This window comes from Oryza glaberrima, chromosome 10, assembly GCF_000147395.1.
Source record: "Oryza glaberrima chromosome 10, OglaRS2, whole genome shotgun sequence".
NCBI classification, from domain to species: Eukaryota; Viridiplantae; Streptophyta; class Magnoliopsida; order Poales; family Poaceae; genus Oryza; species Oryza glaberrima.
Genome location: NC_068335.1, coordinates 243,969 through 316,057, shown reverse-complemented (window position 1 = coordinate 316,057; position 72,089 = coordinate 243,969). Strand labels below are relative to the sequence as shown.

Here is a 72,089-nt window from a genome sequence, read left to right as displayed (position 1 = left end):
ATCACACATAAAAGTCTTTAAGAACATATCACACATAAAACAGCCATGGCAAGCAAGCAATTCATCAAACACCTGACGAGCAACAAAAAGAAAACGAAGGTGCCCTTCTTCTTCTCTCCTTCCTGGTCTTTCTCGATCAATGCCTTCACAAGAGGAATAATCTGCAAGGCAAAACCAAATCGGATCAGATCAAATTCACCAGAATAACCACGAGAGAGATGGATGCAGAAATCAGATCTGGGTTCAAATCACAAGTTGAGATCGAATCATACCACGATGGGCTTGAACTCCTTGGCACGCTGGACCTTCTTGAGCTCGGCCTGGAGGCGACCTCGTCCCCATTGCTGCTCGACGCCGCCCTCTTCGCCTTCTGCACCCGGGAAGCGGCGTATGGGCGGATCTGCACCCGGCAGTTGGGGACGCAGCCGGCGGACGGAGGAGACGACGCCCGGCAGTTGAGGACGACGGATCCGGCGCCAGGCGGACGGGGATCGAAGCCGCGGCGCCGCCGCTCACCTCCTCCTCGCGGTCGAGGATGCAGGCCGCCGAACTGCCGCTCGCCGTTGAAACCACCTCGCTGCAAGAAAAACTGGATCGGGAAGGGGGAGGAGGGGAGAAAGAAGGGGGAGGAGGATGGGGGTACCGCCGCCGCACCACCTCGCCGCCGCCATGCACCGCTGAGCCACCGCCCAGCGTTGCCGCCGCCACGCGCCGCCGCACCACCTCGCGCCACCGCACCGCCGCCGCCGCCACGCACCGCTGAGCCACCGCCCAGCGCCACCGCCGCCACGCGTCGCCGAACCAGAGCCGCCGCCCAGCGCCACCGCCACCGCCGCGCGTCGCCGAACCACCACCGCCGCCTCGCCCGAGCTAGGGCCGTCGGGTCCTCCGCCGCCGCCGCAAGTCGTGAGAGGGAGAGAGAGAGAGGGAGGATAAGGGAGAGAGAGTGAGGGAGAGATATATTAGTCCAATCCTAGTCAAAGTCTTCCCACCCACACCTGTGACGGCCTCTAGGGACGGGCCGTTTGAGCTGAGTTAACCTCACCTTTGACGGTCTATAAGTATCTATCCCGTCACAGGTAACTAGTCACTTGTGACGGATTGTAGAAAGATGTCTCACCGATGATGGTATCCCGTGAGGACCCGTCAAAGGTGACCCTCATCATTGACCAATGCTGAAGCCCGTCACAGATATGCCGTCAAAGGTGTGAGGATCTGGCGTAGTGACCTAATCCTCCCTCCGTCGAGGCGGCAGGCGACGGGAAGCGGCGACAGGCTCCCAAGAGGAGACAGCGGACGGTGGCGGCGCCCTCTCCGCCGGATGTGGCGGGAGGACAGACCGTAGGCGACGGCGCATGAGGGAAGGCGGCGGGTGGCAAGCAGCGGCGCCTAAGGGGAGGCGGCGGGCGGCAAGCGACGACGCTTGATGAGAGACGGCGGCGCCCTCCCCTCTCCCTCCGTAGAGGAAGGTGGCCAGCCCCGCCCTCCCCTCCTCTCCCCAGTCTCCATTGTAGTTTTCTTTAGTTGTTTTTGTGATTTATGGATGATTTTGTTGAGTGTTCATTCGATCTGTGATGTTGATGTGGGGATTTCAATTTGATTTGGGGATGTCGTTCATTCGATCTGTGATGTCGATGTGGGGATTTCAATTTGATTTCGGGAGAAATCGATGTGGGGCAGATCGTGGTGACGCCATTGGTGTGCCCGGCTTGATTCAAGCCGGCTCTTTTTTTTGGCTCGTGCGAACATATAGGTGTCGGTTCTATTTTTTCACTGGTGCCGGTTTTTGCTATTGGTGCACCTTGGGCACTTGTAAACCAGTACCTATGGCAAATTCTGTACTAGTGAGAAGAGAATAAGGTGGAAAAAAAAGTGTCAATTCTCATCCAACCTGCACCCTCCCATGAGTAAAAAGGTTAGATGGGATCACCACAGTATAGTTTATTTCCTTGCTTATGTCCGGAAACTATTCTTATACCACGAGGGGATGTTCCTCGTCTATTTAAAACTCATTCAAATGGTTTTGGGAAATTCTTAAAAAAATTAACAATACTAATACAACGTATGTACACCGCTCCACAAAATTTTAGGTCCGGTCTAAACTCACACACTGAGCTATAAAAAAGAAAAATTCGACATATGAATAATAGAGTTGTTCACAAACAAATTTATCTTTTTTATTTCTCAATGTGTAGGTTGAATTCGAACTTAATATTTTGTGGACTGATATATGCCAATATATAAGAATTTTTTGCACTATTTGCAATGGATTTGAAAAGAAAAAAAGGGTAAACAAGTGAATGTCCCCACCAGGGATTGGAATATATTCCCACTAATGTCGTGGCAATCGCTGCTTGCTATCTTTTCTTTTTCACCTACCTAGGGGCTAGGGGACAAAGAATTAATCAATCTACTCTTCTTCCTCCACCACCTCTATGGGAATATAAGAAACTCATATCTTTTCTCTTGAGAATTTGTGTCTTGCACCAAATTTATCTTTCCCTGGCAAGCACCGGTGGAAAATTAGAACCTTGATATGAAAAGAGTACAAGATCTTGAGGGCGTTTAGCTTTTGCAACTTCCTCATTTATTATCATTAGCACGCTAAACGGCACATTTTTCGTAGAAACTTTTCGTACAGAAATTTGTTTAAATAATCAAAATCAACCCATTTATCAAGTAAATTTATAGTAACTAATACTCAATTGAGCGGACAACTAATGGCTTAATTAGCTCGTGTTACATGCATGGCTTTTAAAATATTTCAGCCGATCGACACGCTACCTTGTAAGTTTCAGAAAAACAAGAGTACTCACAACAATGTAACACGTACGCACAAGATGCCTCTCCCTGTGCAGGAGCCTGAAATAACCAGAAGTAGAAGAAAATGTGTAAGCTTGGTGGCTTATTTTTGACCGTCAATATATATATATATATATATGCTTCAATGGCACAATATATCAACAGGGGGTTCTTGTTCGTCCATGGGCGCGCGCGCAGGTCGTGTCGACACGTGGGGCAGGAGCCCCGGCCCTTTGTTGAGCCATGGGAAACAGTGGTTGTGGAAGGCGCACGGCTCCACCGTCTGCACCTGCATGCAGCCGCATCGAACGGGCCAAGGCCAACGCCCCTCGCGGGTGCGTACGTCACCCGGCCCGGCCCTCCCAGTTGCGCGGCGAGGCGACGTGTGTACAGGTCGAGGTAGCGCAGGCGCGGCACGGATCAGGAGATCATGTACTGGGTGTGCCGTGGTACGCACTACAGGATGTATGTCATTTAAAGGCATTTTGTGGAAGGTATTTCTTTAAAACTGCCTCAAATCATCTCTTTTAAAGGTAATTTTTATAAAATGCCATAAAAAGTATTTCTATACATGGCAAATTTAATTAATGCCTTCAATACTTTTATCATTAGAAGGCGTTTTAAAGAAAAACGCCTCAAAAACTATGTGCTTTCAAGGCATTTTCATTAGCACTTTAAAAAATCTCCTATTTCAGGCGTAATCACGGAACACCGTAAATTTTATGTTATTTGGGGGCATTTTGCAAAATCGCCAGGGCAACAGATAGTAGGCACTTTTGAGAGAAATGCCTCCTAATCTATGTCACATATGCAAAAAGAACCCTGAAAGAATTTAAGGTATAGAAATTAGTCCTTCCACCACTCAATCACCAACCACGCGTACGCTACCTTATCCGATCCCTAGCTTTCTCAGATCAGATCGAGCGAAAAAAAATTGGGAAAGCGCGCGACTCCGATCCCGGCCGCCACCCGGCCGGTGACTTGCCGCCGGCGACCGCCCCGCACCCCGCCCTCCCGTCGCCCGTCGCCCGTCCCGTCGTGCCGCCGTCGACGGTCGACCGGCGCCCATCGCCGCATCAGCGCATCACGCTGCGAGCGTCCTGCGCCCCGGCCGCCCGGTGACCTCGTGGGGGTGACTCGCCGCCGGCGAGAGCCCTGCGCCCCGCCCGTCGCGCCGTGACACCGTCGACAGTCGACCGTCACCCGTTGCTCCATCGCGGCTCCACACACAAGCGCTGCGATTCCCCATCGCCGCTTCAAGCCCTAGGCCCCTACATCGCGATCTGTCGCTGCATCGTCGCTGCTTCAGACAAGGACGATCGTCGGCCTACTGCAGCAAGTACAAGGTATGTTCCTATCGCTACCCACCCTTCTCACCTCAATCGTGATAGGATTTGAGAAATTTGCTTGATCTATTGGTTAGGAGATGTTTGGTGCTGTGTAGATGCTTTAGATTAGACCTGAATAGAATCTGATCTAATCATAGTGACCTCAATGGCGATTTATAGTGTGTGTTATTATTGGTTGGATCCTAGGATTCACACTGGAATTTTGGTCCTATGTGCAGAACTGAACTTTTGAAATATCAGAGTGCAAGCATTTGAATGTATAAATCCATTTGCTAGATACATATTACTGGAACTTCATTTGATATACTTTGTGCAGTTTGTAGATACATGCCTACGTATAAATTCTCTGAAATGCTCTGACATTTTTATGTAGACTTTGGCTGTAATATAAATTCTCTGAAATTTGTATGTCTTGATTCTTAAATTGCTGTGATAAGTTCTTTTCTAGGAAGTACAGTACTGAATTGTGGGTTGTACAATACTTAAATTATAAAATCATCCCTAATATATTTTTGAATTAATCCATGAGTTGTTTCGAAGAGCTGTAGCTGTACAATCTGACCTATATAGTAAAAAAATGTTCTACTCTTGATTTAGACCATATGCTCTAATATGGATGACCTAATATACTGCCTATATATGCATATAAGTTCAGAAACTTCTGTAGATTGTTCTGAAAATCTGAGATTGCAGTAGTGCTTGTTCTGAACTTTGGTTTTCAATATAGTATAAATTTGGTTTTCAATTTTTGACATTTCCCAGAACAATGGCTGTAGTATAAATTCTCTGAAATAGAATCCCTATAGCTCAGTGGGTGTGGTTAGTAAGGCATTGGAAGACTAAAGCAGCTACAGTAAGTTCAATTTGCCAAAATTAGTACATGTTTGACATAAATTATAGAAGAAACATAACTATTAATTTCCTTAATCTTATTTGATATTTTGTTGCTTAGGTTAAATCTGAGAAGAATAAAGCATCACGAGCTGGAGCAATATAGACACTTGTGATTGTGTGATCATCATATGCTGGAGGATGAAAACAAATTGCACTTTACAGTAGCATCATGTCATTCTTGTTGATTATAGTTTTGTCCTGTGACTGAGAAATCATTGTTGTTATTAGTTTTTGATCTTAAATTTGATTTCTCTATTTGAGTTGCAATCTCATATTGGTATGCTCATAATTTGTTTGCGAGCGCATTGTGGAAAAGACCACTAATTACTAATGATGCAATGAACGCCATGGATCTTCTTGCTGGCATTTTAAAAAATGCCTCCAATCTGCTAGCTGGCATATTGAAAAATGCCTTCATATCTTCTGGGTGGCACTCTGAGAAATGCCACTGAATACCTAAGTAGGCATTTTTGGAAACGCCTCCTAAATTATCTTTGGAGGCGTTTTTTAAAACTGCCTCAAATCACTTTTCCCGTCAGTAGTATATTTGGCACTTTTTAAAATGCCTTGAAAGATCATTTGAGGCGTTTAATCAGGCATTTAAGGCGTTTTGAAATGCCTGCTAAGCTATGTCATCCTGTAGTGACGGTGGCGGAGGAGCACGTACGGAGGGAGGGGTCGGCGATGGGGCGGCACTGATCCGACGGTATGGATGGCAATTGCGCCCGTTTGTCCGTTTACCCGTGGGTAAAAACCCTATTAGGGTTGGGTTTGTTCTCCATTTTTTACCCATGGGTATCTTATTGGATCAAAAGCTATGCCCGATGGGTAAATGGGCATGGGTATGGGTAATCACTACCCATGCCTGCTTTGCCCGTTTACCCGCGAAATCTAATTTACATGTAGGCTAGGAGTAAAATCCACTAGAATACATAAGCCACATTCTTTGTTTTCTACGGTTTCCCTTTTATTTCCCTTATTATTTCTCTCCCTTTACTCTATCGCCGCCAGAGGAGAGACATGACACCGAGGCGGAGAATATTTGATGTTTTAAGTTCGATTCGAACTTAGAAGCTTGTAGACTTTTTGTTCCACTGCTTTTGTTGTGGCGGGTAAACGGGCACGCCCGCGGGCATAAGGCGCCCGCGGGCAATGGGCATGGCCAACCATCCTTACCCGTCATGTAGTAATGGGTATACCCACGGGCACAAATAATCTCAAGGGCATGGGTATGGGTACGCACTACCCGTGCCCGTCATGCCCGATTGCCATCCCTATCCGACGCCATTGCCCCTCGATCGGTGGCGTACTTGACGGTCACCGTACGTGCATTGGATCGGAGTCGCACGGCCGGACGAGGCCGGTGCCACCCTATATCTAGGGGGTTTCGCATGGAAACCACGGAGCCGAGAATTTTGGACGATCGCCACCACCATGGCCTACGAACGTGCGTTGCGTATGCCCTACAATCCCATTAATTAACTAATCCATCTGTACGGTACGGTACGGTATTGCGGCGCGTGCGGCAAATACGCCTACTATACGTACGTAATGTATATCCGTACGATTAACTTAACTGACTCAAAACTACGCACGCCCACGCCAAAGTTGTTTATTATATATGTAAAAAAAAACAAATAGATGTACCCATCGACGTAATAGGCCGGCAAAAAAAACTGGTATACCAACAATCGGCAGTCAACGCAACATCATGGAAGGAAGCGCCGCCGCGCCGTGCGTCACCAGATAAAGGACGTACGGTGATTCCGGTAGATATGTGTTGCTGGAGGGGGATATATAGCTAGGTCGCGCGCACGCGGCTTTCTCGTCCGTACCGCTTACGAAATGACATGACGTCACTAATCCCAACAATTAGCGCTAATCATAGCGATTAGCGAAATGCTACAATAATCTCTCAATAAAAATAAAAATAATTGCTTTTGAAATCTTGAGTTAAAAGTTTTCAAATATTGACTTGAAAATTTTCAAAATACGATTTGAAAGTTTTCAAAATATTGACATGAAAGTTTTCAAATATGAGTTAAAAAGTTTTTGAATTTTGAGTTGAAAGTTTTCAAATCTCGAGTTGAAAGTTTTCAAATCTGGGTTGAAAATTTTCAAATCTAAGTTGAAAGTTTTTCAAATTTGAGATGAAAGTTGAAAGTTTTCAAATCTCGACTTGAAAGTTTTTAAATCTGGGTTGAAAGTTTTCAAATCTAAGTTGAAATTTTTTCAAATTTGAGATAAAAGTTGAAAGTTTTCAAATCTGAGTTGAAAGTTTTTAAAATTTAACTTCAAAGTTTAAATCTTAAGTCAAAAGCTTTCAAATATAACTTAAAAAATTTCAATCTATTAATAAAATAAAATCTTCCAAAAATAAAAAAAATATTTCCTTAATTATTATCATTATCCTTATCTAACATATTTAGTTACGTTACTTTAAAAAAAGCCACTATGAAAAAAATCAATTAGGAATCTCGAAGCGATCCACCTGATCACTACAAAGAGACCGACGTCAAGGGCCCATCAGACTGCTCGTCATCTCCAGCAGCGGGTGGCCTACACGAGATTTCTAATTGGCCGTGTGGGCCGTGGGCTGGAAGTGTGCGTCCAGGGGGTGCCAATTAGGAATCTCGGTTGCTGGAGCCCAGAGGTCGGTCAATGCAAGCAGATCTTCATCCGGCCGGCACGTACATATATACGTCTGCCGAGATCGACAAGCAGATGACATGCATGCCTATTAATGTGCTTAATTCGTACGTAGTCACGCGCTGACCCTCGTCCAGTACCACACTACAGCATGGATGAGATTTGAAGGCACTTAGGAATGCCTCAAATGCTAAAAAAATACCTCCAAAAACTTAAATAATGCACTCCTAAAAACGTACGTTGGATTTGCTTGGACAGGGAAAAGTGTTTCAAGGCATTATTTCAAAATGTCTCAATAAGCATACATGCAGGCACTTTATAAAATGCCTTTAACTACATTCTGAGCCATTTTGACTTCTGCGTTTGATTTTTTTAGGCATTTTAACATATATATGCCTCTAATTTTTCTTTCATGGCATTTTGAATAATGCCTTTGCTTTTTCTTAAGGCAATTAATTAATTTAAAATGCCTCAAATAGTAGTGCGAGATGGTTGGAAGTAGGCAATAAAACATGGTACACACGCGCATACATGTAGAGGCATGGTACACCCTTGGCAGCATGCCCACCAACAAAATGTTTATGATCAACAGGAATAGCAAACTACGTACACCAAATACATCTCCAAAAATAGATAATACTAATTCTTCCCAATTCCAATTCAATCACACATTTAGTGGCCTAGATTGGTGCAAATCAAAGCATGCTGTCATCACCTCGATTGGCACCGTCCTCAGTAGTCCCACGTCGCAGCCTTAGGAGGAACAAGTGCATTATATTGTGCACAATCAGTTCGATCGAACTGAGTGGCCAGGCCCGTTTAGCTCCAGCGGCCGGACCCAATTAATGAAATGTGGAGACGCACCTTGGGGGAAGGCGGAGGAAGGAGTGGTTAGTTGGTGTCATGGGGACCGGCTAGGCGTGGCGGTTGATGTACAAGGAGAGGTAGTACTGGAGTGGAGATAGGGCAGGAGCCAGGAGCATGCGTTTCAACTGAGACGACATCATGTGTTTGATGAATTTTCCCAACCGTTGCTCCTGCCACTATATATGTTTGTGTTTCTCACTCCCGATTATTCCATTGTGCATTAAGTTGTGTTGTCTCTCAAGTCCCAACTACTCGTAACAAAAAGGCCTACATAGAAACCGCCCACTGCGAGAAATTTGAGATAGAAAAAACCATAACACACTTGATCATGGGGTGCAACTGTTGACCTGCTTTCTTTCTCGAGTCTCCGTTGCAACGCACGTGCGTCTTTCTAGTAATACTCCCTCCATTTCGAAATGTTTAATACCGTTGTCTTTTTAGCACATGTTTGACCGTTCGTCTTATTCAAAAACTTTTGTGAGATATGTAAAATTATATGCCTACATAAAAATATATTTAACAATGAATTAAATGATAGGAAAAGAATTAATAATTACTTAAATTTTTTGAATAAGACGAACGGTCAAACATGTGATAAAAAGTCAACGGCGTCAAACATTTCGAAATGGAGGGAGTAGTACATATATGTGGCTTATTAATTATGTGGAAGATATGTCAGCAAGTGAGGAGGAGATGGATTCTAATCTCTCGGGTGGACGTCCACCCGTTTCTTGCATGCCACTTAAATGATTATGAAAAAATTCAAAAAAAAGTATAAGATAGGTTAATATGTAATATATTATTTCACAAACATGCAATTTCAAATTCAACTTCTACAAGTCGTAACAAAAATAACAAATTAAACTCTAACTAGTATACGTATATTCACAATCAAATTTGTTATTTTCGTTACAATTTGTAAAAGTTGAATTTGAACTTGCATGTTTGTAAGATGATATATCACATATTAACCTATCATGTCAGTTTTTTTAAAAAAATTTCATAATCATTTAGATGATATGCAAGATGTTTAAAACAGTTTCCCCAAGTGAGGAGAGGAGAGCTACCCGGTCTATTTCATAGCCACGCATATTGTCGACGTCCCCTTGTATACCAAATCCTGCTACCATGTCCACCTCCATGGTTTCAAGGTTGAGGGTGTAACAGCGGTAGTCGGCGGTGAAGAGGATGAGGCCGCTCTTCTCGCAGAACCACTGCAGCTTCACCCGCTGGCAGTGGCAGGAATCACAACTGGCAGTGGCGGTGCGGGAGGACGTCAACCTCGCCGGTGATGGGATTGCACACGCACAGCTTCAGGATGAGGCTCTTGGTCCGGCGGATCTCCACGACGAGGCGGCCTTTGCGGGACGCCACCACGCGGGACGAGGAGTCCTGCAAGATGGGCAGCCCGTCGCCGTCGACGAGATCGGCGAGCATCACACGGCGGCGGCGGCGTGATGAGGAGGAGGGGCGCAGTGGCACGAAGCGTAGCGGCATGTAGTTATTATTATGATCCGGCGTCGTGATGGTGCCGGCGCCGGTGGACGTGAAGAAGAAGCCGAGCGCGAGGCTGCGGATGCAGCGATGGGAGGTGGAGGTGGGAGGCAGAGCGCGGTGGCAGATGAAGGCGGCCTCGGAGGAGACGAGATGGCGCCAGCGGCGGCAGGTGGCGGCGCACCTAACGAGGTCGGCGATGTCCGGGACGAGGAGCGACATGACGAGGAGGAGGACCTCGTCGTGGAGAGGACAGCCATCGTGTTCATCTGTCCCGGCATTGCTCCGCTTCCGCTTCAACTGTTTACGTGCATTGGTGTTGCGGTAGCCGGCAGGAGGAGCCATGGGATGTTGCCGTGCCTTTGGCCGGATCTCCTTCTCGTCTCGTCTCGTCTCTGCTTGATTGGATTTGTTACCTTCTTCGACGGGATAAAAAAGAAAAAAAAACAAACGTGCACGATACACACACTATTTCCCATACAATTGGGTTGGCCCATGCATGGACAGCCCACTCCCACTTAGCCCATCCCAGCAAGGTTCAATAGGGAATATAATGGAATAAGTTCATCTCAGGTCCCTGGCGGTTTTAACTGACGTGGCGCCTACATCTACGTGGCATTCACACCCCCTCCTCTTCTTCCTCGAATCTCTCCCAGCTACCCTCTCTTCATCTCTCTCCCTGCGGTAATGAGTAATGGCGCGGATGCCGTGCTCCCCGAGCTCGCAGGCGGCGTTCTTGGTGAGCTCCACTAGGGCGTGCTTGGAGGCCGTGTGGGCGTGCACGCCCGCCACGCTCACAACATACATGATGCTCTCGGCGCGGCGGGGCACCATGCATGGTGCGCGCCGCGTGCTAGCTTCATGCCGAGGGCGGAGCCCAGCGCGTTGACTTCGGACGAGGTTAGGAAGCTCTAATTTTATTTATATCCCTCGACTACAAAATGACTTTAACAATTATTAAGCCAGTGCAAAATAACTTCCTCAGCAGCATAGCTTAAAAAAGAAAAAAACTTCCTCAGCAGTATTGACGTTACTTTTCGATAAAGTGACACTACATGGCACATTGACCTATATATTCTTTGTCCTACATATTACCTACGTGGCGCTTACATGAAATGAAATGAAATCACAATCACCAAAAACATAAAAAAGTTAGCGACAATTTAAAAAAAAAACCAAAAAAAAAATGTGTGGAGCCTACGTGTCCGTCACAGCATGGGGCCCATATATTATTGGAAAAAGTACGAATTACCCCTAAACTATTAGGTTGACCGAATTACCCCCTGAACGTGAAAACCAGATATTGCTCATCCTAAACTTTTAATACTAGACGAATTACCCCCTCGACACTATTCTAACCGGTTTTGGCTTGTGCTTGCACACATGGTGCTAACGTGGTAATCCAGTCAACAAAAAGACTCCTTGGGCCCACTTGTCATATCACTCCCTCCCCTCTCTCTCTCGGAGAGGCGGTTGCAGACGGGTAGTGGCAGCGTCGTGTGGGGACGGCCCACTTACACCTGGCAGCTTTTATAGGTCATCGACTGCCTTCGCAAATCAACACAAGTCTTTTCTACACACTTTGTCCTCACTCGTGCGTATCCGGGAAGAATTTCCCGGTTGGGTGACCGGTCACCCATTCTGAAATTGCTCCATCCTGAAATTGCTCCAGGCCAAGCATGCTTAACCTTAGAGTTCTTTAGAGATCAGCTTTCGAAAAAGAAGTTGCAACTTGTTGATATGAGTATTCTATTAATCCTATTAAGCCCTGGGCTGGGATGTCACACGCGCGGTGGACGGTGGCGTGTGGGAGGACGCGTTAGCAGCGGGCGGCGCCCTCTCAAGCTCGGTGTCAATGGCGACGAGGCTTGTGTAGGGGACGGCGGCAGAGCGCAGGAGGACGTGGCGGTGGCGGCGGGCGGCGCCCTCTCGAGCTCCATGTCAATTGCGCCGCATCCACCCTCGATTACTACGGCTGCGTCTACACCACGGCGTAAGCGTCAACGGCTCCTTGTCGTTGAACTCCATCCCCTCGAACGGGTCGACGCCGTCGCAGACGCCGGCCCGCGCTGCTACCGCCGCCGAGCCGTTCCTGGCGGCATCAGCCTCCTCCCCCTCCTCCTCACTCGCCCAGCCACGCTCGCAGCCGGCGTCGCTTGCCTAGTAGCCGCCTCCGCTCGCCGAGCCACGCCCTCAGCCGCTGCCGCTCGCCCAGCCGCCCCACAGCCGGCGACGCTCGCCTAGCCGCCTCCGCTCGTCGAGCCGCCTCAACTGCCCCCGCAGCTGCCGCCGCTCGCCCAGCCGTGCTCGCCGCTGGCGCCGCCCGCCCAGTCGCCTCCGCTCACCCAGCCACTGCCACAGTTGCCTCCGCTCATCGAGCCGCGTCCTCAGCCACCGCTGCTTGCCCCGCGGCCCCCGCAGCCACCGCCGCTTGGCCCGTCATTGCCGCAGCTGCCTCCGCTTGCCAAGCTGCGCTCTTAGCCGCCGCCGCTCGACTCGCTGCGCGTTCCCTTGCTCGCCGAGAAGGCGAGAACGCCCTAGACGGATAGAGAGAGAGAGGGGAACAGGAGAAAGAAGATGGGAGAGAGTATAGATGACAAGTGGGGCCCACCATTAAAAAAAAGAAAATGCTTACTGGAGTGCCACGCATACGCCATGTAGGACAAAACCGCCCTGGATTGGGTCGAGGGGGGTAGTTCGTCCGGCATTGAAAGTTTAGGGTGAACGATATCTAGTTTTCGGGTTTATGGGGGTACTTCGGTCGACCGCGATAGTTCAGGGGGGGTATTTGTACTTTTTCCTATATTATTATGTCGCTCCCTTCCTTGTTTCTAGCTCCTTCCTTCTCCCCCTATCTCTATGTCTCATCTCTGATCCCCCTTCCTTCAATGGTCGGCTAGCTCCTGACGGCGATGATGAACCGGCCAGCCCCACCTCTCCTCCAAAGCGTAGGCGGTGGTCGTGGATTTGTAATCCTCCTTGCTCAAGCTCATGAACCTAGCTCCAGGGGCGGAGCTAGTATAGCTAAGAGGGTACCCAGGAACCCGGTTCTAAAAAAAAATTACCTATAGTTTATCTATTTTTACCATATATATATCCCGTCAGTTTAATTTTAGACACCCGTATCAAGTTAAATTTGATTCAAACCAGAGTAAAGCAAACGAGTGAAACCCCCTTCTTTTATTCTAGCTCCGCCCCTGCCTAGCTCACCCGCATTGATGCCACCCCATCGTGGATGGTGCAAGAGAGGCCGGCCGCAGGAGAGTATGGACGACAGCAGTTGGCAGCGGCATTAGGGGTGGTGGACTATGTTGTGGCCTTCTGCTACTGTTGGTGCCTCCACCTCATCTTCACTGATCCGACGATGGTCGTCCAGCCACGAGGATGCTGCATCCAGTGGTGGAGCTCCCTCGTCATGTGGGGTGGGTGGATGTGAGGTCGGTCGCATGCCCACATGTCAGTGGCTCAGCCGTCTCCTCATTAGTGCTGACACTGTATTCCTTGTTTTCCCGTTGATTTAAATGGTTTAAAACTTCTCAGATTTGGCACTCATGATCCCCTCATCACCGTCAATAGTTCCGGTTTTAAAATCGGTATTGATGTTTATTATGAACTGGTATTAACGAGGCCCTAATATAGTGGGGTGGTGGACATCAAAGTCTTTATTTTTCCAGTCATTTGTAGTCTCTGTTATAAGTAGGAAAAAAAAATCTAGGAATGGATATATTTATGGCCGGGGAGGGTAATTGTTGAGCTACAAGTGGTGGTACAGAATGACATATATATCGATGCATATATAATGTTAAAAGGAAAGGATAATTATAACTTAGGTCAACTTCAATTAAGCTACCAAGCCATATATGCAAGTTCGTTTCAGCTAAGTTTAGCGTTATTCTTGTCCGACCGACCTTACAAGGTCGTTCTAATCTAATTGTCTGATCCAACCACTGGACAACATGCATTGATGCATGAATGCATCGTGCATGTTTATGACACTTAATCAATTACACTGGATGGTTAAGATTGACTAATTGCACTACAACCTCGGGTCTTCTTTTTTTTAAAAAAAAATCGTTGACATTGTGTGATGGGACAGCTAGCGGCCGGTAGGGGTTATTGCGTTGTTTTTATGACCAACAATGAGTCCTTTCCCATAATGACCAAAGGACAATTAGAAAAATATTTTTGGGGATGCTCTCTTCAAGCTTATCTTTAAATCGCTCACTAGCTAGTTGGCTCGGCGCTACCACCGTAAGATGCTCTTCAACAAATTGTATGACTCCAAATAATTGCATGATTAGCTAGGATGGCGCCAGCAAAAATTGACATTATACCTTTTTTGGCATAACATCGAATCCAAGATATCTTGAAGCTAGGTATTTCTTCTCACTAGTACAAAATCGATTTTTCATAGCGTAAACTTTTTTTTTTCTGATGGCCATACATGATCATCGTCAGCAAAAATACTCTTGAGGGGTGGGAGGCTATGGACAAACCCCTCTGGCGATTATGAAAACAATATTTAGCATAGTTGTTTTGTAAATTCCCTCTTTTTTTATCTTCCGGTAAATAATAATTATTATACTGTATAATGTAACATATAGTGTAATAGTAGCCTCTTAGGTTATTTTTCGTTAAAAAAATGATAAAAGGTCTATAAGCATGTAGTATGAGTTTTTGTGTATGCTATATTCGTCAATTATTTTCATCAGGTTTGTGCAGGATCAGGAATTCCTGGATCAGGCATTGCTTCGAAGTCCAACTTCCGAAGCATATTAACATCATTATTTAAAAAACATATACAAAAATTTGTCTCAATTGTTGAATAAATGGGCCAGGCCCGATTTAATTCAATTAAATTTCATAGGCCCACAATTAATGTTAGAGACAATAATACCACCTTAAAAATTTAAGTGGAGAGATCTCACCTTAAATAAGGAGACAATTAAGACTTTCTGTTGACCGGTTGAGAAAGGTGGGCAGACTGTGCGCCCCGGCGGGCCAGGCCGTGGCACGAGGCCGAGCGGTGGTTGCTGCTCTCTCTCTCTCTCATTTTGTAATGTATGGTAATTGATTCTGTGTTACCGTGCACCAGCGGAGGTACGTAATACAAATGCCTCAACCTCCACTGCACCATTTTTCTGGGTATATGGTTCTATCTCCAATTGATGTCCTTCCTGTTATTTACATTTTGATCATGCTATCCTTAGGATTACAATCCTATGTTAATTTATATTATAATTTATATGGTTCTATCTCCAATTGATGTCCTTCCTGTTATTTACATTTTGATCATGCTATCCTTAGGATTACAATCCTTATATGGTTCTATCTCCAATTGATGTCCTTCCTGTTATTTACATTTTGATCATGCTATCCTTAGGATTACAATCCTATGTTAATTTATATTATAAAAATCATGCTCATGTTGACTACATCTAGCACTGTCACTAGATCAAATCCCTTTGTGAATATCATGTTTATTATCTTTCTATTTTAGATTAAAATATGTCAAATTATGACCAAATTTCCAGCATCAATAACTACGTTGTGCTTATAGCACAACAGAAATCAGTGATATGATTGAGTTGAAGGTTTTATTAATTTTTTAAGAAAGTGGACGTGTCAAATATGAAATGTCTTGATGTATAGTCAGAAATAAAGTTTTTTTAAAAAGGAGACAGTAGCTTGGAGGTATTTTTTTAGGAAGGTCCAGTTACCCTTACCATTGAATTTGTCTAAAACACACCCCTCAATTTTAAAATCAGACATGTTACACCCTCAAGTATCAATGCCATCTAAATTACCTCCTTAAGGTTGTTTTCACCAAATTAGAGTCATTTTCGTTTATGTGACATCAGCAAAAAAATAATATCAAAGAAATCGGAAACCTGCTTGTTAGGGCCTTCTTCTTCCTCCTTCCCCATCTTTCTCTCTTTGGTCCCTTTCTTTGCCCCGTAAAAAGCATCTGGATTCCCAGGCAAGGCTCCAAACTCAGAGGCTGGCACCGGCAAGCTCAAGAGAGAGATTTGGGCGAGCTCCGCGCGAGTTCATCTAGGAACAGATTCATCTTGCAACGATGACACTAATGGCGTCATGCAAAGGGCAATCTAGTGCTTCTTTTCTCCGGACCATCTTCGACCAGCATAGTCGCCAGCAAATTCAAGCCTTCTCCCCAAGATCGAGGATAATGTAATCTTGCGCGAGTGGCTCTGGCGACGGTAGGAGCTTTTGGTGGTAGCTGGGATCGAGCACCACCTCTGTTGTTGCACCCCCGAGCACCGGTGAGCTTGATCTTCCCCCACCCTGTCGACCTTCTGAGAGCCGATGAGCTCGAGCTCCTCCTTCGCCTTTCCAAGAGCTCGTAAGTTCCAGATCCCCCTCCCTTGTTGCTGTCGCTCTGACCTTCCCTCCCACGCTAACCGCCGATGAGCATGAAATCGTGTCGGCGATATCAAGCTTGAGATCAGCACCGACGCGTGACATGAGCTCGACGGTGGAGCTTGAGTTGCTTGGGGACACTATGTTCGGCAGAGGTGACGGGGCTTAGGGTTGAGGAACTTGAGCTTGACGACATGGCGGAGACAACAAGCTCGTGATTCATGAAGGTGGTGGTGGTGACCTCCTCGACTTCTTGCTGCTCCATGTGTCAACCCATCAGATCCTGCACCGTCACTCACCGCGACATCTCCCCTTCATGCGCCTCACCATGGATGTCGATGGACCACCTTAGAGGAGCGGGCGGAGGGGGTGGGAGCTCGTGGGGGGTGGAGATAGGAAGAGAGGATGCCGGGGACCTAGGGAGGGAGCTTGTCAGCTGCTTATGCTCCTCGGAGAGATTATCTAAAGAGGAAGGATAAAGAAGGAAGGGATAGTCCTGACTGGTGAGACCTTATGCTGACGTGGCATTCAAAACCAATATAACATTGCTCTATGGGGGTAAAATGTCCGGTATTGATGGTTGGAGGGTGTATAATACCTGGTTTTGTAGTTTGGGGGTGGGGTTGTGAAATGGACTTTTCCTTATTTTTTAATAATGAAATTCATTCTGGTATTTAGTTCACAGAAGGTATAACCAATTATTATAGAGGTTGCACGACGAATGATTGCCAATTATAAAGTCATAACTTGATAAAAAAAACATGTAAACTACCTAAAATACCACCTCAAAGACATAAAATTTATTTCTATGATTAGTGAGAACCTACGTAACTATTGTTTCTTTGCAATGCCATATAAGTTGTATGTAGTCCTTATCTTTCTCAAAATCAGGGACCGACCATTATGAATTGAATAGCGCACACACCTCTCCACTGGTAACTGACGTTGGACCAAAGTGGAAGATGATGTTAGAGAACAACTCAACTATAATCAGTCATTCGCCCATATCTTGCAACCACCATGTCTATCCAAGCTGATCTAACGAAATCACAATCACCATGTCCATGCAAGCTGATCCAATGAAAACACAATCACCAGTGATGTAACACCAACATGGAACCTCTCTGATGTGATGCCTCAAAGAAGGTAATGACATCTAGGATGTCACAATCGCTATTCCAGCAATCCGGAACTAGGGTTTCACCTAGAGAATTCGCCCAAGGCACAAAGACGAAGAACGGGATGTCAGTGCATCACCTTCACGAAAGCGTGGAGCATCTATAGGCATCACCAATGTTGATGTTCCCTCGCCCTAGATCTACGGCGATCTAAGCTCGACCTCCTTGTCGATGTCAAGTGTACACAGCCTAAAAGTCACAAACACGAGTACATAAGACTGTCCCGTTACATGGGTAAAGCATAAAAGGTTTTTAAAGACGGACAACAAGCAAGAGGAACTAAAAGCTAAGCTTCAATTCTTCTTCTAAAGTTCCACCTAAAAGTAGAGAAAAGCTCCATCATACGCTTCTCTAAAGCTTGCATTTCGCGATTAATTCAATGCCTTCGTCTTCCTTAAGAAGCAAAGACCAAAGTCTTGCCAACTGAATTGCTTTGAAAATTACCTGCAAGAAAGATGCGTGGTTGTAGCCATTAAAGACTAACTCATTCCTACTGAGCCACAAAGCCCAACAAATTGCTGCTATGCCCACCCAAGTTTGTCTTTTAAGTTTAGGTTCAAAACCTCTTAACCAATTTCTAAACAAGTGTGAACTATTAATTACGGGGTTGCTTGATTCCAAAAGTAAGATAGATTGCACTCCAAATGTATCTAGCCATTGTGCAATCAAAGAAGAGATGTTGAATTTACTCATTAGAGTTACAAAAGCTACAAAGCAAGCTACCCTTCCATCTTCTTTTAGCAAGATTATCTTTTGTTAGAATCACCCCCTTTCAATATACTAAAGGAAAATTTTAATTTTTAAAGGAATCCTTAGCTTCCAAATTAAAGATTTTCTAGGTATTACACCATTAAACATAAGAGCTTTATACATGGAGTTTGTAAAACAACCCATTTTTATTGCTCTTGCAAAAGAATTGGTCTTGCCTATCATTCAAATTGACACTCACCACATTTGAAGCAATGTTAACTCCATGTTTCTTCCAAGTTTTTCCCTATAATTGCTCTTCTAAAAGAAACATTCAAAGGGGTCCTCCTAACACATCGGTCCCTATCAAGTTTTTATTTCTAACCAAGCTATACAAGGTTGGAATACGTAATTTATATTGACTAACTTGGTAGACTTTGCAGGTCTAGTTATGAATGTAGCGGGAGGACACATGCATGACAGCTAGATGCATGGCTGAGTATAGTAGTTAATGAATGATCGATGATGGATAAGCCGCCGGGCGGCTATATATATGAGTGTAGGGCCGGCGCGCTGCCAAGGAAGAAGTAGAGATAGATAGGTAGATATGTGGTCGATGGCGTTGAGGGCAGTAGCAGTAGCAGCGGCCCTGTTGCTGCTTGTGGTTGTGGGTTCTTCCGCCGCCGGCGCCGGTAGTGGCAGCTGCCAGACTAGGTGCGGCGGCGTGGACATCCCTTACCCATTCGGCATCGGCCCCAATTGCTCCCGCGGCGTTGGGTTCGAGATCGAGTGCAATCCGAGGAACGGCAGCGGCGACTTGGTGCCGACCCTGGCGGCCACCAGCTTGAGCATCCAGGTGCAGAACCTGTCGGTGGAGTCGCCTCCAATGGCGAAGGTGATGCTGCCGGTGGCGTACAAGTGCTACGACGACCCAACAAAAACCCAAGATTTCAACGGCGAGGTAGAGCTGAACAAGACCGGCGTGTACCGCATCTCCGATGAGCTGAACATGCTGGTCGTCCTCGGCTGCAACACCATGGTGTACACCAAGAACGGCAACAGTGAAGGCGGCCTATACCCGTACCTCTACTACACCGGTTGCATCGCCTACTGCAACGACTCCAGGAGCGCACAAGACGGCAAGTGCGCCGGTGCCGGCTGATGCCATGTCGACATCCCCGGTGGCCTCACCGACAACACCCTCGTCTTCGACTCGTGGAACCGTACCAAGCAGGTGGATTTCAGCCCCTGCGACTACGCCTTCCTCGTGGCCAAGGAGGAGTATGTCTTCCAGAGGTCTGACCTCAATAAGGACCTGAACCGGACCATGCCAGTGTGGCTGGACTGGGCCATCCGCGACGACGACTTGGCCTGTCCTCCGCTGGCGCTGGGGAAGAAACCACCAGCTGGGTCGTACGCCTGCGTCAGCGACAACAGCGAGTGCGTCAACTCCACCAACGGCCCCGGTTACTTCTGCAGGTGCCTCCCAGGCTACCATGGGAACCCTTATGAGTATTACGATGACAAGCAGGGCAAAGGATGTCTGGGTACGTACCCATTATATACTCCCTTCATTTCTAAATATTTGACACCGTTAATTTTTTAGCTAGCACATGTTTGACCGTTCGTCTTATTCAAAAACTTTTATAAAATATGTAAAACTATATGTATATATATAAGTATATTTAACAATAAATCAAATGATAGGACAATAATTAATAATTACTTAAATTTTTTGAATAAGACGAACGGTGAAACATATTTAAAAAAGTCAACGGCGTCAAATATTTAGAAACGGAGGGAGTATATATGTATATGCAGCCCACAACAATTTATATTACTAACTCTTAATTAGTACTCCCTCCGTTTCAGGTTATAAAACTTTCAACTTTACTCAAAGTCAAACTACTCTAAGTTTAACTAATTTTGTAGAAAAAAGTAGTAATATTTTTTATTCCAAGACTAATATATTATAAAAATTTATTCAATTATAGATTTAATGAAACTATGTTGGTGTTGTAAATATTACTAAATTTTTTATAATTAGTTAATCTTAGAATAGTTTGACTTTGATAAAAGTTAAAACGTATTATAACCTGTCTGAAACGGAGGGAGTAATTCATTCACGAGCAAACGGATGAATTATATATACTACCATGCATATGTGTGCAGACATCAACGAGTGCCTAGCGCCCGAGCTGTATCACTGTAACGGAGTATGCAACAACATCCCAGGCAATTACACGTGTCACTGCCACGCAGGTTACCAGTCTAATGATGCAAAGACACAACAGTGCACTCCTAAGTTCCCCGTTGCATCAAGAATTGCACTTGGTACGTCCATATATACGTATTGCATCTCTATTAATTATTAGTTCCACATTTATTAATTTGTTAGTTTCAAGCTTATATTTTATATTAGAGTAAATTTCATAAAACTACATGTATTTTGACTAAGTTATCACAAAAATATGCATATATAATATTGAACTTATCATAAAACTACAACTTTTGGAGTTTAAATCCCTAGCACCATTGTTATGGTGGAGTTATAAACATTATTACTTTGTGATTAAATTGGTTCAAAACCTATAGTTTTATGATAATTTAGTTACTAAACGTGTAGTTTTGTGATACTTCATCTTAAATGTGTAGTTTTGTGATAAATTTAGTGTTAAATGTGTAGTTTTGTGATACACCGAGTTAAATCTGTAGTTTTATGATAGTTTGGTCATAGTATATGTGGTTTTGTGAAATTTACTCTTTATATAATTAAGCACCTACAAAATGAATTATTAGCTAACTAGGTCAATGGGTGTTTATTTGAAACTTTACAAAATATATACACTTTAAGCAAAACTCATAAATATAAAAGGGATTATAAGGTGCTAATCCATGATTCATCATTGCACAAAAGGATCGATTGTACGTAGTAAATCCAGACTTAATTAATTAGCTCTGTCCTAACCATCAACTTCCATGAGGAAACCAAGAGAATAACTTTATAAGAACGAGTACAATATGTAAATGGACTGTACAAATTACTACATCATATTTATGCTTATATGAAGGAGAGAGGATATGAGAGAGAAAAAAAACGGGTTACAGATTTATAGCCATCTACAGTGATGACTAATAAATCATGTGAGAGATGAGTGGATTAGGTATTAATGATGTAATATATATTGATATTAGATATTGACTATATATGATAGTTTATTTTTTTAACTAGTAGTTGGCTATATTATTAAACTTGCTATAAGATTAAATTGTATTTTTTTCAAATATTCCAAGCAATAACTGAGGTAACTTTCATAATTAAAGCATGTTACTGTTACTCGACAAAAGTGTTTGGACTAGCGTCCACGTAACACATAGTAGATTACAGCATCCTCTATATATATGATCATTTTATTTCTACGAAACCAAAGCATTCATACTAATTCACACTGGTGGAGAAAGGGCTTTATTTCCGGGTGGGAACCCCCCTATACTCCCGGTTATCTGGGACTAAAGATGCCCATCTTTAGTCTCGGGTGAAATAACCGGGACTAAAGATAGTGGAAACAGTCCCGGTTGTTTTTTTTTTCTCAAATCGATCTGCTCTCTAAATATCCTCAATCATATCCTCAAATCATCCAAAAAGAAAACTAGCATCACAGATCTAGAAAGAAATGCATCACAGATTCTCAAACAAAAAATACATCACAAATCCTAAAAGAAATACACCACAACTCAAATATATCCCAGATCAAATCCAATATCACATGCATCACAGATCAAATCCAATCTTATATCATATACATCACAGATCAAATCCAATGAATCACAAATTAAAAAAAATCCGGCAGCAGAGGGGAGGGTGCCGCCAGCCTCCCGTCCTCTCGCCTCCGTGCCAGCACGGCCGCCGCCGCTTCCGCCCGGCCGGCCGCCGCGCCCGGCCGTCGCCGCTCCTGCCTGGCCGGCCGCCCGCCCGCCACGCCCGCCGTGCTAACCCGGCCGGCCGTCGCCGCTCCCGCCCAGGCACTCGCCCGCCCGGCCATCGCCGCTCCCGCCCGGCTGGCCACCCGCCGCGCTCGCCTGGCCGGCCGCCCGCCCGGCCGCCGCCGCTCCCGCCCGGCCGGCGCTCCAGAGAGGGGAAAGGGGCGAACGGGAAAGGAAGGGGAAGGGGAAAGGAAGGATCAGATGGGGAATGAAGGGGAGAGGAAGGGATGGAGAGGAAATATTAATGAGAGGGGAGAGGAGATCGAGAGGAGAGCGGATAAAGATGGCGCGCGCGGCTCGAGGTGCTCTTTCCTCCCGGTTGGTATAAACAACCGGGACTAAAAATAGATCTTTAGTCTTAGTTGTTTATACCAACCAGGAGTAAAAATAGTTGGGGTCTGTCTTGAGCCTGACAATTTCTTGAACCGGGAGTAAAAATAATTTTTAGTACCCCTCAACCTAAAGATCAAAAAAGTACCCCTCAACTTTTAAACCGGGACTAAAGATGCTTTTTAGTCCCGGCTTTTATTAGAACCGGGATTATTGTGAAATTTGGCTGACTGACCAAAGATGACTTCTCCACCGGTGTCAGTCTTTAAAAATTATTAAAATTAAACTAGTCATCATCAACCTATGCAAGCATGGGGTTTTACCCTTTTGTTTTTGTGTTAGCCATAATGAATTATGTTTTGAAGGATATTCCCTCCATTGCATACTATAAGTTATTTTGAATTTATTATAAGTCAAACTTCTTATTTAAGTTTGACCTAGTTTACATAAATATATAGGAACAATTTTAATACAAAATATATACACTATGAAAATATAATCAATGATGGATTTAATAAAACTAATTAATTTGATGTAATATGTGTTAGTATTTTTTTTATAAATTTAATCTAACTTGAAGATGTTCGACCTGTGACAAACCCAAGGTGAGTAATAATATGAAACGGAGCAAGTAAGTATTAGTTCTCGTGTAAAAGTTGGTAAAAAAATGAAGCTAGCTAACCATAGATGCTTGTGCCGTTTACCTAAAAAATTTTCCATGCACACACTACCAATACAAATTGATGGTTTGATGCATCAAACGCAAATGCATATCACTAGCAAAAGTTAGGCCTCGATCGATACAAAAGCTTCTGGTGCTGATCACTTTGCATAGAGTACATCTCAAAAAGCTACAACTATTTTATCAAAACTAATAGTTTTTTTCTACAAACTTGAATTAGGCATTTCGGAGAACTACAACAGTATTAAAGTATGTTATCAGGAAGTTGCAATTTTATATGTTTGGACTAATTTGGACCCACCTGTCACACAAAGATGCATTACTTATGTTGTTGCTAGGATAATATTTAAAAAAAGACCCGCACAAAATAGTGCAAAGTTTTGTATTGATATAGCAGAAAAAAAATACAAGTTTATAGCCTTGGAAGTCTATAGCTAGGAAAAAGAAAAACAACACATCACGCTTACAACCGGAAACCCACTATTGAAGAACAAATAGGTACATGGCTCCCCTATGGGAAGAGAACCTCAAACGATGCCTCCATGGAGGATACGACACCGAGAATGCCGCCATCGTCACCCGTCCTGGGACAGGACGTGGTTTTCACCTGAAGAAATCCATTAGAGGGAGGGGCTAGGAGAGATTCTGCAACAATGCACCAAGGGAAAGCAGCACCCACAAGCGTTGCTGTTGTCGACCCAAATAGGCTAGCTTTTACCCGTAATCTTCCAACCGCCATGCCAAAAATGCACCTACTCGCATCAGCAACCACCACCAACTGAGCACCTTCAATGCACAGCCACCATGCCAATGCCTCACCTCCGGCCGGCCATCAAGTAGGAGCTCGACGTCTGGCACACCCAATCTCCATCCACACAATTGGGTTGGCGAGGGCGAGGGTGAGAGATAATAATGGATCCCCTCTCCCCCGCACTAGCCAGCCAGCATGACCATCTTATGGCGGCAAGGCACTGCCACAAGAGGACTAGCATCTAGATGAGAGTCCGCCGCAAGCCTACACCCCTACCTCATGCCGCTGCCATAGCCACCTTGGCCAAGCCCACATCACCGCCACCATAAGCCACCCGATTGCACCGCCGTCGCCTTGCCCTGAAATCGGCTGCCGTCGCTAGATCATGCGGCCGCACCTCGCCAGCAGCACCATCCCATCGGTCGTAGCTGCGTCTCGCAGCCACGGGTAATCACTGCGTCATCGTCCTCCCATCACTGGCTGTGCTGCTTGGCACCTCCACAGCTACGCACCACCTCACCATCTCCACGGCCTTACTGTGCTTCGCGACTCATGCCACCACCCACTCCCCTGCTAAACCCCGGCGAAAGCCGCCGCCTGATCTGGCCGTGAAGGTAAGGATCCAGCCACGGTTGTGACGGATTCGATTGCACCTACCGAATCTAGCCGTCGCCTGATCGCCACGAGCCACCTCACGCCGTCGCCTGGCCGCATTGCGTCTTCGCCCTTTGTCCATCCCTGCACCACTGCACTGCAACGCCACGCTGGGTCGCGGCGCTGTGCCACCTGTAACAGCCCTCCCTCCAGAACCGCGTAGCCCAGCCCAACCGACGAGCGGGCCCACTTACACACACCACCTCACTTACACTTTCGTCCTCGCTTCGTGTAAAAGGGTTAACCCGAGAGTGATGTCGTTGGAGGGAAGAGGCCTTATAAGTCGGTTCTACTCATGCTAAACTAGCAAGGTGGTACTAAACATGCACACACAGCTCACATGGGCCACACAGGCCTAATCCTTATTGGGCCGGGATGTCACACCACCTCTCTCACATGAGTGGTGGCTCGCCGCTGGGAAAGATTCCCTATTGCCGTCTTCCCGGCTCGCTCCGTCGGCGGTGAGTTGAAGATGGGTCTGGGGGATATGGGTGGGGCGGCGGCTAGGGCTTTCACCCCGAGCTGCCCGCGCGGGAGGGCAACACAGGGGCGTAGTTTGCTAGGGATAATATAATCCAAGGCGGCGTTGATTTTTTTTGGAGAAATATTGAATCATTTGATTATAGAAATATTTGTTGATGTTAATAGGATGCACTCGTAGAAGTTACCCATTATTACGTAAGAACTAAAATTTTCATATTAATTGGAGAGAAAATTCAACAATAATCCATCTTTGTGAAGTATCTTAAAATCCTATGAAAAGGAGAGAATTCCTATACTTTCAAAAGGAAAAAGAAAGGAGGTTTGAATTCTCCTCCACTTTGTTAGGTGTGTTTGTATCTATCTCTCTCCCCTAACATATTCATGTGATCTAATAACTCAAGTTTCACAAACTGTATGTTGAAATTTCTTAGTTTTTCACGTGTTTTTCCTATTTCTGCGTTTTTTGTTCCTTTGTTCCAAAAGAGTTGGAATAAAATTGAATACCCACAAAAGGAAAGCCCAATTTATTGGATTAGCATGACAATAAATCCAATTCGTAAACAAATCTAATCCCTAACATCCATGCATAACACGCATTAAAAATATGTATATAGTCCATATTTATGTTTGAATTAATACCCAAATTGAATTCCATGTTGAGATCTAGCTCCTAAATTTAAGTAGTTATTCTAAGAGAGTTTGCAATTGAATTCTACTTTGAGATCTTTTTCCCTGTTAAGGTGAGAATTTCTAGTATTTTCTTTTTCCAGATTATAGTGTGGGAATTTTTAGTTTTCGTATGCCCTAAATTTAGCTTTTTTAACCTTTAGAATCATCAGTAACTAAACCAAAATGGTAATAACAATTGACATGAATTTGTTTTCTTTGTAGGTGTCTGCTTGGGTTTTTCCTTCCTGATTGTCGCTTTTCTTATCACACTTGTGATGTTTCAAAAGCGGAAAATGAATGAATATTTCAAAAAGAATGGTGGTTCAATACTACAGAAAGTGGACAATGTCAAGATTTTTTCCAAAGATGAGCTAAAAAAGATTACAAAGAACAATTCAGAGGTTCTTGGTCAAGGAGGCTTTGGTAAGGTATACAAGGGGACTCTTGGAGATAATACTATTGTCGCTGTGAAGACCTCAATTGAGGTAAATGAAGCACGAAAGGATGATTTCACAAATGAGGTAATTATTCAGTCGCAAATGATGCACAACAACATTATCAAACTTTTGGGTTGTTGCTTGGAGGTGGATGTTCCGATGTTGGTATATGAATTTGCGGCTAATGGCAATCTGCAAGATATTCTCCATGGTGATGGCAATATCCCTCTACCATTACACTTACGCCTAGACATTGCAATTGAATCTGCCGAAGGTCTAAGATACATGCACTCCTCAACTAATCGTACCATACGACATGGCGATGTCAAACCAGCCAACATACTTCTAACGGATAAGTTCATCCCTAAGATATCAGACTTTGGAACTTCCAAGCTTCTTACTGTAGACAAAGACTTTACCATGTTTGTGGTAGGAAGCATGGGCTACATAGACCCAGTGTTCCATAAGACTGGTCATTTAACACAGAAGAGTGATGTGTATAGCTTTGGAGTTGTACTACTTGAACTCATAAGTAGAAAGCCAACAATATATGGTGAAAATTGTAGCCTGATCATTGAGTTCCAAAAGTCCTACGATAAAGAGAATAGTGGGAGAATGATGTTCGACAAGGATATTGAAATTGAAGAAGACATCCTCATCCTTGAAGAAATTGGCAGGCTGGCAATGGAGTGTTTGAAAGAAAAGGTTGAAGAACGACCTGATATGAAGGAGGTAGCAGAACGACTAGTGATGCTGCGAAGATCTAGGAAGGGTGGGCAAGGAAGTTATAGTATAAGCCCTCAAAACTTTGAGGAGATCAGCATCGAGGGGACTCCTAAGAGCTTTGGTGCTGAAATCAGCGAAAGTAGCAGTGCGGCGGTTTCTGCACCAGCCACTCCAGCCAACTAAGAACTTTCCAATATCTGAATCAAGAATAATGAGAGAAAAGTTAAAATTAAGAATATATATATATATATATATATATATTCTATCAATGCCATTTTATTAACTTGGAGTAAATTTGTGTATTCAAACATTTGTATCCAACTTATGTTTTCTATAACTAGCACAATGCCCGTGCGTTGCAACGGATTCTAAATAACATTCATCGATATAAATTAAAATTCTAAGCCACGTATTACAATTGGACTGAAAGAAATATGGTTAAATTAAAATACTAAACTATATATCACAATTGGACCGAAGGAAATATAATCATATAATAACAACATAAAACTACAAATAACTTTGGCCCGAATGATAATTAAAAAATTTTAATATTTTTTAATAGATCAAATAGTGCTCAAATTAATATTGTAAATGAAAAAACAACTGAAATTAGCTAAAAATTTTTTAAAAAAACTTATTTCAGCCCATATATGCAAATCCGATCCATGCATTAATTATGAACATATACCCGTTCATTGACATAAATTAGAATTTTTCTGTTATATTCATATTCATATTGTTTAAATATTATGTGAGCGGTCCAGGAGCATGGTTAGGCTAGGCCAGGAAGGAATAGTGCCTTCGTCCATAGATGGTGGAGGTTGGTAAAAAAAAAATCAGATTAACATGAATGCGGTTGGCAATGACGTGGTACTGATAGAGGGAGGGTAACGGCAAGCTCTGGGGATGAACACGATTGGATGTAGGGGTTACTTTTTCCTTGAACGCGTAGGAAGAACGAAAGATGAAGAAACAAACGACTAACACTGTCATCGTCTTCCCTAGCCAAAACAAGAAACAAAAGAGAAAGGAAGATGGGCGCCGATTCTCTGGTGACCAAACAGCGGCGAGTAAGTTGGCCAGACGTGTCCCACGATATGACTTATCTATAGATGGTGGCGGTTGGCAATGAAGAAAACCTGAATAGCAGGAACAACAATGACGTGGTCCCGACACAGAGAGAAATGACAACGACGAGCTCTGGTGGTGAACGCACAATGAAGAAAACCAGAATAGCAAGAACAACAACGACATGGTCCGACGGAGGGAGAAACGACAATGATGAACTCTGGTGGTGAACCCGGGCGGGTGAGTGCATCAAAACGCGTTCTCAGACGAGGGGGTTCCGTTTTCTTTGAACGCGCAAGAGGGAGGGAATGCAGGGGAGAAGAGGGGCACTGGGAAGAGCAATGAAGAAAACCAAAATAGTAGGAACAACAACGACATGGTCCCGACGGAGAGAGAAACAACAATGACGAGCTCTGGTGGTGAACATGCGCAAGTGAGTGCGTCAAAATGCGTTCCCAGACGAGGCGGTTCCGTTTTCGTCGAACGCGCAGGAGGGAAGGAACGCAGGGGAGAGGAGGTGCGACGGGGAGGAGGGCGCCAAAGAGGAAAAGGGTTGTGAGGGGGAGAAGGTCTGCGGGTGAAGGGGGAGGGCACACAACGGGGGTAGATCGGACGATTTTTTGGATCACGAGGGAGAGAGATTGTCACACCCAGAAATTTAGCCCAAATTTCCAGACTATTTCGTGTATTAAATCCCTGTCCAGGACCAGCTAGGGTACACAAAACGACAAGTAATATACAGTTCCAAACGTAAATAAAGCGTAAAATACTTACAGAAGAGGCACTTAGTCCTCACACTGAAACAAAAGCAGCAGCAACAGAAAAAGGCGATCCTAGCGGGGCTTCAGCTCCACTCCACAGGCAAAACTCAACTGGGGTCTGAGCCTTGGTCTTCTAACTTCGTCTTCAGCTAAGAAGCACTACACTTCTGAAAAGGGGGAAATAATAGCAAGGCTGAGTACAACCACCGTACTCAGCAAGCCACACCAACGATGCAGACGTGCAAGGGGATACAAGGATGGTTTGTGGCTATTTGCATAAAGGCGGTTGTAAAACATTTTATTGAGCAAAACAGTAAAACTATTGAGTAATTAAAGTAACATTAAATCTCCACTAATCAACGCTACACCACGTTGAACAGGCCCAACCAACCCACCTGAACTACAGTGTATTGGGTCGATTTATTAAGATGGGACTAATCACGGTGAATCTGGTCGACCGCCCATAACCGCGGGCACGGCTATTCGAATAGTTTTACTCTGATCAGAGGTGTACAACTGTACCCACAAGACACAGCCCCACGACACGTTTCCGTGCGCCGACATGCCACCACGACATACCGGAAAGAGGCCGTGACAGGACCCTTCACATAACCCCCTCTAACCAAGCACACCACACCTCAGGTTTCACCCCCACTCCTCGCAAGGCAGCGGGCAGTCCCCTCTCGTGCCTAGGTGAATCCGGAAGCGACAGAGGCTGTCGCAGGGCCCGCCCCGCTCCATCACGCCCACCCTTGCCTGGATGCGTCAGCTAGAGGAAAAAGCTACACTACAAGCCCAGCCGTTACCCACGCTGGCTTGTGGTAAGTACGATAAGTTCTTCCAGGGCATCCCGCGAACCGGTCCTTAACTGCCATGGGTGCGACTAGCAAAACCATGCACCCACAGCCCACCATTCAGTCGCATTTTAGTTGGATAATTACGACCATGAAGCATGGCCAGATGTCTCGAGCACGCAGCTCATTCTGCTACTAAAAAGGTCTAATACTGTAATTATCCCATCAACTGAGCTAGTGGTAATTAAGCATGGCTAAGCATACAGTTCTAGCTAGGTCACATAAGTAACATGAGCTAGTCGATTTATTACCCCCAGTTGACAAAGGACAGATATCAAGTAAACATGGCACAAGCGAGCAGATAGGTAATACCCGGATCCCATGTAATTAGCAAAACATGCATATTTATTTGTAAACAGTAAAACATTTATAAATTGGGATCAACATGCTCAAGGGGAATGTGTGACTTGCCTTGCTTCTTCAAACAATCTTCCGAACTCTTATCCTTGCGACCGCGATCTTCCGAAACGACGGATTCTACACGCAGGCACGCAAAACGAGGAAAAACTCTAATAAAAACCAAGGGAACAGTACATAAAAAGTAAACAAACATGTAGAGCTCAATTTTAGATGAATTTTGCAAGTTGAATGGCCCAATTTGGAGTTCGTATGAATTAGATATGAATTTTAGAAGGTTTTGAGCCATTTTAATGAATTTCTAGAATTATTACCGATTTATTGCGCAATTTAAATCAATTATGACGTCATTCGACAGGGGAGAGGTGGCGCCGGCAAGCGGGCCCCACCTGTCGGTGACTCACGGGTGGCGGGCGCACCGTGGACCGAGTCCACGCACGCGCTGGTCCGCGGGCGCACCACGTGGCAGACACGTGGCGGCCACGACGGACGGCTAGCGAAGGTGGCGCCGACGTGGCGCCACAGAGGCACCGAATCGGGCGGCACGGGAAGGCCACGTGGACGGCCCAGATCGCCCCGAAGGTGGATCGGGCGGCCACGGGTGAGCAGGAGCCGGCTCACCGGTCGGCCGGCCGGGAGCGACGGCGCACGGCCCGATGGTCGCCGGTGACGACCACCGGTGCGACGGCACGCGCGGGAGGCGACGAAAAAGGGGGGAAAGGGAGACGAGACGGAGGGGGTCCTCACCGAGGGGTGGCCGGGACCTCGCGCGGCGGGAACGGGCATCGGCGACAGGGAGCTCGGATGAGGGGAACGCCGGGCTTCCTATCGACGCTGCGATGCCACTGGAGGAGGACGTGAGGCCGGAAATGGTTTGGAGCGGCGGCAAGTGGCAGCCGGAGGCGGCTGCTATGATGGCGGTTCGGGTGGTGTGGTGGAGTGACGGTTCCAGCGGCGGAATGGAGGAGCGGAGGGGATGCCGGGGTACGGGACGACGCAACGAAGCCGTCGGTGACGGTTGCGCGGAGCAGCGGCGGCGGGAGTGACGGTGGCGGCCGGCTGGAGGGCGCCGGCGGGCGGCGGGGCTCGGGCGCGCGGTGCGGTGGTGTTTCGGAGGCGGAGAGGGGAAAAAGGAGTAGGGGCCGGGGTGCGGCACGGCACGGCGATACCAATGATGGTGGCGGCGCACCGCGGCGGCGACTGGAGCGGCGGTGGCGTGCGGCTGGAAGCACGGCGACGAGCGGCAGAGCTCGGGCTCGCGCGGGGTGAGCGGGAGAAGGCGCGACGGGCCCGGGAAAGTTGGGGAAATGGGAGAGGAGAGCACAGGGATCGTTTTTATAGCCTCGAGAGGGTGGGAGAGAGCCGGAGCGAGGTGGATTTGGGGCGGCAACCGGCGGGAAGCGGGGTGTCGACATGGAGCTCGTGGCGGGGCAAACCGGCGCCGTTTTCTTGGGGGAAAATGGGGGAAACGGTGGAGGAGGTGGTGGGGGTGCAGTTCCACCACTTGGGCGCGAGCGGGAGGGGCGGGGTGGTGCGGATTTTGCGGCGGAGTGGGCGGCAATGGCGGCCACGGGTGGTTACTGGCGAGGTGGCTGGAGGAAGGGGGAGGAGCTGACAGGTGGGGCCTCGGGTCCACCTGTCGGCGAGGGAAGGAGAGAGGAAGTCGGGGGAGGGGGTTATGTGGACTTAGGGAGAGAGGGGCGAGCCGGGTTGGGCCGGAGGGGAAAGAAGGAGGGAGAGGGATTGGGCCGAGCGGCCCAAAAACAAAGAGGAGGAAATTTTATTGTTTTTTTTATTTTAATTGATAAAATGAACTTTGTGACTTTAAAATTATTTCTTGAGCTCCGAAAATTCACGGAAAAATCCGGAGAGTATTTTAAGGCACAAAGAATATTACAAAATATTCCCGGCCAATGATTTTTAAAAGGAAATTTTAATTTCCTCCATAATTCCACTTGATTAAATTGGTTTAACTTTTATTTAATTTCTAGAAAATGCATTATTAAATGATTTTTAATCCCGAACGAAAATCGGGGCGTTACAGAGATGGAGGCCACCGGGAAGGGGGAGGGAGGGAGCAGGGAGCGGGGATCGGGAGGAGGAGGCGGAAGCGCAGCAAGAGAGGGAGTCGCGGGAGGGGGACAGACGAAAGGGGCACACGGAAACCTTGCATATTTTTTAATTAGGTATAGATTTGAAGCAACATGTATTGTTGTGCTGTTGAAAACATATCTTGTTCTTTATTGTTGTGCACTAGTATATTGCACCATATGAACAATGATCTATATCTACTAAAGTTTACTTTTTATATATTACGGTAAACCTGCATACTAATATTTACCAATACCAATGGAAATGGTTAGTAATAAACCCCTACCACTAAGTTTGATAATATATTTTGTATTCTTTTATGCAGGAGTTCGGTTAAAGTTTGCACTTAACGACCGTCAACAACACCGCAACACTTATCCTTTACTTGTCCCTGAGTAAAGCTCATTGAATTCAATAGAGCAAAGGCTTCATGTATAATGATGCAAGCATAGAAAGTATTCCAAGCTATACTTGTACCTATGAACTTTTGAAGTGTCTTCCATATCATTTTCGGTGTTGAAGAATGGATTGACCTTGATTCAAATCGCCTTTACCTTCTGTTGGTACTCCCTCCATTCCATAATATAAGGCACAACCACTTTTCTTAGATGTTCCATAATATAAGGCATACATGCAAGCATGCAATTAACTATGACATCTTCTCCATTAAATTATTACTTTTTAAATCCTCCACTCTCATGTTATCTAATCCTATTTTTACATGTATTAGTATTTATTAGGATGATCCAAACTACAAGATAATAATAATTATTTCTTGGTCTTTGGATTAAGGGTGGTTGTGCCTTATGTTTTGGAATGGAGGGAGTATTTCATAACGACATTACTAGAAATATAATTCCCGACAATGGCGCAGAAATACTTCTGGTGTATTATGGTTACAGAGTTCATCCGCAAGCGCACGGATATACCATTATAGCATTTCACCCGAGAGTATTCCAAGGGTATCGTATTTTTTTAATCCCGTGGGAAGATTATAATAGAGATAACCATACTAATAATTTATATATTACTTGTAATAATCAAAGTCTAAACAAGGGTTAATGTAATCCAAAGGGTAGAGTGACATGAAGCAGAAACATTAATACTCTCATACATAATTATCTAAGCTAAGTGGAAAAAAATAGAAAGAACTTATTCCTATACTTCTAGTATATATACATATTATACATGCATCCTAGTTATATGATTACTTAGCTAAGACCCTCTTTCTAATGCCCTCCTGGTGCTTCGAGAAGCCACCCCTGATTGCCGAGTTTCTAACGACAGTCCGTCATGACCATCCAACTGGGGCTAAATACAGAGGAGTATCCTCCCCAGGAAAGTAACTTAGGACTATATACACGCGCGGAGGAATACCTGTACTGAGCTATCACCAATAGCGGCCCACCTCGCTTCCACATCATATAACCCCAAATAATGATATCCAGTAATCTAAACACCACGCTTAAATTACCAAATACTACTCTAATATCATCGTCATGACATAGAGCCATCGTATACACGATCATTATACCCACACCATTGCATTACCCAGATAAGCTAGCATTGTAACCAAGATAATTTGGATATACAATAAAGTTGGTATTCATATACTCAGAAAGTAATATAATACCAGAGTAGTATAAAGAAGAATATTCTAATAAAAGTACAAGTCTTACAAAAGAGAGCGGAGCTACTAGAGCCATACCCGAATCATTCCGAAGACTTCCCGGACTGAGATTCCTATTCTATTCATACTCCACTAGCTTGAGAACACTACTAAACTAATAAGAGAGCTTGATTCTTCTTGCTTGAGGTGTGTGTTGAAATGGACAGAGTGAGGTCTTTATATAGCCTTGTAATGATGGTTATGGCGGTTGGAAAGGTCGGTAATATCCTCCAACCGCCATAGGGGAGCCATCCACACCGTCCAGCGCCAACCCTGGATCCAGCGGCTGCACGGCAGGTTCAGTCGAACCCAGGGGTTCAGCTGAACCCTGGGCTGGGCCAAACCAGCCCAATCTCGGTTGGCGGCCTCCTCGTTTGCTCCTCTCCGCAGACTTGTGAATTTTGGGCTTGTTGGGTCTTGTCGATTTGGTGTTCTCGACCCATTTGTCCGCAAGTCTGATTCTTGACCGCGTCTGATTGATCGATCTTCTATTTTGCTGCCGATTCTCCTCCATTTATGTTTATCCTCTGCAAGAGATTAGCATTCCTAGTGCTAGTGGAATATATATTATTTTTACATGAATATGCATTGCAAGGATAACTAGTTCTCTCTTATTTTGGTAATATTGACGGGCGAAACTGATCGATAACAACCGTCAGCACCTTCCTCTAATGAATTACCTCGGGATTTTTTCGCCCATAAAATATAACTTTACTTATATACTCCTCAGTTGATTCTCTCGTATCACTCATTGTGTTTAATCCTAACTAAGGCATTAGTGTTGTCTTTTCTTATCATATCTTTCTAATAAGGCTTATGTGGAGCTTAGGGTAGCGAATAAGAATGACATACTTGCATTAAGCTTGTGCACATGTGTGTGAAAAAGAATATGTATGTGAAATAATGGGAAAATGGAATGATGAGTCATTTTTGTATGATAGGAGGATGTAGAATCATAATCATGTGGAATCTTTATTTGGTGGATGTTGACTTTTGGTATAGAAGTATAGCACGTGATGGTGGATGGAATATTTTACTAAACCTCTAATGTAGAGGGAGAGCAATATATGGTAGATGTGCACAAGATCTTTGATCATGAAAACGTGAAGAGAACCTAACAAGGGTCTAAACCATTTGACCAAGCTCAAAATGATACAAGCAACATATCTATAAGGTTTATCAATAAGATCGACATTTGGCTTTGTTAAAAGTAAAAGATCAATGAGAAGTAGGTAAAGTTATATTGTTTCTTTTTATAAAATTTCCAAGGATTCAATAGAAGAAAGCAAGGGTCATATTATCAATCTCTTATTTATGAATCACTTAGATGATATGTGTTCTTAATTATGATATATGTTCAAAAGCACAAGATAAAATGCAATTAATAGATAGTATGCAAGATATTAGCAGGCAAGTCATATACTCTAGCTGAAATATCCAAGCTCATTTTAAAAGTTAAGTTTAATTTTCAGGTATGTTCATGACAAGAGTCTTCAACCTCAAAATTTAGTGAGGAGAGGATAAACATGCAAACCATTGTGTAGTGAATGTGGAGACGAGCAACCGTTGTGTCATGGATGCTACGTCTTGTCTCGTGAATGTGCAAGCATCATGTTGTAGCACAAACATGGGTGATGTTGGTATGCGGGTGTATATTGCGAATGCAATATCACCTCACACTTGTTCTTGTACCTAGGTTGCTTCAAAGACATAAAAGACAGTGAAAGCAAATGAACTTAACTGGTGGGTCTTTTATTAATGTTGAGTCTTTTATTCATCTTTATTGACAGGCGCAATTGCATGTAACGAGTAAAAAAAATTAGAGGAAATAAAATAACTGAATACCAGGGAAAGCTCATGGGTTTTGTACATGAAAAAGATATTCCTCCCCTACAGCTTGTACAAGCGTTTAAGCTTGGCATAAAGACCACGGCGGAGGAAAACATGGTTAGAGATACAAGCGGATGACCCACGAGCTCATTTATAGATCAAATAAGTCGTGATCCGTGGGTGTTCGTATCTTGGCCTGGCTTGCCCCATCTAGATATGCACGTGGATGGGTCAACCCATAAACCTATTTACAAGTTAAATTAGTAGGTAATCCGCCGCCACTGCCTCCGCCAGCCTAAGTAGAAGGAGGAGAAAGGGAATACCAGCAACGGTCCCCTTGTGGTGGCGCAATGGCAGCGACGGCCACGCGGGGGCGCGTTGGCACGACGACAGTGCAGGGTAGGGGAAGAGGTGGGAGGCGGCCGGATAAGGATTGGGGGAGCGGCCAGATAAGAATTGGGAGAAGAATATATGTCTGGCTATTTTTCGAAAAAACCCTTGTGTTTTCCATGTTTATAGCGCTATCCCTATAAGCGGAGTTTCTCTTCTTTGCGTTGTATTTGTCTGAAACATGAGGGTTTTTTCTTAAGAAAAATTATCAGCAAGTCAGGACATGCGAATTATTCACAAACTGGAGGACTTTTTTGCAAAATTTTCCGAGGAAGTTCACAGCCGAGGAGTTCTAATACGTGTGCGTCGACAGGGGAAATTTTTTTTTTTGAAGAAACGGACATAATTGGAGCCTACGTGCTTCGATTATGTTATGATTACACTAGATGCAAATAGTTAGTACTCCCTCCGTCCCATAATATAAGAGATTTTAAGTTTTTGCTTGCATATTTGACCATTCGTCTTATTAAAAAAAATTAGAGTTATTATTTATTTTCTTTGTGTCTTACTTTATTATCCAAAGTACTTTAAGCATAACTTTTCTTTTTTTATATTTGCACAAATTTTTTGAATAAAATGAGTAGTCAAACATTACAAGAAAAAAAATTAAAATCCCTCCTATTATGGGACGGAGGGAGTAGGAGTATAAAGGACTAATTCTTCTGTACCAACATCCTGTTTTTTTAGAACGATACCAACATCTTACAACTCTGCCTCTACACCTTGCAAACATACAAGTAGACGACAGCCTCCATCCGACCAAACAAACAATTCAGGCACGGTTTTGCAGGGCAAATGAGACTGCAATTCTGCATCAACTCTTTCATGTCCATGGCCATGCTGTATCGGTGCACTATTCTAAACAGCATCTTGCAACATGCACCCCAGTCACTAGGATGAAAAATATTCAAGGCTCTCCAGTTCAAAGCAAATTTGGCTTGTAGCTATCACTATCGGTACAAGATGAGACAACCGACCGGAGAATAATAAAAAAAACTATGATGCAGTTGAAGGTAGACAGACAGCTTGCTGGGTTAACAGTACCTGCATTCGCGTCTTTGCATGTACGCGAGCGCAAAACAGAACAAAATAGCAACAGTGAAGAGTCTTCCTCATGACAACCAAAAAAAAATATATTTACATTATTTCATCGCCTACTTTCAACATTGTACAAACACACATGAAAATTCTACAAGTTTTAGTCTGTTTAAAGTACACATGTACATCGCAGCACTGCTTCTCTGCTCACTGTTTTCTTACACTATATCGAGCCCAAGGGACACAAACTTTCCCACAATCATGCACATATATCATTCTTTCTGGTGCACAATGGGAATTCGCAGTCTCTCATAGGTCCAGCGGAGGGGTTTCCTGTTACATAGCGTGATCATATTGTAAGCTAGATATACTCAACTTGAACTATTCTGTCAAGTGGATTGCATTCAAAATTGAGAAGCAACTAGCCCACTTATTATTCAGCCAATATAACTTATGTTTTGAAGGTCTACATTTATTCCACACATGGAACCATGAAAATGAAGGATGTCCATGAAAACATCCTCTAGATGTATGGACTAACGTAACCAAATTAATTTCATCAAAGCACATAGACGATAATTGCGACAAATAAAAATAACCAAGAAAATGAAACTAGTTATCAACAACTTTACACGTGGACTATATTGTTTGACAACAGCCAATACTCGGTAATCTGTGACTAAAAAATAAGCAGGAAAATGAAAATAGTTATCAACAATTTTAGACATTTCAGTTCAAAAAAATAATTTTAGACATCAAAACAATCGTATCATTTGCAAGTAGTGATGGTTTTCACCTTGTGTAGCAGGTCATGTGCAATGTAGTCCCAAGGAAGAGATACCGACATCAAGCAACATTTCAGAGGCAGAAGCTCATGATCAAATCGTTTGTTGGTAGATGCAGCCTCGTAGGCATGCTTTGCCAGCTTTGATGCAGCAGAAGCTGCCCTATGAACAAAGACTCGAAAGCTATCTCCTGGATCTTTCTTTGATCTCTCATGGCTCTGATCTAATAAAAGACAATCATTTCCATGTCAGAGTTTGACGGATCAACAACTTGCATCATCACAGCTACGGTAATCCAAGACATGAATGTGCATGTTGGGGGGTTGTACAGAAAGGATATTTGAAGCACTTTAATATTGTATCATTTAACATAGCAAATGCTAAATGCAAACGCATTGCAACAAAAAGTGGCGACTGGTAGAACAATCAACAGTAATAAAGATATGAGAGTAGTTTACCATAGTCAGATGTGCATCACGATTTTATCTGAGCCCCAAATCCTACTCATTACAGTAAATGCATGTAACAGCGAGATAACTTGAAGCTTGTGAAACATATTCCAGAGTCAACCCACGCAGTAAATCGCTACTTAGGCTAAACATAACTGACCTGCAATTCCAGAAACAGCTACTTCAACTTCCCCACGTCCTTCAGGGCCCCTCATATAAAGTTTATCAAGTTTAGTTTGGTCATGCCCGAGTGAGAGTAAGCTCCCAAATTGTGATCTGCCAGCTATAACAGAGTACATATCAGAAAATGTAAACCTAGAAGGAATGAAATGGTAGGTACCTACTAATTTATATTTTTTAAAGAGGAAATCCTCTAGTTGAGCAAAGTGTTGATGCAGTTAAAAGCAGTGTCATAAAAAACACATGATTCTATTGAGTTTAGCTTTGGAAGAAAAAAATGACAGAAAGATAAATACTTAATAGGCTTCTCGAACATGACAATAGTTTCCAGGCAGATAAAGTTGAAAGGACATAAGTACTTTATAAGACCATCTGAACAATAGTTTCCTTGGAGATAAATAGATGGATGGACTCACCATTGTAGGCTTCTCGAACATTTTGGTAGCTAACGTAGCCTGAGAAGAGTGTTCTCTGCAATAATCACAGTAAGCGCAATGTAGGTGAGAAATGAACTATGATATACTTCATACAGTTGTGTTACAGAAGCGGATATCTGCTAAAGTGTAACTATGTTTTAAGCAAGAGTGATGCCAGTAGGAAGAAAACCAGGACGTATCTACTTTAAAAATTATTATATATCTATAGCAGCAGAAAAGGTTGAGGTGCAAAATGAATATTACTTACTGTGACACTGATAGTATGGGGTCTGAACTCTCAAACTGTTGTGAGTGTGAACACAATAATTTCCCGGTTGTCAACAACAAAAGTTCAACTACAAGAGGCTCCCATCGGTTGCCCAGTTTGCCTAATAAGCCAAAATGGCTTATTAGAAAATAAAAATTAATTTATAAGTAAAACTTTTATAGATTTGTTCGTAGTGACTTAAAAGCCAACACTAACAAAAATTATGTTAAAAGCATCTCAAAATCAACTTCAAAATCAAGTTCAAAAATTCAAATTTTGGCTTATTCTTTGGCTGTTTAGGCCAAACGATGGGGCTCAGATACTCCCTCCGTTTCACAATGCAAGTCATTCTAGTATTTCCCACATTCATATTGATGTTAATGAATCTAAACATATATATCTATCTAGATTCATTAATATCAATTTGAATGTGAAAAATGCTAGAATGACTTACATTGTGAAACGGAGGAAGTATATCTTACGGTTTTAAATACATGATCACAGTTTCACAGATAAGATGGATTTGACATTCAATTACTAATTAAAACAAGAAATTACTGCAGATTAACTATACATAAGTCTTTCAAAAACAGATTAAAACTTCTGATCTTTAATTGCAACAGTGATAAAGAATATACTCCCTACGTCCCAAAATATAGCCACCTTTAGAGTGTTGCACAGGTATTAAGGAAATACATGGAATTAAATGGAGGATAGTTGTGGTTGAGATGATGTAATGTAAGTGAACAAATTAAATAAGAGAGGATTTTGATTGGTTGAGATGAGGGAGTAGGTGGCGAAATAATTTGGGACAAAATCAGAATGCTCCTATAGTTTGAGACACAGGGAGAATTTACTAAGTGCTGAATTCTGAGAGAGAGAGAGTTTTGGTAGATTTGAGGGCAGAGGACCTTTGGTGGTTTTTCTTGGTTGCTCCCAGTGTTTAGTAGATTTGAGCTGGCATTCTTCGATTCAGTGTCTTCAGGAAAAGCTGCCCCATCATGTGCATTGAGAATCACACAATAGCAATGTTCAGGGTCTGACAAAACCTGCTCAAATTTAGATGGTCACTTTCATTCTATAATGACAAAAGCGATGCAATATCATAGATACATCCATATGAACAATATGCTAGAAAACTGAGAAATGGGAACTTACAACAGCATCAAAAGTATCATCGAAGTCATCAACTGAGAAACAAATATTGGGATATGCAGGTACAGTTTCCACAGCCTGTCCAAAGATACAGGAATTTTTACTGAAACATCATCTGTTTCAAAAGAGAGACTGAAAATGCCAGGAAAAAGTACCTTTCTTCGATCAAGATGAAAATTTACACGGCTTGGGGATGCATACACAGTTTTTGTGACCTGTTTTAATAAGACAATGAGTTTAAGACATAATTACTTAATACCGAAAACATGTTAAACTTTAGCTAGGGTAACTAGTATTGCAACAATGAAATATAGAAGTCGAAGTTAAATAAAATGGACAGCTAGTCAGGCTCATTTCGACCCAAGAATAGGAAGAAAAGAAACCCTAGTTGTACACTTTAGAAATGATCTTAAACACACTGAGAAGTGCCTCAACAGAAGCATGTTCCAGTCTTGTTCACAATCTGGATTGTTTAGCCCCCAAAACAGGCAAAAAACAAAATTTAAAGGAATTGTTAACATGGAGATTTGAACTGAAACCCCTTTGCCTTCTAACTGTAGGAAGGAATCAAGTGACCAGGCCTACTGTTGAGCTATAATACGCATAAGAAAAAATATTAGGTTATATTAGCTTGTAAACAACTCAAATAACTGTCAGTTTTCCAAATCAATTTGTTGAAAAAATTAAAATGTTGCCATCATCGAACAGTGTTCCTACAGGAAAACCAGCGAAATGGCCATGTGACCAGGTCTGGTTTAAAAGTGTTCTGCAATTGCTGTCCAGATCGACAGAAAATAAAGCAATAACGACTAGTTTCAAACTACAACATTTTGGGATATAGACCTCTAAGATGTTAGGCTTGAAACTTATATTAATTTTGTAGTTCTATTAACAAGTCTAAGACATCATGATATAACTGGATAAAGTCAGTTATAAGAAAATCCAATTTTCCACAAGCATCCATGATATAATGAAACTTCCTACAGTCATTGAACAGCAGAAATTGTGGAATGTTCTGAAACTATTAATCATAGTGAATTCTAAGTAGTCATTACACAAAGCTCAACCTTACACAACACAAGTCTGTGCACCTATGTAATAAGATTCACTGGTAAATGATGGAGTGCCGTGAAATGCTTACTTGTACAGTACCTTATAAACTGGTGATAATGGTTTGCTTTTCTCTGCACGGCTGCGAAGATCCCTGACACTGTAGAGCAGATTGTAAGAAACTAACTTTGCCAGATATATCAACTAAGGAGGTAAAGATGATACAACAAGAGCTCTCAGGCTCAGGTTGCACAACAATAGTTATCAGTTGGAACCCAAACATCTGTGAGAACCACCACCCCCCCCCCCTTCTCCCTCCCTGTGATGCCAGGCCGAAGTCCAAAGTAATATTGAAAGATACAGTACATCAATCTAACTTGTTGCGAGTTAATGAACTAACCTAGACCAGTTCTCAGCTGCTACAAGAAACAGAAAATAGAAGCATACACCAAGTACAGACAATATGTGGCAACTGTGTTGCATTACAGTGAAGGAAGGATAAGAACTTAGACCAAAAGTACAGGTAACGTTTTACTCTGACAGATTGGGACCAGCAAGAGGATGTGCATCACCAAATAAACTTTTCATTGTTGACATAAATAACAGCATGCCAATCATTCAGTATAAATACTAGATAAAAACTTGCAATATCTTGACAGAACTGGCAGAAACGTACCTGCATATTGCAACTGTAACAGTGTATGATGTGTGAGCAATTAAATTCAAATAGAATGAACGCTCCCAATCAACTCCAGCTGAATTTATATTGCTGATCTTTTCAAGCTGCTCCACATAAAACAAAGGAGAACAAATAAAAAACCAAGAGTTAGTATGTATTATCAGAGACTTCTTTTCTGTAGAAAGTATGTTATGAACCAAACACTAGCTTATGGAAGTCAATTTACCATATTCAAGTCTATCAAATCGTGGCAACCATAAATACACTACAAAACTTACTAGTGCTAGTGCAAGGAATAATAAATGCTATTAGATAGGGGAAAAAAAACATGAGCAAAAAAATATGTAATAGTTGATGCAGTTCATCTTGATACAGTTTTAAAGTGAATAACTCAACAGGAAATTACAGAAAAAAATTCTAAAATGGAAGGAAAGAGTATGTCATATGAAAAGTTTCCTTGAAGCTACTAACAAAAAGGGAAGCATGCATTTATTGATATGATCGAAATTGACGAAGATAGTCTTGGTTAATTTACCATAGGAGCCCATCTTCTCACAAAAAAAGGAGGTGGATCTTCCATGTTATCGTTGAACCCATGGCCATGCATTTTCTGCACCAGCATTGAGCCTCAGTTAGCATACAAGATAACACTGTAAGCTAAAATAAGGGGAACTGAGAAGGATTGGAAGTTTACCATATTATTATTAACAAAAAAGACGAGGTCATCCTCTTCCCTCCTCTTTGAAACCCTACCACGCACGAAGAAAAGATCAAGCATTTCATGCCAGAATCGATCATCCATTCCCACGTCTGATGCATCATCTTCAGCATCAACAACTGTCCACCCAATCAAATGGGAATGTTTTTTCACCATAGTCAGCAGCTCATTCCTGAAAAGACAAAAAGAAACAAAAGGTTGAGAAGTGCTTAAAAGGATATAAGGACATATGCTTTTACAGAAAATGGAGATAGGCTCAAAACAAAATCGACCAGAATTGTTGGGTGGTATGTGGTACAGTGGAGGATTGAAGTTGTGTTTTTTTTTGTTGAAAAAAAAAAGAAAAGAAAAATATTTTTGAGCGGAAATGACGAGGGTGATCCTCTTAGTGATGTTTTCCTTAATTAGAAAGGGGATGAAGAGCACTTATGAAGCACAGAAGACAGGAGCAGGGTTTAAGCATGCAACCTGAGCTTAGTGTTGTGATGGGTTCAGTTGTAGTGCAGAATGCGAGTGGGGTGTTAGATTAAGAGTTGCAGAGATTAGTGTATGTCCAGGGTGTCTCCCTCCATGAATATGATGCCAGGCACGGGTAAACCTAGATAGAAAATCCGACGTTACGATGGGTACTAGCAATTCTTGTTTACATAATGCAATTCTTTTGAATGAATTGGGCAGAAATCTGAGGAGGTAGAGCTAGAGAAGTTGAAGTTTGTGCGGAACTAGTAGGAAAGAAGAAACAGTGAGATTGAAAAGAGTTAGTGGTTACTTGGGGCAAAGCTAGCTGAGAGAGAGAGATATAATAAGAAAATAAAATTAAATTTCCTTGGCGGGCGGGGGCGGGGGCGGGGGCGGGGGCGAGGGTTGGGGTCCAAAATTAGGATGGGGATAGAGATTACCTTGAGGGGGCCGACGACGACGAGGAGGAGGAGGAGGAGGAGGGCTCCAAGCCGAACCCCGGTGATCTCTCGACTGCGACTGCGAGTGATGCGGAGGGCGAAGGAGGAGGAGACGCCATAGATTTCCTCTCCTCTCGTCTCCACAGGTAGATAGATAGATAGAAGAAGAGAGAAGAAACAAAGTGATTCTGAATCGAAGAAGGAAGAAGGAAGCAATCAGATTCCCTTCTCCCTCCCGCAACGCAACGCAACGTGACATGAGCAAGCAACTACTCCTCTCCTCCTAGAAGTAGAAGAGGGTGCACATGGGCTAGGCCCACCCGCACAGCTTGCCTAACCTTTTGGCCCATTTCACGGAATAAGTCCACTTGCCGTCCCATATGTTTATGATGTCTTTGAGTTTAACTGACATCCCTAAGCCGCAGTACCATTCACATTGCTCCTGCCTAGCTATGTGTGACACATTGGAGATTAGGTGCCACGTCTGTAGCTGGCGCTCCCCACCAGAAGGCCGCGCGTCCAAACAAGGGCACTCCTTCAGCTAGCTTTGTCAGAAAAAGCAAGGAAACGAGCCTCGGAAAGCGGGTGCGACCGATCCAAAGCTACAACTCCTCTCCTCCGACTTCTCCGCCACCGCCGAGGCTGCCGCCACAGCTTACGTGGGCTTGGAGACAACGCCGCCTGGACCACCTCTCCGGTTAGATCCGCGCTCAACGAGATTGCCGCCATTGCGTGGGCGCCGACAGTGAGGAAGATAAACGGGGGAGAAGGAGTCGACGGAGAGGGAGAGGTCACGCCGTGGAAGTCAATCCGGAGATGGTGAGGGAGGCGACGGAGAGGAAGAGGAGCCTCTCGAGATCCACAGCTCGACGGCGCCGTCGTCCGCGGCTCCACTCAGCGCAACCGTCGTCCGCGTCTTCCGACCCTATCGAGGAGAAGTGGAGGCGTGGAGCCCCACCTAGCGCCGTCGTTACTTGGAACGTGTTAACGATCAAATTTAGTAATTCAAGTATCGGAGATGAAGATAAAATCAAAGCGGAATCCAAGAGATAGATTGTTCCAGAAATAGAGCAAGAATCTGCCGAAGTCCGAATCGGCTATGATCAGGATCGGCAGAGTTCGAGTCGGACAAGGTAGCCGATTGAGCCGATTCCGACAATGTGACTCGGTACACGATGTCGGGTTGAGTTAATGTGCTTCATATGGATTGCCACGCATGGATTGGGTCCCGAAAAGGTAATCGTATCTATTAATTAGGATATTTTATGTAAACTCCTTAGAGATAAGTTTGGGCAAAAGTCTGCCACAAAGACTTATGGTATATTAGAGTTTGTTAGAGATAAGAGTCGTGTCTGACAAGGACATATTTTGTATCTCGGGTATAAATATGACCCGAACCCATGTAATCAAATAACAATCGTTCAATACAATCTCGGCACATCGCCACCCTTTTACTTTCGACGAGTTCTTGCTTTCGGGTTGAGCTGCATCAGTTTCAATCTTCAACTAGAGGTAAAGCTTGTTATGGCGCTTGCATTCTCGGGATTAGTGCTTCCATCTTTATGACACTCTAATCCTGTTTATGTAAATCGTCGAGTTATCATATATCCTATATAATCTCTGGCAATATTGTTATTTAAGTCTCAATCGGCTAATATCTATCACTGGAAGGCAGCCGATTAGGTTAAATACCAACGTTGACTTAGATTATATAGGGTATCCACCACCCTATGAAACATCCAACAGCTTGATTGTCTAGATATTGTATTTATTTTCATACTTATGGTTGTATCAGTTATGTTTGACCTCATAAGTCATGATTATAACCTCAATCTCTAGCCTGCTTTTTTGGTTGTCGATTAGGATAGTATCGGGGTTTCAACCGATCTTACCTAATTTAGCTTTATGTTTTATATACTTAATAGACTAGCAAAAATGCCCGTGCGTTGCAACGGGTAAAAAAAGTTCTAATAATAATACACGTTTTTCATGCATAATCATGTCAATGACAATGTTTCTATTTTAATGAGTGGCTTGTTTTTTTATAAACAGTGTTTTTTTTCTTGCGCAATTTTCTCAAACCATTTTTCAGAAATGGCGCATTTCTTTCTAACAGTTTTTTCCTACCATGTTTTTTTATGCTTTTTTTACTAAAGAAGAAAACCATATTTTTCTCCCTTTTTTATTTTCTTTTCTCGTGTGTTTTTTTTCTTGTTTTCTCGCACGTTTTTTTCTTGTTTTTTTCGAAGGTTCTTTTTTTGCTTTTTTCCAATACAGGAGAATATATGACGAAACAAAGCCATGTACTAGATGGCAAAAAATCGATGGATCCTATCCGACTCAAGCGTCCATCAATTTAGCTTTTTTCTGACAGTTTTTTAAGAGCAATTTGTTTTTTAATAGACGGTGTTTTTTTTCTTGCACGGTTTTTTAAAACCATTTTTTAGAAATGGCGCGTTTTTTCGACAGTTTTTTCCTCGCATGTTTTTTTTTAAATATTTTACCGACGATGGAAATAATTTTTCTCGCGCGTCTTTTTGTTTTTTTATTGACGATGGAAAACCTTTTTAGCATGTTTTTTTGTGCTTTTTTCTGACTTTTGCCTCACACGTTATTTTAACCGTTTTTATTTTCTCATGCATTTTCTCTTTTTGAATAGTTAGATTAGAAATAGAGAAGAGATATATACTGGTTAGAAAGATTTTGTTTCGCCCTTTCCATTTTTTTCTCTCTTGCATTTTTTATATTTTTTACGAACCATTTTTTTGCCACTTTCTTAAGAAAACGAATGAACTTTTTTTAGATGTTCTTTTAGATTTTTTTCACCTTTATAGTAACCATACTTTTTTTCCCCGTTTTTAAAGTAATCGGATCTAGCTTTTTTTTCGTCACCACTTTTTTTTTTGCCTTTTATATGAAACAGATTTTTTTCCGTCGGATCTACAGTTTTTTTAGCCACTCAGAGGAAAAAACTTTTGTTATCGTTGTTTTTCTTTATTTTCTTTTTTTGTGTGGCTTTTCTTTTTCTTTTTATGCACCTTTCTGCCTTTGTTCTCTTTCTCTTTTATTATTTTTTTTAACAAAAACGACCTCAAGTACCTTGTTGCATGATTATAGGGACTCAAATGTAAATATAAAAATTATAGGGACTCAAATATAAAAGTACAAACCCAAAAATTAAAATCATATAAAAATGGAATGCTCTCGACCTGTAGATTCCATTTTTGCAAACAGATCTTCAATCCGGCACATCAATTTTTTTCACCAATCTAGAGTCGGACTTTTTTTTTCGTTTCTAACCGCGAATCTGATATAGGAGTCGGACTTTTTTTTCGCTATTTCGGATATAGGAGTCGGACTTTTTAATTTTTTTCGCTATTTTTTCCAGATGAAGGAATCATCTCTTATTTTTTAAGTAGTAGAGATATGCTAAATCTGCCGTTTATATTAAGATATTATTGTAATAAAGTATATTAAGCTTTTGTTTGATATGTTCTATCTATTTTAACATCTTAATATAGAGTGGTATCGGAGTCCTAGCTGATACATGCTAGATCTATCTGATCGGCTATGCTATAAGCGTTTATAATCTTCATGTTAATATATACTTGGATCTAAGTGATTTATACTGTCTCGGCATGGCGACCGATCTATCCCAATCACTTGGTTTATATATACATCGACAGAAGGATTATATAGCGTTAATATCTACAGTTGATCGAGTAGATTTAATCTTGTCTTGCTTATTTATAACTGCCGATCGATTCACATATGACATCGGCTTGAAGATAAATGATGAGTCATTGGCGACTGGCCGATCGGCTATCATTTATAGATGTAACCGTGGTTTCTTTGTTTTTATTTCTTGTTGATTGCAGGATCAAATCAACTGGCACGCTCACGAACCTAAAGGCAAGATTTTTGGACCTGCACTGAAGTTAAGCAGATCTTCCAGGCCAGTGTATGTTTTTCGCATCAACACGCTTTTGGCACGCCCGGTGCGACACGACAAACAGCAATGTCGGCAGAAAAGCCACCCCCGTCATTGACAGGCAAGCCCCCAGTTTCTCCTCAAACCAAGATTCCAAAACCTACTGGGTCCGAGGTTAACGAAGCAAACATTGTTCCGGTCACTGTAGACAAGCTATCACCAGAACAAAAGAAGGAATTCGAACTGATGATGCAGAGCACTCAGGAGCAATTCATGAAGTCGTTCGCAGAAACCCGCGGGAAAGTTTACCAAAAATACAAGGTAAAGGTAGTTGCTACCGATGAGGTCGGCTCAAGTTCATCCCAAGACGGTAAAGGTGCTGGAGATGCTTTAGGCGACAAAGGTGACGGCCTTCAGAATGGTGCAATTGAAGATCTTGGTCCAGATGGCAATGAAGTATAGGAAGAACCTCCTAGGCGCATGAATTTCCAAGATCAAGTCGATTATGTCGTGCAACACGCTTTGATCAACCAGTCCGGAGTGCTTGTCAACACATTGACAAATATGATCAAATCTGTGATTGACGACACAATAGCTGAGCATCAGACAACAGGGCCAGTCTACCTGCCAGGCGGTTTATTCCCGAACTACAGGAGCTTGGTGACAAGTAATCAACAGAGTACTTCCGCTACGCCACAAGTCCAGCCGACGGCTGCAGCCTTGACTCCGGCACCAGCTGCGCCATCATCGGCACAAAGGCAGACGGTTAATAATCCTCATCTCTTGTCCAGAGAGCAGTCGCAACATGCTGGTCAGAATATCAATCGGTTGTCCCAGGAGGAAATTGCTTCGATGTTTTTGCCACCTCAGCCGACCAGTGGACCAGTTCAGCAGATACCACCGAGGCAGCAGATAGTTCAGTCGATTCAACAGCTGCAGATAGTGCAGCACAACTGTACCCACAAGACACAACCCCACGACATGTTTCCATGCGCCGCCATGCCACCACGATATACCAGAAAGATCCGTGACAGGACTCTTCGCATAACCCCCTCTAACCAAGCGTACCACACCTCAGGTTTCACCCCCACTCCTCAACAGGCAGCATGCAGTCCACTCTCGTGCCTAGGTGAATCCGGAAGTAGCAAAGGCCGTCGCAAGGGCCATCGCAACTCCATCACGCTCACCCTTGCCTGGATATGCCAGCTAGAGGAAAGCTACACTACAAGCCCAGCTTTGCCCACGCTGGCTTGTGGTAAGTACGATAATTCTTCAAGGGTTTCCTGCGAACCGATACTTAATTGCTATGAGTGCGACTAGCTAAACCATACACCCACAGCCCATCATTAAGCCATATTTTAGTTGGATAATTAAAACCAAAGAACCATGGCCAGATGTCTCGAGCTCGCAGCTCAACAAAATACTAGAGTAAATAATGTAATTATCCCATTAAGTGAGCTAGTGGTATTTAAGCATGGCTAAGAATATCATAATTCTAGCAAGATCAACATAAGTGACACAAGCTAGTCAAATTATTACCCAAGTTTGACAAAGGACGGATATCAAGTGATATGGCACAAGCGAGCAGATAGGTAAACCCTATTCCATTGTAATTAGCAAAACATGCAGTTTATTTGCAAACGGTAAAACATTTGTAAATTAGGTTCAACATGCTCAAGGGGAATGTGTGACTTGCCTCGCTTCTTCACTTTGATCTTCTGAACTCTTTTCCTCGCGATCTTTCAAAACGGTGAAAACTACACGCTGGCACGCAAAATGAGAAAAAAACTCTAATAAAAACCAAATAAACAATACATAAAATAGTAAACAAACATGTAGAGCTCAATTTTAGATGAATTTCGCAGGTTGAATGGCCCAATTTAGAGTTCGTATGAATTAGTTATGAATTTTAGATGTTTTGGACCATTTAAATGAACTTCTAGAATTAAAATCGATTTATTGCGCAATTATTACTATTTATGACGTCACCGAGAGGAATAGGTGGTGCCGGCAAGCGGGACTCACCTGCCGGTGACTCAAGACGGTCGGTCCATGCGCACACCGGTCTGCGGGCGCACCACATGGCAGCCACGGTGGACGGAGAGGGCGATGTGGCGCTGACATGGCGCCACGAAGGCACTGAAGTGGGGCCGAGACGGTATTATAGTACTTCCTCCGTCCCATAATATAAGGGATTTTTAGTTTTTGTTTGTACTGTTTGATCACTCGTCTTATTAAAAAAATTTAGAATTATTATTTATTTTTTTTGACTTACTTTATTATCTAAAGTACTTTAAGCACAACTTTTCGTTTTTTATATTTGCACAATTTTTTTTAAATAAGACGAGTAGTCAAACAGTACAAGCAAAAACTCAAGCTATTAACTAACTAGCAGCATAGTAGAAGTATATACTCCCTCCGTCCCACATATATTAATATAAGGTATTTTGGTTGGATGTGATTTATCCTAATAGGATGAATCTGGACTGTTCAGATTCATAGAATTATACGTATCCATATCCACTCAAAAATATCTTATACTATGGTACAGACGGAGTATGTTCCAGTATAGCTAGTACCCCTCCGTATTTTAATGTATGACGTAGTTGACTTTTTAACTAACGTTTGACCACTCGTCTTATTAAAATTTTTTATGCAAATATAAAAATACTTATGTCATGCTTAAAGAACATTTGGTGATAAATCAAGTTACAATAAAATAAATTATAATTATATAAATTTTTTAAATAAGACGAAAGGTCAAACGTTTGTTAAAAAGTCAACGGCGTCATACATTAAAATACGGAGGGAGTATATATTAGTAGGGGGTATTTCCATGAAAAATTCCACCGTGTGCGTGCTGACGTGGTGTGTTGACGTGGGAAATTAAATGAAAATTTCCATGTAAACTACGGGGAATTAATAGAGCTTCGGCGACCGGTGGAATCGGCCTGGGCCAAGTTCAGGTCTTCGCACAGGTGAAACCTTTCGTAATTTGTACACCTTATTTTTCACCGTACGCGCTTTCCAGACTTACAGACGACGTGTTTTTATTAAAATTATAAAATATAAAACATGTTATATTAATAAATTTTTAAAAAATTTTAAAATACTTAATTAATCACGTATTAATATGCCGCTTCGGTTTTTCATGTCGAGAATGGGTTCGAACGTATATATAAGAGAATCTCCAACAGACTACCCAAATTAGACTCTCCAAACACTTGTATAGCCAACTCTCCAATTGACTTGGAGAGCTAAATTTGTAGTTTACTCCAACAGCATCTCCATCTACACTCTCTACTCATAGTCTATGACAATGGGGCCCACGAGTCTGTCTCTGTTCCTCTTTCTCTCCCCCTCTCTCTCTGGCTTTTCTCCCCATATTTTCCAGACGGTGGATACCGAGGGCAATGGCAGACACGGTGGAAGCCACGAGGTGGAGGCGCGGTCCGAGCGGTGGCGCCGCGGACGGCGTCGGCGAGGTCGGAGCGGTGGCGCGGCGGACGGCGTCGGCGCTCGGAGGGGAGGCGCGGTGGACGGTGTCGGCGAGGTCGAAGGGCGCGACGGACCGCGTCGGCGGTTGGGAGGGGAGGCGCGGTGGACGGCGTCGGCGTGGTCGGGAGGGGAGGCGTGGTGGATGGCGTCGACGTGGTCGGAGTGGAGGCGCGGTGGAGAGGCAATGGACAGCGCAGTCTCCTTGTCCCCGCCGCCGTTCTTCTTCCCCTCTCCTTCCTACCTTGATTGCAATGGGGTGGATGAGCAGATGAAGATGGCGGCGGTTGTGCGAGCTCGGGATTTGGTGTTGGTGGTCTCGGCAGCGTTGCCTGCTCTGACCCCGGTGTCCTCTCCAGATTTGGGTCGTCGGCGCCGCTCCGGGAGCCGCTGTAGCTGCTCCTCTCCAGATTTGGGTCATCGGCGATGGGAAGCTCATGGCAGCGCGGCTGTTTCTCATTGTTGCGTCGGAGGGGGAGGCTGTGAGGAGCTCGTGATGGCACGGCTGCTCCTCGCGACGACGCTGCTCGATGGCCTGCGATAGAGCACAAGCGATTTGGCCAGCGGGTTGTGGCTGGCTACATTTAGCCAACTGGGGGGACTATTTGGCCAGCTGGATGGCTTGGAGATGCTCTAACGTCGAGTGCAGGTGGGCGTTAAGTACGTGCATGTGGGCAGCACATGTGAGTCATTGATTCAGCATCAAAGTCTCTCAACAAAGTCGGTCTTCAGTGTCCCCAGCATGCCTTTAACTATAGTTGGAATTGCTAGACGCACAACGACTGTGTCTTTTCTAGTTGTAAAACTCTGTACATTCGGTTAGTTGCTTACAACCGCTGGAGGACAATTTGTATTTTTAGAGCAATCATGATAACCGATAGAAGTTAAATTCATCTTAAAGTTATAGGAAACTCAGGTTTTTTTTTTAGAAAATTAGTAGAGTCAACGGTTCGATTTAAGGATCACAATACTCTGAATCAGTGTCAGTTTGTTGCCACTTGCACACTAGTTAAAACACCTGCACCAATAGCGGTTTCTCCACTAATGGGCAAATAAGGGGAATGAATTGATAAAAAAAAACTCAAACTACGAAACCTTGCCAAGTTGCCATGCATATATATATATATATATATATATATATATATATATATATATATATATATATATATATATATATATATATATATATATATATATATATATATATATATATATATATGTAGGAAGTGGATAATAGAGATGGATAACAAGGATTGTATGTAATAGCCCATGTTATATATGCCACACATATGATTATATACAAATATGAGTGTTTATTTGATGCATTATCTATCTATCTATTATATACTAAAAGTCCATTAAACTTCTAAAAATGCTCTTAAGTTTTCATGTGGTACTTCTATAAACGCTCCTAAGCCTCCACATGGTACTATCTAATCCCACCGTTGATTTTCATTTAAATTGGTGGATCCATTATTTTACACCATTAGACTAGATCTATCATTGAAAAATAATAACTTCATCATGTCTCCCGTATGTACGACGTAACGTATGAGTAGTATGTGCGATGTAAACTTCTACTGTTCACGGAAGGAAAAAACATAAATATACTAAAAGTGCATTAAAATTTCTACAAACGCTTTTAAGCCGTTATATGACACTTCTATAAACGCTCATAAACCGTCACATGGCACTATCTAATCTAACCGTTAATTTTCACTTAAATTGATGAACACATTATTTTACATCATTAGATTACATCTATCATTGAAAATAACTCTCTCATGTTTAGATAAAAACGCTACTACGTTCTCCCATACGTACAACGTATGAGTAGTACGTGCGATGTAAACTTCTGCTGTTCACGGAAGGGAAAAACATAAGAACGTAGATAGAAAAGACAGCCAACAATATAGATCTATAAAAATGGACGGTTATTTTCTACAATATAAATATAAAATATATTACTTCACAAATATAAATATATAGTTAAACTATGATCTATAATAAAAATATAAAATACCCAATAAATATTCTTTAAACCATCTTCTAAAATATTTTGAACTATATATCCAATTGGTAATCATGTTGTATTTCTTTAATTAAATTATAAAAGTTATATTATGGTCGTATATACACCACGACATATGAGGCCGACATATATACGATAATTTTTCAAAAAAAATCACATCATATTTTAAGGAGTGAAACTTCAGAAATATACAACACTAATTTAAATCTACATATTAAAAAATAAAAACAACACAATTTAGTTGTGTTTTTCAAGTTGACCTGATTAAATTATAATTTGTTTGTGATTAAGATTCTTAGAGTATTTTTATATTTTTAGAACTATTTGGCTATACATATTTGTCAAAATATGAACAATAGCATGTTTCTCTGGATATTATTGTGGTGGTATGTCTCATTAGCTATAACTTTTTAAAAATATTGTTGAATGATTAACCTCGGTCATTTTCAAAAGAGAGTATATTCTGTCTATATCATAAAAAAATTGAATAGTAATGATCAACACCAGAAACAAATTATGTCTACCCTGCACCACAAATCTACTCAAAACATTTTAAAAAGATATTTTGGTCACCTCCATCTTCTCTTTGTTCTTTCATTAAGGACACCAAAAATGGACAACAAAGTTTAGTATAGTGTTGTAAGTATAGCATGGAATATATGGCTAAGTTAAGACAGTCCCAGTGGAGGCCACCATCGCTAATAGTACTCATCTTTCTACTTATTTGTCGACGGATGATACCCGTAGACCGGATATAGAGAGTATTGGGGTACGTTGGTACAAGAATCTACGTAATACGACATCAAACAAACAGAAGACGAAGATTATACTGGTTCAGGCCCCTTGATAGGTAATAGCCCTAATCCAGTTGGTATGGGATTATATGATGGGAATCACAGGTTACAAAGGGAACGATGGAACTCGATGGATCCGGCGAGATCGTAATCGAGTTGGTTCGACTAGATCTCCGGCGATTTGGCTCCTGCAGGCTCCGACTTCGCAGGCTGTGGGGGTTGTGTTGGCTCTAAGATTCGATCCCTTAGGTCCTCCCAAGGGGTCCCTTTTATATCACAGGTCGGGCGGTTTCCAACTAGAACTCGGAGACATCGGACCCTACACGATACATTGACGACCCAGTCTTGTCCGAGTAGGATTCTTTCCCTCTGTAAACTCCGTGAAGGATTTCCTTAGTGTATTCAGAGAGTATCCGTATACGCGCAGGTATGCCATACCGATATGTGACGTATATTGAAGGGTAAAGGGTATACCTAACCCGTAACCCTGACAGTAGCCCCCGACTTCTGCTTAAATGAACTCGTGTAACCATTCGCGACTTCTAGTGTCGAGGCTGTTGTTGTTCTCGGTGTGAGAACCGTAGAGACAGGACATAGTCAAGAACACCATGTGAAGCCCAACGGTCATGAGTGAATTTAAACTGAAGTTCGAAAAACTGCCGCGCGTAACGGTCCCAGAAATTTCCGGCGGCTATCTCTCTCCTTTCCTTGGAATTCGCACCGTCGGAAGTGCGTCTATTTAAGGGAGTTTTGGGGATCCATTTTGAAGTCCGCCTGTTGTGAAGAAAAGCTCCAGCCTCCAAGCGTTTCTCGTCTTCTCCGCTCCTGCAAAACCCTAGCTCGTCAATCTCGGTCCTTCCTCCGGCAATCTTCGGTAGGCAATGGATCTCGGCAAATCTTCCTCCACCAGCGTGTCGCTGAAGAAGCTACAGGAGGATGGCGCCCTTCCCGGTCGTGGGACCATGGAAAGAGAAGCAGGAGGTACTGAAACCCAGCCTGTCCTAGGTCGCATGGTGTTGACAGAAAACACGAGGCCTGGGAGATCTGCTTAACTCCAGTGCAGGTCCAAAGCTCGCATTCGGGTGTACTAGCATGCCAGTTGATTTGATCCTGTAATCAACAAGAAATAAAGGCAAAGAAACTGTGGTTAAATCTATAAATGATAGCCGATCGGCTAGGTGCCGATGACATATCATTTATCTTTGAGCCGATGTCATATGTGAATCGATCGGCAGTTGTAAATATACAATAAAGAACTAAATCTATTCGATCGGCTGTAGATATTTCCAATATATAGTTCTTATATCGATACATACTTAAATCAAGTGATTGGGATAGATCAGTCGCCATGCCGAGACAATATAAATCACTTAGATTGAAATATATATTAATAACAGGACTATATATGTTTATAGCATAGCCGATCAGATAGATCTAGCATGTATTGGCTAATATTCCGATACTACTTTATATCAAGATATTAAAACAGGTATAATATATCAAACAAAGGCCTAATATATTTAAATACAACAGTATCTTGACATAAAGGGCAGATTTAACATGTCAATGAAGCATATAGAGCAAATATAGTTAAATCAGATAAGATCGGCTGAAACTCTGATACTATCCTAATCGGCAACCAGAAGGCAGGCTAGAGATTGAGATTCTAATCACGACTTATAAGATCAAATTCAACTGATGCAGCTAAAAGTATGAAAAGAAGGGTAATATCTAGACAATCAAGCCGTTGGAAGTTTCATAGAGTGGTGGATCCCCTATATAATCTAAGTCAACATCAATATCTAACCTAATCGGCTGCCCTCTACAAACAGATGTTAGCCGATTGTAGATTAGATAGCGATATTGCTGGAGATTATGTAAGATATATGATAACTCGACGAATTGCATAAACGAGATCAGAGTGTCATAAAGATGGAAGCACTAATCCCGAGAAAATAAGCTGTCATAACAAGTTTTACCTCTCGTTGAAGATCGAAACCGATGCAGCTCAACCCGAAAGTAAGAACTCGTCGAAACAAAACTAAAGCAAAAGGGTGGCGATGCGCCGAAATTGTATTGAACGTGTGTCTTCTCAAAGTTACATAGGGCTCGGGTCTATTTATACCCGAGAATTACAAGATATGTCCATAACAGACACGACTACTATCTCTAACAAACTCTAAGATATCATAAGTCTTTGCGGCAGACTTTTGCCCAATCATATCTCTAAGGAGATTACATAAAACACCCTAATTAATAGATACAATTGCCTTCTCAGGACTCTATCCATGCGCGGCAATCACCTTGAAGCACCTCAATCCAACCCGATATCATACATCAAGCTGCATTGTCGGAATCGGCTGCATCGGCTTACCTAGTCCGACTCAGACTCGGCCGATCCTAATCGTAGCTGATTTGGACTCCAGCCGATTCCTGCTCTGTTTCCAAACTCGATCTCCGCCTCCGACTCTGCTTCGATCTAGTCTTCTTTCCTAATGCCGATGTTACCAAATTTGGTTGTTAACACATTGTTGCAATCGAGGACTACGTTCTCTGCGGTTTTCTCCCTCCGCCTTCTGAATTTCTTCTCTTGGTTTTGAACTTCTACGGCCTTTCTTTGCTCCATTTGAACCCCAATTCTATTGCCTTCCTTAGTATTTTTTCGCATCTTTGTGAGGCCTACATTGGGGTAGAGCCTTTTCTTGATCTCTTTCACTTCTACTACGAGTTGCGTTGGATGGAGTCCAACAGGGTATCTGGATGCGTCGGATTCCGACTTCGGGATGGCCTGAAGTCGCGTTATATCCCCTTCCAGTGCCCTTCCTCTCGCAGCAAATGGCGGACGAGGTGGTTCTATCTTCAGATAGAAAATTCGGATCCTGTCTTCGTTGTTCCTGAGGAACAATCAGACAAGATTTCGTCTTGGACCGCAAAGCCCACCTTGACCCCTTCCCTTCAGTCTTTCATCGATGTCATCGACGACCTCCGAGTACGAGATTTGTCGGGGTATGAAGTCGCTGCTGACTTCATTGGTAGACGGATCCAGCCGCTCCAGGCTCGAGCCCATCCAGCCTTAGACTATTCTGGACCGGAGGACACGACCCGAGTTTCTCCTCGGGGTATTTTTCTTTGCATTTACACTGACTTGCTTGTGTGCGCGTTCCCTCTGACTTATCGAACTTTGGTTCTCGATTCACAGGTCTGAGCAGCGAAGCCGTGGGACGTCGTGTCGGCTAGGTGATGATCAGTGGCCCGACGACGGCGAGCAATGTCCCCGTTCCCCTTTGCGAGAAGGGGGCGGCCGAACGCGACGCCGCCATCAATGTAAGTGTACTCAGCGGGCCTTCTGCGTTTTCCTACTGGGATCGCCTCATGACTTCATAAAGCGTAGGCTCTCCCTCTGACTGATATCATCGGGCCGCTCATGGACCATCAGGTGGCGGCGTCACTGAAAGAGAAAGTCGCCAAGGAGGCGTCCGATGCTGCTGCTGTTGCCGTTAATGCAGAAAGATCTTTCCCAATCCCACAACGAGTGGTGGCGATATTCCAAAAAAGGGGAGGAAATTCTCCTCTGTAATCGGACATCGTCGGAAGGCGCCTACCCCATTGGTAAGTTCTCTTGTCATTTGATCACGTAGTCAGAATGCTTCCACCTCACATCATATCGATTGCACGCCAGGCCTCGGACGCGTCTCCCCCGCCTCCACGACGGCAGCGGCTTGTGACTCTCAGCGAGAAGTGAGTGAATGAGTTTGAGGTTACGTGATTTCGTCGAACTTTGTCTAAACAAGAGCCTTTTCGTAGGGTGGTGTGGGCAAAGGCGGTGCAAGACGGGTCTGGGGGGACCTCCAGCGCATCTCCTGCCGTAGCCTCGACGGATGTCGTGGTCGTGCCCGGGAGCCGCGAGGCGACACTAAGCGGTCCTGCCAGCGATCCCGTGGCTGGTCGTGGTTCACCGGCTGCCGTCCTCACCTGGGAGGAGCTCCAGGTTGAAATGGGGCGCCTCCTCGAGGCTGGTGCTCGCAGCATTGGTCGTGAGATCGCGGAGGCGAGGGTGGCGGCGGCGTCGGCGAACGAGCGCACCGACCGGCTGGCGCACGACTTGGCGGAGGCTCGTGAGGACCTCAAGAAGATGAGGGAATTGGTGGCCGGCAATGAGCGACAACGGCAGGGGCTCGAGCACCGCATGTCGGAGCTCGGGAACAACTTGTCGGAAATCCGTGGCTCGTTGCGGGTCACCTATACTGGTCTGCACCGGCTCGCCGGGGAGTGCGGTATCAAGTCTACCATCCTGGCGAATCCTGACGAGTTCTCGCTGACGTCTTCTCTTGCGGAACTGGCGGCGGCGATGGAGGAGATTCCCTCTAAGCATGCAGCTAGGATCGGAGAGGAGACGTCCAACGGGATCTATATCGGGGCGTGTCACGTCCTTGCGTGTGTGAGGTTGGCGCACCCTGAACTCGATCTGCGGGAGATCTTGGATCAGGGGGCGGCTAGCGACGCGCGTAAGGATGTGATGGAAGAAGTCGGCGATCTAGGGGAATCTGTTCTCCCACTTTTTGAAGAGTAGGATTTTGACTCTCCTGTACTCCTTAGTCGTGCTGTATGAAACTACAATTGGTTCCAACCGCCTTTGCGCGTGCAGTCAACACCTTAGTTTTCCTTAACATTTTGATCTTGAGTACTTTGTTGTCCCTTGTAGAGATGTTGATGTCGAGGATGTCTAGCAGCGTGGGCATCCTGAGTCGCCAGCGATTATTCCGGCTCTTGCATTTGAGCCCCATACGTCGCCGGACGATGTAGATCAGATTTTACCCACGAGAACGGGGATGGCGACGACTTCCTTAGGTTGGTGGTCTCTTCATCTCTTTTTGCTCCTCCGACTTGATCAGCCGTGTTCTTGAAAGAGAAGAGCAGCTTAACTTGGTCATTTCCATGTTGAACAGATCTCGAGAGTGAGCTTGCTGGCCAAGATCGTCGTATCCAATATTGGAAGACGAAATGTGAAGTAGCGGAGCTCGAGAGAACTATGCTGGAAGTAAAGAAAGAGCAAGCTGTGGAAACGCTCCGAGGTCGTGAGGTGTGGTTCAACTCGTACTTGAAGAGTTGCTGCATGTCCATGGCCAAGGTTTGTAGAGAGCTCTGAGTACCTCGTGGGGATCCAGAGGAGTCGGCGGCCAGATACATCTCGTGGCTGAATAGGGCCTGCATTCATCTCGAAGGCGTCGGCAAACGTATTGATGAAGCCTTGAAGCAGGAATATCGTCGATCGAGCCGATATGCCGGAGGGCACGTGTTAGCTTGCATACGAGACCATCGTCCGTGATTGGACCTCGAGTTTCTCCATGAAGGCTTCGCTCGTTCTCAGAGAACTCCGGCGGAGATAGACCACCTGGTGAAGTCGATGGCGCCATTGGCGGAGAAGGTCTTCCAGTCTATGGACTGGCATTGGCCTTCCTAGTAGTCTTTGTACCCTGTGATAGATATCTTAGGGAAAAGTGTAATATAGCTTTGGACTTGTGAAAAAAAATGTAAGGCGTATTTTGTGAAATAGAAAAGGACTCTATCTTAACAAATCCTTCTTACTCTAGAAATCGTGTGTAAGAGTGTGTTCTCAGTTCATGACTTTAGTAAGTCATTTGAGTCGTATACTCTCCCTAGCCCCCAGCCTTGTCGTCGGAGGATAAGGCTCTTGGACCTTTGACCTGCCTTGGTTTAATAAGCACTGATCCTAGCCCCCAGCCGTGAAGTTGAAAAGTTAATTTTCGATTACACGGCTTGGTTAATACGCACGGCGAGAACTCTTACACGACCAGGTCTTACATGGTCTTTCGTCTTTACAGGATCTGACAAGGCCTTATCGGCTCTGGGCGTCCCCAGCCGAAGATCCCTTAGGTTCCTCGGAGGCCTTGTCAAGATGGCATAAAGGGACATGAGGATAGGTTTCAACGCTAGGTGTCATCTGGGTAAGGGATCATCGGGCAGGAACACTTTGATTGTAATATGCGCCTAAAAATAGGCTTTATTGATGCTGTAAGGTGTCTTACAGGTATGGATGATATTGACTCATACATAGAATTTACGTAGTTGGTCAATGTTCCAAGAGTTTGCCAACTCGCGACCATCACCGTCTGCAATTTTGAATGCGCCTGGCCGCAAGACTTGTGTGATCGTGTAAGATCCTTCCCATTTGGGTGAGAGCTTGTTTCGCCCTGCTTGGCTTTGAACCTGTCGGAGGACGTAGTCGCCGATCGAAAGTATGCGTGCTCGAATGCGCTTCTCGTAGTAATGGCAGAGGGCCTGTTGGTAACTGGCTGCTCGGACGGCAACTCATTCGCGATGTTCCTCGAGTAAATTCACATCGACGTTTCGCTGCTCCTCCTGATCCTCGTTGGAATACTTCTATACTCGTGTACTCTGATGTTGTAGCTCGCTGGGGAGCATGGCCTCGGAGCCGTACACGAGGAAGAAGGGTGTTTCCTTGTTAGACGTTGTCGGTGTGGTGCGTACGACCCATAGTACTGATGGGAGTTCTTCGACCCATTTTTTGTCATGTGACATGAGCCTGTCGTAGACGTGGGTCTTGATCCCTTGTAGTACAATGCCGTTTGCCCTCTCGACTTGTCCGTTGCTTTGAGGGTGAGAGACTGAGGCGAAGCATATCTTGACTCCCAGTCCGATGCAGTAATCCTGGAAATCGGCGCTGATGAACTGGGAGCCGTTGTCAGTTATGATGCGGTGCGGTAGTCCGTATCTGCAAAATATCCCCTTGATGAATTTGATGGCGTTGTCGGCCTTGATTTCCCCCGTGGGTAATGCTTCGATCCATTTAGTGAATTTGTCGATCGCCACGAATATGAATCTGTAGCCGCCCTGTCCTCGTGGGAATGGCCCGAGTATATCTAGCCCCCAGCATGAGAACGGCCAGGTAAGAGGGATAGTCTAGAGCGCTTGCGCGGGTAGCTTTGTGTGTTTACTGTGGAATTGACAGGCTTCACATCGCTGGACCATGTCGCATGCATCTTTGAGGGCGGTTGGCCAGAAAAACCCTTGTCGAAAAGCTTTCCCGACCAATGTTCGACTGACGGCGTGTGACCCACAGATGCCTTCATGTATATCAAGGAGGAGGTGTCTGCTGTCGTCGGACGAGACACATTTGAGAAGTACCCCGCTTGGCGCTTTCTTGTATAGATCGTTGCCGATCATGCAGTAGATTTTTGCTTTACGGGTTATTTTCTCGGCCTCTGCGTCGTCCTCGGGCAACTCTTCGCTATTGATGAATTTGATCAATGGGGTGCGCCAGTCGTCTGTGGTCTCGATATCGGCAGCGGCATGTTCTGCCTCTGTGGCCTCCGAGCTAATGTCGGGGGCGGCTGGGCTAACTTCGCCGCTAACCTCTTTCACTGATGGCTTTGTCAGGATGTCCAGAAAAGTGCCGGGCTCGAGCGGTTCTCTTCTGGACGCACGTCGTGCTACGTCATCTGGCTCGATGTTGTCCTTGCGGTATACGTGCCGGACCTCGATCCCATCGAACCTTTTCTCCAGCTTCCTGACTTCTGCGAGATACTTAGATAACTCGGGGTTAGAGCATTTATAATCTTTGTGCACCTGGTTCGCGACTAGCTCGGAATCCCCTTTCACGATCAGCCGCTTGACCCCAAGTGCGGCTGCAGCTCTTATCCCGGCGAGTAGTCCTTCGTATTCGGCTGTGTTATTGGTTGCCCTGAAGTTGAGGTGGATTGCTTGAATTGATCTCCGAAAGGGGATGTCAAGATGAATCCTGCCCCTGCTCCTTGGCTGTTGAGCGCACCATTGAACGCCATTGTCCACATTTCATTGTCGATTTGGTTCTCTGATTTGTTATCAGGCATTGTCCAATCAGCTACGAAGTCGGCGAGTACCTAGGACTTGATGACTGTTCGTGGCACAAAGTGGACATTAAACTGGCTTAGCTCGACTACCCATTTCGCAATGCGACCGACAACGTCTTTGTTTCTGACGACTTTACCGAGAGGGAAGGAGGAGACAGCTGTGACTCTGTGGGCTTGAAAGTAGTGGCGTAGTTTTCTTGATGTCATGATTACCGCGTAAAGCAGCTTTTGGATCTGTGGATATCTTGTCTTTGCATCATGGAGAGCTTCGCTGACGTAGTAGACTGGTTGTTGTACTTTCTCTCTCTCGACAACAATGACGGTGCTAACGGAATATGGCATGGCGGCAATATAGAGGAGTAATTCTTCATTAGGTTGGGAGCAACAAGTACAGGGGGGTTTGCTAGGTAGCGCTTGAGTGCAACGAATGCCTCTTCGGCTTCCTATGTCCATACAAATTTGTCTTGCTTCTTCAATAAAGCGAAGAAGGGTTCTCCTCGTTCTCCCATCCTAGCGACAAACCTGCTTAGTGCTGCCATGCATCCGGTTAGTTTTTGTACTTCCTTTAGTCTTGTGGGTGACTTCATGTTCTCGATTGCCTTGATCTTCTCGGGATTTGCTTCTATTCCTCTACCAGAGACGAGGAAACCGAGCAGTTTGCCCGATGGTACTCCAAACGTGCACTTTTCTGGATTGAGCATGAGGCGATATCGTCTGAGGTTGTCGAACGTTTCCCGTAGAACGTCAATCAATGAGTCGCTTGTTTTGGTCTTGACAACGATGTCGTCGACGTATGCCTCGACATTGTTGCCGAGCTGGTCGCTAAGTGCGCCCTAGACCGTGCGCTGGAAAGTATTCCCTGCGGTTATCAGTCCGAATGGCATCTTAACATAGCAAAATACCCCGAACGGCGTTATGAATGCTGTCTTCTCTTCGTCCTCTTTCGCCATGCTGATTTGGTGGTAGCCAGAGTAAGCGTCGAGGAAACTCAACAGCTCACAACCGGCTGTTGAGTCCACCAGTTGATCTATTCGAGGAAGAGGGAAGTGATGCTTGGGACATGCCTTGTTGAGGTCGGTGAAATCGACGCACATTCTTCATTTCCCGTTGGCCTTCCGCACCATGACTGGGTTGGCTAGCCACTCTGGATGAAGTACCTCTCTGATAAAGCCAGCTTTGAGAAGTTTGTCGAGCTCTTCTCGTATGGCTTGTTTTCGGTCTGGAGCAAATCTCCGCAGTTTTTGCTTTACTGGTTTGGCATCGGGTCGCACCATGAGTTTGTGCTCAATCACCTCCCTAGGGACCCCCGGCATGTCGGACGGCTGCCAAGCGAACACGTCAGCATTGTCGCAGAGGAAGGTGATGAGCACGAGTTCCTATTTCTCGCTTAGTGATGCCCCGATCTTGACGGTCTTGTCGGGGTTGGCACTAGAGAGTGGAACGATCTTGATCGCGCCGTCCGGTTTCGGCGTCTTGTTTGTCTTGCTCACTTTCTTGGGTGGCTCGGTTGTGGCGGGTGGGCTGGGTGTTTGCTCGACCATGTCGAGGCTCCGCTTGTCGCATTGTAACGCTAGTTTTGCATTCCCTTGAATAGTGACTATTCCCTTTGGTCCCGGCATCTTGAGCACTTGATACGCGTAGTGAGATGCGACCATGAACTTCGCAAGTGCAGTTCTCCCGATGATGGCATTATATGCTGTATCAAATTCAGCGACATCAAAGGTGATTTGCTCCGTTCGAAAGTTGTTTGCTTGGCCGAAAGTCACAGGCAACGTAATTTTGCCCAATGGTTTGGACGAAGACTGGGGAGTAATTCCATGGAAGGGTTGATCGGTGGGTTTCAACTCGCTTCGTGGAGTTCCCATCGCGTCCAAAGCGCTGGCGAAGAGAAGGTTGATTGAGCTGCCACCGTCGATGAGAACCCGTACGACCTTGATGTTTCGAATAGTGGGTTCGACTACGATCGGATATCGTCTTGGGATGACGGCTGTCTTGGGATGGTCTTCTTCCGAAAATTCTATCTTCTGTTCAGACCACTTCATCTTGAGTGCAGCCCCCTGCCATGTCGAACAGACTTCACGTTCCACTTTCTTGTATTCTCGCTTTGAGGAGTACGCTGTGGAACCTCCGAAAATGTGTGAAACGTGGAGGTCAGAGTCTGGATATGCTGAGTCCGATTCCTGAGGAGCTGCCTCCGCATCCTTCTCGACCACGCGTACTCGCTTGCTTTTTTCAAATGCCATGTGCTTCTCGAGCGACTTTTTGAAAACAAGGCAATCTTCCAAAGAATGTCTGTCCGTCTTGTGTATAGGGCACCATGCTTTCTTTGCATCGCTACCTTGTGGGTCTGGGCACTTGGGAGGGTTCGCGTATTCTGCTACGAGAACTTCCGCTTGAGCTTTCCTTTTCCCACTTTTGTGGTTTTTCTTCTTGCTTGACTCAGGTGCGTCCGTGGCTGGTTTCTTCTCTCCCCGGTCTTCGGCTTATTGTTCTTACGTCTCAGCGCATCATCTGCGCGGGTGCATCGCTCAACAATCTCGAATAATCTCCAAGTAGTTGTGATGCGTCTTGTCGCCAACTCCTGGGTAGTATAGCGATCGCTGACACCGGACTTGAAGGCGCGAATTACAGAAGCGTCGATGATTTCGGGGATTGTATTTCTACACTCGTTGAAACGCCGAACATATTCCCTCAAGGATTCACCCGAGTTCTGTGTCAACGCATGTAGGTCGTCTTCGATCGCGTGACGCTTGTAAGTTCCTTGGAAGTTGGCGACGAACTGCTGCCATAGGTCTGCCCACGAAGTGATCGAGTAGGGTGGGAGATGCATCAGCCATGAACGTGCAGAGTCTTTTAACGCGGTTGGCAAATAATTCGCCAATGCGTTGTCATCTGCTCCGGCAGCGTAGAGTACTGTGGAGTAGACTTGAAGGAACTCTTCTAGGTTGGTGCTCCCATCGTACTTCTCTATTGCTCCTGGTCGGAATCTCTCAGGCCATTGGACATCACGTAGGGAACGACTGAAAGCTCTACACCCAGCGCTGAAGGCGGTGGGTTGTCGGCGATCATGTGTCCTTCGTGGATGTCTGTCTGATGATGAGGATGAAGAAGAAGACGACGATGACGATGGATCGCTTGGTTCCGGTGTAGGATTATGAGGACGTCGGCTAGGTTCTCGAGAATCCTGTCGTCGCCCTCCGTTGTTATCCCGGCGCCGATCTCTGTCGTCCTCATCATTGTGGCGGTGTCCTCGACCAGTGTCACCCTGCGTGCGCCTCTCGTGATCATCGTGATCGTGGTGATCGTGGCGATTAACACGGTCTCGGTCTTCGCTCGAGCGGCCGTCCCGTCTTTCATTATCATGATGTCGTGAAGAGACGCGATGCCGGGAGCGATCCCCGTTGACTCGTGTGCGTCGTGCCTCTCGGCGGCCATTGAGGTGGTCGCAGAGATCGCCGGTGCCGCGAGGTGGAGGGGTAGCTCGATGGGGTGACTACCGCTGTTCGGGATTTTCGCCATTGGCACCGCCAGTTGGTGGTTGTTCCGGATGCGCTGCACCAGCGGCTTCTTCGAACGCGTTGCTGAGGTTGATTACTAATTCCCGTAGCCGTTTTGTCCACTGTGCGAGATCATCGTTTAGAACGAGATCGTAAGGGGTCTCCCTCAGTATTGCGTTGATGGTCCTGATGTGCTGGGCCGGTGTAGCTACTTGATTTTGTGCTTCCGCATTAGCGTGTGCTGACGTGCTGGTCCTGTCGATAGCTAACACCTCACGCGGCGTACTCGCTGGCGATGAGCCATAGTCCTCGAGTAGATGCAGGACTGATGGTTCAGGTGAACTGATGTCGATTACACCAACGAATCGATCTGAAACCAGCGTCATTCCTTGTTCCTTGTCTTCATCTCTAAGGGATATGCCTGACTGCGGGCCCTTAGGAGATGACGTCTTCGTGGCGCTGAGAAAGACCTTGCAGCTTGAGAGGTCGTGATTCTTTGTCTTGTGAATAGGACAATAGACATCACGGGTTGGAGAAATACGCTGAATTCCACGCTCTTTGCGGGCGCGAATTTCGGCGCGGGCGTTGAGAAAAACCCAGCAGGCTTGCAAAGTGTGTTTCCTGGTTTTGTGGATGGGACACCAGGACCTTGTCGCTTCGGAAGTTATTCTCATCGGCTCGTGGCTCTTATCTGAATGACAAGGTTTGGCCGCATTAGAATCCTTCTCGAGCTCGGATGTCGTCGATGTTCCGTTCTCCGCTTCGACGGGAGGATCCTTCGACATGGAGTCGTCCTGGGTTGTAGCCACTGCGTTCTCATGTCCGGTCATTCATGGGCCAGCTGAGATCGGCATCGTGGTGTAAACCGGGAAGACGATTTCGCCGACTTGAATCCACACCAGCATTGTTGAAGCAGGAAATCCCTGGTGGAGGTTGGTGTTGATGCTGTTGTCGACGAAGCTGGATGACATAGTAGTAGAACCTTGAGCACCAAGTCCCGCTACCTGGCGCGCCACTGTCGACGGGTGATACCCGTAGACCGGATATAGAGGGTATTGGGGTACGTTGGTATAAGGATCTACGTAATACGACATCAAACAAACAGAAGACGAAGATTATACTGGTTCAGGCCCCTTGATAGGTAATAGCCCTAATCCAGTTGGTATGGGATTATATGATGGGAATCACAGGTTACAAAGGGAACGATAGAACTCGATGGATCCGGCGAGATCGTAATCGAGTTGGTTCGACTAGATCTCCGGTGATTTGGCTCCTGCAGGCTCCGACTTCGCAGGCTGTGGGGGTTGTGTTGGCTCTGAGATTCGATCCCTTAGGTCCTCCCAGGGGGTCCCTTTTATATCGCAGGTCGGGCGGTTTCTGAGTAGAACTCGGAGACATCGGACCCTACATGATACATTGACAATCCAGTCTTGTCCGAGTAGGATTCTTTCCCTCTGTAAACTCCGTGAAGGATTTCCTTAGTGTATGCAAAGAGTATCCGTATACGCGCAGGTATGCCATACCGATAGTGACGTATATTGAAGGGTAAAGGTATACCTAACCCGTAACCCTGACAATGAATTATTGATATAATACTCCATGAGCGTGTGATAATGAATTATACATTAAAATTATGTTACAGGCTGGGCTTCGGGAGAATGGCTACATTGATGCGGGACCCATGTTCGTAGGCAAGACAACTTCACCCATTAGAGTAGCATTTGTGTTTAACTTTAATGGTGCTATTCCATTAATGGCTAGAAGTGGTGGTATTTTTACAATATTTAAAATGGATTTTTAGAAATATATGAGACATGCAACCTAAACCTAAGTAGTGAATAATTTAGTAGTGAATAATTTAGTGTATTAATGATGTATTAGGTTTAATTTTTTTGTGAGAGCGGGCGGGCGGGGGTGAGTGTAGCAATATTGGTAGGACTAGGAGCAAGGCTGTGGGGTGTGTCAGTGTGTGTGTGTGTGTGTGTGTCAGAAGGGGTGCCGTGCGTGCTGTGTTGGTGCCGAGCACGACTGTGAGGAGTCTGATGGGGTTGGACTTGGACTTTTCCACCCTTCTTTTCCTTCCCTTTCCTCTCCCCTTTGCTTTGCTAGCTAGCAGCAATGGCGCGTCGCGACAGATAACCCCACCGATACCGATGGACGCGGCCCTCGCCTCCCGCCGCCACCGCCTCCTCCTTGCCGCCGCTGCCGCCGCTGCCGGCGGCTACGGCCTCTACCGCCTCTACCGCCACCATCGCCGCCGCGTTGCTGCCGTCCTCTCCCTCGCCGACGCCGTCTCCCAGGTCGGTTCCGACCTCGCCGATTTCCTCCGCTCCGATTCCGACCACGTCCCCCGAACCCTCCTCCAGCTCTCCAAGCTCGCCGCCTCCGACCCCATCTCCTCCGCTGCCTCCTCCCTCTCCCACTCCCTCGCCTCCGGCCTCCTCCGCGCCCTCTCCGACTCCACCTCCACCTCGACCACGACCACACCCGCACAAATCGGCCTCACCGATCGGATCTTGGACCGCCTGCTCTCCCCCGCCGGCACCGGCTTCGCCTCCGCCGTCGTCGGCAGCTTCGCCAGGAACCTCGTCTTGTCCTACCACGCCGCCGCCGCCCCTCGGCCCCCCAGCGCCCACCCGCTCCCGGATTGGCTCTGCAGCGACAGGGGCAAGGACGCCGCGGCCGACCTTGTCCGGGTCTTCGTTAGCACCGCCGTCGCGGCCTACCTCGACCGGACCGTCTCCGTGCCGCGTACCTCTCACCAGCTGCTCGCGGCATTCACCGACCCCAAGCACGAGGCCAAGCTCAAGGACCTGCTCGTCTCCGTCTGCAATGGCGCCGTGGAGACCTTGGTGAGGACAAGGAGGCAGGTTGCGGTTGCTCCACCTCCAACTCCAATTGTGGTGGTCAGTGAGGCGCAGAGTCCTCATGGATGCGTCATGGACACGGTGTCCAGCACTCTTGCCGTGCCCAGCAACCGCAGGTTTGTGCTGGATATCACTGGCAGAGTCACCGCCGAGACCGTCCGCTCCTTGCTCGATTTCCTGGCGCAGCGGGTCTCCGATGGAGCCAGGAAGAGCATTGCCACCGCCCGCAACGAGGGGTTCCTCGCCATCAAGCACATCACCTCCAAGTCCATGGCCATCTTCACCATATGCTTCGCCTTGTGCATGCACATTTCCATGGGAACAAGGTTCCTCTTGCCGCCATAGCTCACTGCTATTGGAATTCCAGGTGACAGCTTGTCCCCCATCTTCATTAGTTGCACACTAAATTATTACTACTATATCTGTAGATTGCAAATTGATCCTATACCACTAGTAGTTATTATTACAAGCTTGGCGCCTCATTGTCATATTACCATGTCTTTGGGGTGTTGGCTGAAAGCATCAAGGTTCCATCAACAACTAGACTGGAATTTTCAGATGGTGGTTGTTTTGTTTGTGGCTTGATTGATTGACACGAGGTATATGATGGCTAAATTAAATCATACTGGCCGAATTGGCAACTTTAGTGTATGATAATTTTGATACGGGTAGTGATTGATGCTGTTTTATGCTTGCCAGTTTTAGTGTAAAGTGGCCTAGTTTTTGTCAATAGCTTCTTGTTGCTGATGCTCTTCAGCTGTCTTTCCATGCATGTAATCCATAGAGCTTGTCTGCTTTTTTTTTTTGTTTGGTATTCACTCTTTCTTCTGACTTGTAACAAAGGGAACGGGAAGTTGTGAGATAAAAATAAAATGCCTTGTTTTGTGAATGTAATGGCATTTCTATACATCTTTGTGTGTATTAATCTTGCAGTTTGTATGTGATCTGTCTCCTGGCCATTATCTTTTGGAACTACTTCAACTTGAAATGATTTATGTAGAGGTGCAAACAATTATAGGGCTGGTTTATTTTATTTGCTAAACCGTTGCCACTGCGCTGCAAATAGTAATTGTTTACAAGGATTGGATTGTAGCTATGGAAAAGCTATTGATAATCCGTGTTTGGAATATTGTTTATCTACCTCACTTGAGCTTTGTAATACATGTAAAATTATGTACACGGAATTTCACTGACAATCTAACACTTGCAAAAAGTGGACATGTGTAGTGCAGTGGCAACGTTTTACTACCAAATACTTCCTCCGTTTCATAATGTAAGTCATTCTAGCATTTCCCACATTCATATTGATGCTAATGAATCTAAATAGATATATATGTCTAGATTCATTAGCATCAATATGAATGTGAGAAATGCTAGAATGACTTACATTGTGAAACGGAGGTAGTACTAAAGTTTTCTTGTCTTCTTATTTATGTGGGTTATTTCAGTCCGTGATTGCCCCCTTTCCTAGATCAGAGTAATGTTGGCCATAAATACATTTGAATTTTATGATAATTAAGCATTTATTGAACCTCTGGCATATATATGAGTAGTAGATGACAACATATATATATTAAATTATTTTATCTACGAATGTAAGAAAAAGTCAATGTACAGAAGACGGTTGAAGCATATATAACCACTTTTGATATAAGCAATAGAAAAATGTATTTAACACATTTGGCTTTAGCTCCTTCGCATAAAGCCATAAAGCGCAAATGAAAGGGAAGTGGAATTAAACGGGTCAAAATTAAAGATGACCTCCCTAGTTTATAGGATAAAGAGACAAAAATGTGATGGTGCGTTCGAGACAAAAAGAAAGTGTGATGGTTGAGGCATATATAGCCACGTTATTTTAATAGAAAATTGTTTTACACCTTTGGCAAATAGACTACACCTTGGTGCACACAGCCATAAATTGCTCGCTATATATAATGAAATGTTGGTCCAATTGAAAGGCAGATCAGATAATAGGGCTGGGCTTTTTGAGTATAGAATTCCTATGATTTCATCGCTTCCTGTGCAACAAGTAATACTCTGTTTTGAATGAGATCGTGTCCGGTTCTGTTTTTATGATTCACTAGCCACATGGTCGTGCATGGCACGACTTTGGATGCCCGTATAATGATTATGAGACTGTAATTTGAATTTGATTTTTTTTTGTTTTTGCAAAATCATAGGATTTGATACCCTTTTGCTTTTGGTTTCACAACAATGTTTCTTCTACTGTATCTGCTCGAGAAATGAGAATAATTACTCAGCAATTTGATACATAACACTTATATCTATTACAGTTCCAGGAGTATTTTTATCAAATAATTACTCAGCAAGATGTATTAACCAATCCATACCCAAAATCATGTCATAACTGCCCAGATTCAAGACTTCAAAATTGGTACAGAAAACCCATCCTTGAGTCATCCATTCACAGTTTGGCATTGCTGCAATACATGTCAGAACAGTGCCATTTGCCACCTTCACCTGAGTTTTTGATACTTAGGGCGTTCACAATGCGCATAGCTAGCATTCAGCCTCACCCAGCCCTACCCAACATTCCCCTCCACGTCGAAGGCTACCGTGACCAACTGAAGAAAACGGAGCCTAAATGGGACACTCGTTCTTTATCAGATTCATCAGGGAATCGCCAGGGATTCGTCTACTCCCGTGTGAGGCGATGACCAGGAGAGGAGGGCCGCTGCTCGTCGTCGTTGCGCAGAACAGCAGGCGCCGGCGAGGAGAGGGGATAGGGATTTGGCGCCGGCGAGCTGAAGTGAAGGAGATCCATCCGGCGAGCCCAGGCTAGATCTGGTCGCCCCGCTGCCGCTCCACTCGGCGCCCTCGCCACTGCTCCGCCTGGCTCCATCACCGCTCGGGCCGCCGCTGCTCCACCCAGCGCTGTTGCCGCCGCTGTCTCCGCTTAGTTCGACGCCGTCGCTGTCTCCGCCCGGCTCCAACGCCGCTCCCCCCACCTCCGTCCCCTCTTGGGCCGCCGTTCCGCCCGCCTCCGTTGCCACTCCACCCGGCGCCGTCGCCGCTCAGGCTGCCGCTCCGCCCGGCACCCTTGCCGCTTTTTTGCCCGCCGCCCGATTCTCTTTGGTGGGGAAAGGGAGAGAGGGGTGCCAGGAAAACTGAAAAGGTGTAACATTGGTAGAACCCACTATAAACAACTTGCACTGTGTAACATGTAGCTAACACAGTTCTTGGTCTATGTGGAACATGAGGTCCAGCAAAATTGCGTGACGCACTGAGATAGTCTGAGCAACCTGAGAGCTAAGGAAACTAGCTGTACTGCCAGAATCAACAAGGATCAGCACCTCTCTATCTTGAATGAATCCTAACATACGCATACAGCCCACAGTTTCAGACCCAAGCATTGACTGAACTGAAATAGCCATTAAGCCCTGACTGTCAGATCCTTCACATTCTTCAGTAAATTCCTGGTCATACAAAATTTCAGAACCCAGGGTGGTAAGTAATTCCTGAACAGCATGCAACTGAACAGTATTAGCACATTTGTGAGTAGGAGACCATTTCTCAGCATAAATATAACATAAACCCTGAGCTCTGCGTTGAGCCTTTAGCGCAGAAATCTTATCAGTACTGTTCACCAACTTGCCGTTGTCAAGAGTCTTGCGATCTTCCATTCGCGACACACTGCCAGTAGTCACCCCACGATTTGGTGGTAAGGGCAAAGGTAAAGCACCCTTGTAAGCAGGATTTGGTTGAATTTGCAACCCATTGTCAATCTTCTTCGGATTTGAAACTGACACTGCAGAGGATTCCAAAATAACCTCCTCTTGCAAAGAAGCAATTGCCAATGCTGTCTCCAAATCCTTTGGCCGATGCAGAAAAACTGCATTCCTGATCTCCCAACGTAATCCCGCAGTAAAAAGATGTGTCAGGTATCTCATATTCAAAACTAGAT

At 44.7% G+C, this 72,089-nt stretch overlaps 3 protein-coding genes and 1 pseudogene across 3 annotated transcripts in view; 2 read left to right on the top strand and 2 right to left on the bottom strand.

The window, feature by feature from the left end:
• The window catches only part of LOC127752585 (uncharacterized), a gene marked incomplete at its 5' end in the record, with an annotated part of 937 nt that extends 73 nt beyond the window's left edge, over positions 1-864 (bottom strand). The window contains 2 exons of the mRNA XM_052277996.1: positions 1-161; positions 273-864. The exon at positions 1-161 is cut by the window's left edge and continues 73 nt beyond it. Of these exons, the coding sequence (XP_052133956.1) occupies positions 1-161; positions 273-864 (753 nt within the window). The remainder of the gene's footprint in view (positions 162-272) is intronic.
• An 18,053-nt stretch (positions 865-18,917) lies between these two features.
• LOC127752580 (wall-associated receptor kinase 2-like) lies at positions 18,918-27,218 on the top strand (annotated as a pseudogene).
• Positions 27,219-37,130: 9,912 nt separating this feature from the next.
• LOC127753223 (uncharacterized) lies at positions 37,131-43,918 on the bottom strand. The gene is made up of 12 exons (XM_052278697.1): positions 43,678-43,918; positions 42,755-42,950; positions 42,596-42,670; positions 42,058-42,164; positions 41,484-41,541; positions 40,487-40,546; positions 40,335-40,409; positions 40,088-40,225; positions 38,909-38,963; positions 38,473-38,595; positions 37,875-38,086; positions 37,131-37,411 (listed from the first exon to the last, which is right to left on the bottom strand). The coding sequence occupies exons 1-12, from the start codon at positions 43,794-43,796 to the stop codon at positions 37,388-37,390; spliced, it is 1,242 nt and encodes a 413-aa protein (XP_052134657.1). The 5' UTR covers positions 43,797-43,918; the 3' UTR covers positions 37,131-37,387.
• Positions 43,919-67,322: 23,404 nt separating this feature from the next.
• On the top strand, positions 67,323-69,058 carry LOC127785584 (protein PHLOEM PROTEIN 2-LIKE A10-like). The gene has a single exon (XM_052312982.1). It carries the CDS (start codon positions 67,340-67,342, stop codon positions 68,507-68,509), a length of 1,170 nt encoding a protein of 389 aa, XP_052168942.1. The 5' UTR covers positions 67,323-67,339; the 3' UTR covers positions 68,510-69,058.
• Positions 69,059-72,089: the final 3,031 nt, after the last annotated feature.

Bases quoted from the DNA above. Each gene is read 5' to 3' on its own strand.
- LOC127753223 (XM_052278697.1), bottom strand. From the start codon at position 43,796: ATGGCGTCTCCTCCTCCTTCGCCCTCCGCATCACTCGCAGTCGCAGTC. The intron at 38,964-40,087 runs GTCCTCTGCCCT...TGATTATTGCAG, and splicing joins ACCAAGAAAAACCACCAAAG to AGAACACTCTTCTCAGGCTA. The intron at 37,412-37,874 runs GTGAAAACCATC...GCTATGTAACAG, and splicing joins CACATGACCTGCTACACAAG to GAAACCCCTCCGCTGGACCT.
- LOC127785584 (XM_052312982.1), top strand. From the start codon at position 67,340: ATGGGGTTGGACTTGGACTTTTCCACCCTTCTTTTCCTTCCCTTTCCT.